Source organism: Papaver somniferum, chromosome 5 (assembly GCF_003573695.1).
Source record: "Papaver somniferum cultivar HN1 chromosome 5, ASM357369v1, whole genome shotgun sequence".
NCBI lineage: Eukaryota > Viridiplantae > Streptophyta > Magnoliopsida > Ranunculales > Papaveraceae > Papaver > Papaver somniferum.
In genome coordinates, this window is record NC_039362.1 from 68,210,250 (window position 1) to 68,282,338 (window position 72,089).

Genomic DNA, 72,089 nt, shown 5'->3' on the forward strand with positions numbered 1-72,089 from the left:
GAAATTAAACAGGTCATGGAATTATAAAAACAGCAAATATTAAACAGAAATATAACAACAAGAATTAAACAGCACAAAATAACAGAATTGAGAACAAATTAAACATAACCCTAAAGATTTAAATTGATTTGAAGTTGAAATTGAAAATTAAAATTAAACATACACTAACCCAAATTTGGGGGAATCTTGGCTAGCCCAAGAACAGTTTTCTACAACACCCCAGCTCTCAATTTATAGTTCTATACATTTTCCCCAAATTCCCCCCCCCCCCCCCCCCCCCCCCCCCCCCCCCCCCCCCCCCCCCCCCCCCCCCCCCCCCCCCCAAAAACAGTTGAGGCTAGGGTTAGGGATTACTCACCCAATTTGACACAACCACTCCAGTTTGATGTCGACCCATGCTTCTATTTGTCCTCCTCTACCTCTCCATGCCTTCAATTTCTCTCTAGCACACGTTAATCCATCAACCCATAACCTAGGGTTTAGGTTAGGTAATAAGTTGATGGGATAAAGGGCTAGAAGGATGGGGGAAGCTATCAATCGCGTGTAGGATGATAGGGTGGCAGTGTGTGATCTCGAGGTGGTTGTGGCAGGGCGTTTGGTGGCGCGGCAGGGAGAAGGTGGTGGAGGTGAGGCTGTTGCAGACGGAGGTGAGGGAAGATGGAGTCGATGGAGAAGAGATTAGGTGCTGTTTGGTTTAGGGTATAGGGTTCTGGGTACTCGGGTGTTGAGCGGGTGTAGCGAACTTTGATGAACAGCAAGTAAAGAGCGTTCGATGATCCCATATAGATTGAATCGAACGTCTACGATGGAGAGGTATGTGGTGACCGTTGGATTATGAGATACAACAAAATTGACGACACCAGATGGAGTTAGGTGTTGTAGTGTTAAGCGGAAGTATCTGGGTTTGATGCGCAGGCAAAGAAGCGATCGTTGGATTCAACTACAATCTAATCTGAAGGCTTGGAATTTAGGCGCTGTGGTGTTTGTCAGAGACTTCAGATTTTGATGATCTACGAAGGAGCGACCGTAGGATTTCGATGTAATCCCATCTAACGGATGAGAATGGAAGCGGGTATGGATATAGAAAATGGGTTTGGGTAAGGGTTTTGGGCCTTGGGTATGCCAAGCCCATATCTTCTTTAAGAACAATTCTTCCTTCTTGAGCCCATTCCTAGCTTTTTGGACGTGCGCTCCATTCTTTGCGGCTTCCTTGCGTAATTTCTTCCGGCTTTTCACTACTTTTCTGCTCTTTTCCGCTCCGCAAGTCATCCAGACTTTATTTATTACCTAAAAATGCAAAATTAAGTAAGAAAAATATTTATTCTTGAAAACAATGAAAATACAGAATATGGGATAAAATGTAGAATTACTGCACAAAAGATGAGTTAAATGCCAACAAAAAGGGATAGATATATACATTATTTGGCACTCATCAATAGACGTTCCAAGCACAGGTAAGATTAAATTTGTTAGAGCCGTTAATAATTCTTCATGTGAAAGACTTGTGTCAGCTTGCAAGAACAAGGATTCTACTCCGACAAAGTCTGTTAGTAAGAGAACCACTGAATATAAATCCTTTCACTGTTATTTCTGCGGGAACAAAAGATACTCTGAGCAAAGGTGTCGTCTTCGGAAAAGGAATGAAAAACTTCGTAACATTCTTACATGGATGTCTAAAGAAGTTGTTAAACCTGTATCACATATTGGCAGAATTAAGGACTTTCGCTATCAAGGGATGAAGTGTGATAAATTTGATCCTTGCCATGTTCCTTCGAAGGATCTCTACAAAGGAAGAAAAAACAATGGCAAAAGCTTAACAGATCTGTTAAATCAGTCTGAAAAGAGAAAAATGAACAGAAGGAAGAAAAGGTCAGGTTCCTCTAATTCTCTCAAAAAGGACTGTGAATCCAAGACTTCCAATTCAGACTTCTTACATGTCAACAATCGAGTCTCTGATCTGAAGATTCACATAAACAAACTGAGACGGAATATCAAGAAAACATGGAATGTTGTTAACCCAGGTACTTCTAAATCTTCTCTTGATAATGCTTCTTCAATTAAACCAGGTAGTTTTCTAAATACTGATAAAAAGGAAAAAGAAGAAGTGAATAATGATGAGAAACATGCTCATCTTATTACGCCCTGACATGTTCATGATTGCATCTCTTTTTGATGATGATTTGTTAAAAATAGATGCTCATGATTCTCAGGATTTTCATCTTGGGAAAGCTGTCAGGATTGTACTGCATCTGGTGTTACTTTATTCTGTTTGCTCCTAAACACCTTTATCTTTTTTACTTCTTGAGCTTCCTTGGACTAACATAGGGCCTTGTCTCTAGTTCTCGCACCAACCCACACGAACGTCTTTTTCCCTAGGGTTTGATGGAATATCCTATATATATAATGTGTTCCAGAAGTGCAAAAAGATTTTCTAAAGTCTTTTCAGTATACAATGGAGGGAAGCAACAAGTTTGATGATGTTGAGCTTTGTCCTATTAATATCTCGTGCTTTCATGCTCTTGATCATGAAAACGAAGACAAACTGCCAGTTCAGATTTCTTCACAACTGGTAGGAAATCTTCTTGAAGACTTTAAGGTCGTACGCGAACAGCTTGGTATCGCAACACAGAACCTTGATTACCTAAAAGGCGAACTAAGGAGGGAAACTGAAGAACTCTTTCATGTTCAATCCCTGGTTGCAGACAAGATTTAGGTTGATCTTCTTTTGGTTTATATACCCAGTATGTCTTCTTTTTGGATTAGTTGAAAGAATAACTAGTGCTTTGAATATCGATGATTGTGACTACACATAGCTATTTTTGGTTTCATCTTCTTATGTTATTTTTTAGGCTTATTGGTTTTAAATTCTAAAAATATTTGGAGGATGATGTTTATTGCAGTATTTTAATGGTTTGTGATATTGCAATATTTTTATGGGATATGTATTGTTTGCGTCCGTGAACTTGAAGGTCCCATATTGCGGTCAAAAGTAAAGTCGTTCATGAATCGATATTGGTATTGATGAAAGGACGAATGGACTTTCGACATATACAAAAGTTATGCCTATCAATCATGTAATTGATGGAAAATAGGATGATATCTTTTGTTTGACAAGGATAAAGTCTATTATGTCATTATGATGGAAAATAGAATAGATCCTTGTATGTTATCCACGGTATTGATCCATTTTATTATGTTTTACCGTGAAAGCTCCATTGTGTGTCTTATGTTGAGCACCTTACAAATAAGTCGATTTACCTTGGCTTTGTTGGTTGTTCCATAAGATGTTATATGTCCAGCATTAGGAACCAAATTAATCAACCAGTTTGGTTATTTAGTTTGTACTCCATAAGTTTTCTTTCTTATGTCGAGTACATGTACGGTTAAGGTTGTCATATTCTATGATGAACTTAGTCGGGGTTCCATAAGTTCTCTTATGTTGAGCCCAAAATAATTAAATTGATTACTTCGGTGATTAGTTTGGTTATTTGTATTCCAATTAGATTAATTATAGGTTCTCTTGTAATTAATCTAGTTGAGTTTTCATATATTCCACGAGTTCTTGTGTTGAGTATATGAAAGGATACACTATCATGTTCTTTGGTTAATATAGTCATATATTTCGTAAGGTTTTCCTTATGTTGAGTATTTGAAAGGTTAAGTTAGTCATCTCTGTGTGATTGACTTAGTCGTAGCTCCGTGAGTTTACTTATGTTGAGCATCTTCAATTAAATTGATCACTTTTGTGGTTTGATTTAGTTGTGTATTCCAATTGAATTAATCATGGGTTTACTTGTGGTTAATTTGGTTGAGTTTTGGATATAGAAAATCATTCTCATGATTATTGGTGTCCAATAAAAAATCATTCTTTTCTTTCGAAATTAAGGTCGCTCTTGTTGTTCTCTCGGGAATGACATCAAATGGGGGAGAGTTCTTTTGAACTTGTGCTTAATGGTAATATCTTGCGAGGAGTGCGGCTGTGGAATTTTATAGGGGTTATCTTGTATCTTAAAACTCCTTGATGAATGTTGTTAGCTTCGGCTATTATATTGCATCTAAATTAAGTTGGTATGTTTTTTCCTTTGGTCATGAAATGTCTCTTGTGGAAATTTCATTATGATCCCGTTCTTGTACCTTTGCCAATTTTATTGACAAAAAGGGGGAGAAATATTGTAGTTCACACTACAAATACATATGGTTTTCAGATCATTGTGTAAGGGGGAGTGGTTTCCATGATCGAGATGTAGTATGACTAAGGGGGAGTGATACATATCACCGTAGTATTATTGTTAAAGTCGAGATACAATTGGACTTTGATATTACATAATAATACTATGACATTATATAATAATGATCGAGAATCTCGATTTCTATCATTGTTATAGCTACGGATCTTCAACAACGATGGTGCTAAACTTACAACCTTTGGGATCATTGGAGTACTTGGAAGGACGAAGATTTCAAGGAACGTCGAAGATTAGACTATGGAATAGGATCCACTAAATTTTATCTTTTTTGTATTCCATATGTATTAATAGTTTGTCACTAAAATTGACAAAGGGGGAGATTATTAGAGCATAGCTCGGTCAACCTCGCATGCGTTTCTATCTCAAGCATGTTTGTCAATGTTAGTGATCAAAACTAGAAGTCTTGATTTCTAGCCTACATAGCTAAGTCTCGAACAAGGATAGAAAAGTGTAGTTGAGCTCAAGGACTTCATGGAGATTCATCATACAACGACGAAGATCTATACAAGGAACCGTGGAACTTCATCAACAAAAAGGTATGTGGAGACTTGAACTTATCTATGAGACAAAAGTCGTATGCTATATAGACTAGATCATACACACTTGATATTTCGAGCCGAGTATATCTCGCCTATCTATATCTCGAAATCATGTAAAGCGTTTCGCTTTAATCAAGTTTATCTTCACCTAGTGACGAAAGTCATGAAAAGTTTCAATCACCTTGAGAATTGCTCTGACGTGAATCGGTCTGTGAATAACGGCTACATAGCGTTCTATGAGAATGTCTCAATGATTGAAATAAGAGTTTAGTTTACATAACCATGTATTCCTTGAACCAAAGTTTTCGAACTTTGTTGATCAAGAGAAATCGGGAGGATTGTGGAATTGGCTTGCCAAGTCCGCGAACTGTCGGAAGTTCTCGACCGAGAATTTCTGTTGGATTTTCCAAAAGTCGTTTGTATGCTAAGTCTGCGAACTCAGTCCGCGAACCCAATCCGCGAACTGGAGGAAGTTCTCTTTCCGAGAATTTTTCTTAGTTTGGAAAACTCAACCGATTAACTTAAGTCCGCGAACTTGTTTGTGAACTTAAGAGGTTATGATCTAAAGATGTGCTCTGAACATGAAACATTAAATTAATAAGGAATGCTTTATGAAAACCGTGGCTATAAAGTTCATGAGCCGATTAAATCGAATCGAGTCATCTTTGTTTCAATTGTGTCTTGTGTAGTTACATAAGATCTCATAGCAATTGAACAACTCTTTAACTAGTTCATTTGAGTCAATTGAACTAGTTATGGTGGAGAAGAACAAGGTTAATATGAAATGCTCATATGGTTAACCTTTTGGGTTACTATATTGAACCAACATACACGTACACAGTTTGGGCATGGTTTTCACAAACCCAGTAAACGTCTACCCAAGTGTGTGTGAGAATCTAAGTTTTCGATCTAACGGTTGAGAAATATTAGCTTGAATCTAAATCAGGTTTTCATCTAACGGTGAATAAGGATTGCTTTGTACCTAAGTCAAAACCCTGATTTTAAGGCTATATAAAGGAGACATCTAGCATTGTGCAAAACTAATCCCCACACGTATGTGTGCTACTAGTGCGCCCGCTAGAGTCGATCTCCATTAACCTTTGATTTTCTTCTCTAAAATCAGGTTAACGACTTAAAGACTTCATTGGGATTGTGAAGCCAGACCGATACTACTTTATCGTAGTTGTGTGATCTGATCTTGCATCTTCTATCGTACGAATACAGTCGATTGATTGGCAGATTTATCCTTTGATGAATTATCAATTAGTTCCTGTTCACCTTGATTTTATATCAAAAGACGGAACAGAACCTAGGGTTTATCTGTGGGAGATAGATTTATCCTTTGATAGACTTTTCCGTGTGAGACAGATATGTTTATTATTAAGTCTGCGATTTTGGGTTGCAGCAACTCTTGGTTGTGGGTGAGATCAGCTAAGGGAATCAAGTGCGCAGTATCCTGCTGGAATCAGAGACGTAGGAGTACAACTGTACCTTGGATCGGTGGGAGACTGATTTGGGTTCAACTATAGTCCAGTCCGAAGTTAGTTTGAAGTAGGCTAGTGTCTGTAGCGGCTTAATACAGTGTGTATTCAATCTGGACTAGGTCCCGGGGTTTTTCTGCATTTGCGTTTCCTCGTTAACAAAATTTCTGGTGTCTGTGTTATTTCTTTTCCGCATTATATTTTATATAATTGAAATAATACAGGTTGTGCGTTCGTGATCATCAATTTCTCTAATCCAATTTTTGGTTCTTGATTGTAGTTGATTGATCCTTGGAAATTGGTCTTTGGTACCATCCAAGTTATCTCTCTTTGATAAAGACTCGCAGATTTCTATTTGCTTGAGTAAAGATCAAATCGAGAGATTGAGATATAAACTCTTTGATATATCTTTTTATTGATTGAGTCTGACTGTCTAGTTGATTCTCATAAAAAGTATATTGGAGTTTGTCCATACAGACTGCTAAGAGAAATATTGGGTGGAGTTGTTAGACCCTCGCTTTTTCACTTTGTTAGAGCACTGCTCGTTCGAACTTGCAACCGTTGTTATCTCAAGCTTGTTTGTCAAGTTTATTTGTGTTGGTGGTGGTTTTTAGTTCAGGGTTAAAATTGTAAAACCTTGCATTTAATATACCGTCACTCTGCAACGAGACAGGCCCATGTAAAGTGATGAGTGTTCAACCTCTCCACTGGCACATTTATTGAGCAACTCAATATATTCACATGAAATCTATCCAGAATGGTGCATGTAGCAACAATCCCAAATATTCTGTAAATTCTGGCACCTTGCCTGTATTATTCAGTTAATATAAGTTTCTTTGAATGCTTTCTGTGCTATGTTCCCCTGCTGAACCCTTAATATTGATATGGCATGACAATTTGTGCTCACTCGCAGCAGAGTAGCACGAATTTCCAAGTATCGAGGTTAAGGTCCTTGCATAAAAGTACACAATCGGAAAACATACTACTCCCTGGAAATAAACTTAAAGAACTCTGTGAATTCAATCAATTTTGTGATAATTCACAAGATTCGGATATTACCCTAAATAAATTTGCAAAATTAGGGTTTTGCGTCTTGCGCAGTGTATTAGACCTTGCCTGTCAAAATCAAGCCTAGGTGAACTAGGTAATTAATCTTCCATGGATTAGTAGGTGCAAAATCCTACCCAAAATTAGAAAACAAGGAATAAAGGATCCGCGGAATAGGCCAGCCGGCGCCACTTGCAAGTGGCCACACCCCATCCTGCTCGAACCAGCCCCTATTTCCCATCGACCAATCAGGTCGCCTTAAACCTGCCGCACGCACATGAGTTGTGGTTGGGCCCATACTTGTCGACCCTATTTCCCATCGACCAATCAGGTTTCTTTAAATCTGCCATACGCACACCAGAAGTGTGGACACGCCCTTGCTTGGCCGGCCCCTCTTTTTAATCGACCAATCAGGTCGCTCTAAACCTGCCAAGGTATTAAAAGAGGTAAAATTGCGCCAGATGGTCACAATGCCAAATTGGCTTTCCAAAAGCCGCGCCAACATGCTAATTGGCATGCCAAACGTGCCATTCCGCTCTGGCATGCTAGTGACATGCCAAACATGCCATGCCACGCCAATACTCTAATTGGCATGCCAAACATGCCAAACGTGCCACTTTTCCGCAGTAGCATGCCGAACATGCCAAACATGCCACTTTTCCGCAGTAACATGCCGATCGTGTCAACATGCCATAAATAGCGCGCCAACGTGCTAACCCACTTCTTGTTCGTGGCCAAACTCCATAACATATTCTAATTAGGGTATTCTAAACCCAGCTCTGCCTTAGTGGCATTAGTCGAAACCCTAATTTCTAGTCGTGGCCCAATTACGCTATTTTGGCCCTACAACATGCCACGAGCCATGTGGGACCCGCCAAATCCTAAAAACGACGCCAATCTATAATCATCCGTGGCCATCCTTGCGCCTGTGGTTATTCCCATATCATGGCCTGCGATAATTTATTTAATGTGGCCATGGCACCGATTGCATAAAGCGCCACCGGGTCGCGGCCATGCCGTACGCGCTAATTAGAGTTTCGATATGCCAAACCATAATTTAGCTAAAGTTGCCACGCCAACTACGTCAAGTAATTCTCCTAAGGCCTTAAGTTTGATATAACATCAGGGCCAATGTTGCCAGAGCCATATTTGGGTCTAACACCAATATGCCAAAATAGCTTCCACGGCTACACCAGGCGCCACTATGCCACTGGCATGCCGCTACATGCCACTACACCATTGGCATGTGCCAATTACGCCACTGTGCTACCATCAGGCGCCAACAGAATGTGGCTATAATCAATGGCCACCCTTTCTCATGAGTTACGATCTCAACCGTCCAAATTCGCCACAGAATTGACAGGCCTGCGGCAAGTTTTGGGCGACCAACTAAGACAATCCAAATAGCATCACGTGTTATTCTCTTATGGCAAGTCTCCTGATTTTGACTTGCCACACATAACAACCTTCCATGAAAACACTCGAGACATCAAACATCACTAACTGGGGGATGCTCATCAGGGTATTGGTCTGGCGGTTTACAGCGTGCGGCATGCAACACGCCCATTATAAGAAAGTGTCAGAAAGCAGGGCAGTTAGTGGCGGTAAGAAGTAGTGGGTGTAAACTAACCAGTTTCCTCCATGGTTGGAACGTGGTCTCTGGCATTTACACATTATCCCACTTCTCCATCACTCAATCACTTCCACTTTCTACAAGATCAGGTTGCGTTCAATATGACTTGTATAAATAGGTTTTACCTATTTTTCGACAAAACAACAAGTTTTGGTGAGAACAAGAACACAGTATCCAGAAAACACCAAAGAATTGATAGCTTACATTCCGCAAGCCAGTTCCACATTCTGATACAAGTCATGAAATAGCCACACCTTCAGAATTAACTATTCTGGTCTCAACACCTTCTTCGCTTCCCTCCCTAAGACCAAACCTTCTCCTTCACTTTGTGACCGAAGCAATACTGGAACGACCATTTCTTGGTTTAGGGCAGGATTGTACAGATTGATCTCTCGAATCTAAAGTACTCTCGTGCAGTGTATTTATTTTAGGTTTATATTTGTTTCTCATCCACACACCCAAATTTACCAAAACCAACAGAAACAGTTTTTACCCATAAAGAAATGGCGACCACAGTGGGAGATTAATCTCTCGGTTGCAATTCCAATTTCAAAAGATGGTCGGTCTTAGAATTGATTCCACAAATTCAAGTTCCGTTCAGAGCCTGGAGAATGGCGGCATCCATCCTCCGAACGCTATACCTAGTGGTGCGGCCAATGAAGAAACCCCAAGATTGGCCGAGTTGGCACGAGTCCAGGAAATCCACACAAGGAACATGGACCTGATGAAGGAAACGATAAATAACATACTCAGTTTTCTTGTCAAATTAACGTCAGATTGGAGCGGCTCACCTGTTCCAGAAATTTCAGCGTCGGGGATTGATGCCCCGGATGATCGTCCTCAGATCAACAGTTTCACCACCAACCAGAGGACGGTGGACCAGGAAGTAGCCTCTTTGGTAGAAATTTTATGTGAATTTCTACACCTTTCAAAGGATCAACGAGCAGAGACGTTTTCTGGAATCAATCAAACATCCCTAGACGCACGTTTAGCTCCTTCACGACCCGAGACTTCAAGAATATCAGAGATGTCAGTCAACAATGTTACATTTACTGAAGAAGACATGATGGCAGAAGAAGGTCATAACAGAGCCCTACATGTCACTGCTCGCATCAAGGATTCAGAATTCAAAAGAGCTCTCATTGATACGGGAGCATCCTCAAATGTTATCACCCTTAGAACACTTAGGACAGCCAAGGTGCGGCCAAGTAAAGTCGTACGACAGCCTACCATGATGACATATTTCGAAAGAAACCGAACCAACACGTATGGGTACATCGGTCTGAATCTGTCAGTGGGACCAGTCCAGTCGAAGGTGAAATTCGAAGTGATAGAGAAGGAGCCAGACTACCACATGATACTGGGGATACCGTGGCTCCATGATAACTGAATCGTCCCTTCAACGTATCACCAATGCCTGAAGACCACGCTGAACGAAGAAGTTGTCCACATCCCCGCGTCATTGTCTCCTTATGCACCAATTTATGGTGTAGAGCTGTTCGAGCCGAAGGAGAATTCGGGAGACTCATCAGGCAGGGTTCACTGCACTCCGCTCCCCACATGGACCTCCATTGAAGAGGAGGACAGACTGGCGTAGCTAAAAAAAAGAACCCAATCCTGCGGCACACCTCCAATGACATGACACCCTAATTCTCCCTTATCAACCAAGAGAGAACGCGCTTTTGTTGCGTCGTGAAGAAAAAGGGAAAACCGTATATCGACGCCGTTGTTAGCAATTCTCAGGGGAGATTTCCACCCAGTCTCTCCATCCAATAGAGTGCAACCACAACAGCAAGCCACAAGAAGAAGTGCCGGACGCACCACGACAATTATAAGACGGAACCAACTCCACCACAGATGAACTAGAAGTTGTCAACATCGGAACTGAAGAATCTCCACGGCTCGTCTCCATTATATCGTTTTTATGCACAGATGAGCGCACAAAACTTGTGGACCTTCTTAAGGAATATCAAGATGTATTTGCACGGACGTACGAGGAAATGCCTGGCTTGGATGAAAAATTTGTCACTCATCATCTACATGTAATACCTGGGTCCAAACCAGTCAAGCAATCCCCAAGGAAGTTCAGAAACGACGTGGAAGAACAAATCAAGGCTGAGATTCAGAAGTTGCTAGTTGTCGGTTTCATCAAACCTATTCACCATCCTACTTGGATGGCCAATGTGGTTCCTGTAAAAAAGAAGAGAGGTCAAATTAGGTGTTGTGTCGATTTTAGAGATCTGAACAAATGCTTCCCCAAGGACAATTTTCCTCTTCCTAACATTGATATGCTAGTCGACGCCACCAGTGGACATGGCATGTTCTCCTTCATGGATGGGTACATCGGCTACAATCAGATAAAGATGTACGAGCACGACACAAGTAAGACAACTTTTCGAACTCCTCTCGGAAATTTTTATTATACTGTGATGCCTTTCGGTTTGAAAAATTCCGGCACAACCTACCAACGCGCCATGACTGCAATTTTCCACGATATGATGCATAAACAAGTTGAAGATTACGTGGATGACATAGTAGTTAAATCAAAAACCCGAGCAGCCCACATAGAGGTTCTGCGGAAAGTGTTTGAAAGATGTCGCGAGTACAAACTGAAAATGAACCCTTTGAAGTGTGCCTTTGGCGTCTCCTCATGCAAATTTCTAGGATTCCAGGTAACTGCTGAGGGAATCGAAGTTGATCCGTCCAAGACCCAAGCCATCCTCATGATGCCGCCTCCACGAACTGTGAAAGAACTCCAGAGCTTCATGGTCAAGGTAAACTACATTCGGCGTTTTATACCTGGTTTATCCCAGCTTATTGCTTCATTCACCCCTTTACTGAAGAAGGGAGCAAGTTTCGTCTGGACCGCACCACAACAAGAGGCGTTTCGGAAGATCCAACAAATATTGTCATCCCCAGCCGTCATGAGATCTCCTGTACAAGGAAGACCATTGCGCCTCTATACTGCTTTTAGTGATGCTGCCGTTGGAGCTCTCCTTGCCCAAGAAGATGATGAAGGAATTGAATATCCTATATATTACTTCAGTTGAACTTTGAGGGATGATGAACTCAGATATCCCAAAGCAGAAAAAGCATGCTTAGCCCTAATTCACTCCATTGAGAAGTTTAGGCATTATTTGCTGTCAAACAAAGTAGTGTTGATATCTAGGGCCGATCCTGTGAATTTTTTGCTTTCAAAACTGGCCTTGATTGGGAGGCCGACCAAATGGATCCTCCAAATGTCAGAGCTAGATATAACATGCGCCTCCCCAAGGGCTATCAAAGGACAAGCAGTGGCGGATTTACTAGCATCTTTCCCAGGAGAAGAAACCACTGTACTACATGAAGACCTTCCTGGGGAATCCCGGAAATCTCTTTTGTCAAAGAAGAAGCGTGGCTACTCTATTTTGATGGCTCCGCCACCCCTAGCAATAATACTGGAGGAGCGGGTGTAATTCTGGTGTCTCCAGCTGGTGAAGTCTTTTCGCATTCCTTCAAGATGGATTTTCAGTGCACCAATAATTCAGCGGAATATGAGGCTTTCCTCATAGGGTTTCATTGCCCAAACAAGCAGGCGCTACACACCTGGAAGTGAGAGGCGACTCTAAATTACTGGTTAACCAAGTGAATGGAGTTTACGCATTAAAAGAGGTAGCACTAGCGCCATATAGGTCTGAGGCACAAAAGTTATTGAATTATTTCGCTGGTGCGACCATAACTCATGTCGGTCGAAGCAACAACAAACACACCGATTGCGTAGCCACATTAGCCTCGAAGCTGCAATACGAAGGTTTAGAAGAAACTTTAGTGGTGAAGAGACGGACTGTAGCGTCGACGTGGCTTTTGCAGTCTAAGGATACTGAAGCCAATGATTGGAGGACCCCGATTATCCAAGAGCTTAACAGTTCGCTCTCCCAAGGAAAGGTTAGTCTCAAAACCCTACAAAATTTCTTCATGCTTCACAGAGTGTTATATCATCAAAACCCGGATGGCTCCGTGTCAAGATGTCTTAGAGACGAAGAAGCACAACTACATCTTTACCATGTTCATGGCGAAATTTGTGGACAAACGTTGGTGGTGGCTCTTTATCGTCTCCTTCAACGTCTCAGTTACTATTGGCCAGATATGGAGACTCAATCTCGATTACTCCAAGGGTCTTGCCCCAACTGTGAAGCACCGCCACATCAATTGGAGGTCTTTAAAATTAGCCATGCTGGGGACTGGCGAGAGCCATACATTAATTACCTCCGCGATGATGTACTCCCTGCCAATAAGAAAGACGCACCCAAGATGAAGCAAATAGCCAAAATATTTGTGTTTCATGAAGGAACTTTGTACCGTAAAAGATTTGGAGGTGATCTGCTATGATGTCTGGCAAAGGTGGAAACCCCAATTATGTTGAAAGAGACGCATGAAGGTGAACACCAAGGGAAGAAGAAACGATTCCTTCAGATACACGAGAAATATTACTGGCCTACTATGGAAGATGATGCAATGGCGTTTGTTCAATGGTGTCACGAGTGCCAAATTCACAGAAGCCTCATCCACGCACCTTCTACTCCCCTGCACTCGGTGAGTAATCCGTGGCCATTTTACAGCAGGGGACTTGACATCATTGGGAAGATTAACCCGCCATCATCAAAGCAACATGAATATATTATAACCGCAACATAGTACTTTACTAAATGGGTTGAAGCCATTCCTCTGAGAGGAACTACTGGAGTGACAATTGCAGCATTTATTAAGGAATACATCATTTGTCGTTTTGGCGTGCCTAAGCACATGATTACTGATAATGGCACTCCCTTCGCCAACAAGCAAGTACAAGAGTTACTCGAATAATACATAATTAAGCAAGTCTTCTCTACTCCTTACTATCCCCAAGGGAATGGGCAAGCCGAGAGTACCAACAAGACTTTAATCCGAATTTTCAGTCGAACATTGCATGATAATCCACGGACATGGTACGAACAACTTCCTATAGCACTATGGGCATATCGAGCGGCACATAGAAGCTCCACAGGCGTCTCCCCCTATTCACTTGTCTATGGCGCGATTGCAGTTCTCTCGGCAGAGATTAAAATTCCGTCGGCCAGAATTGCAGCAGCAAGTGGAGTTCAATGGGATGAAGCCGAAGCATCAAGTTCCAGAATAGCAGAGCTAGATACTCTGGACTCCAAGAGAACTAAGGCGGAAGAACATGCTCAGGTATACAGAAATAGGGTTTCCATAGCATACGATAAGGCCGTAAAACCTCTATTTTTTCAAACAGAAGATCTAGTATTGAAGACTGCTAAGCACATTCAACAAGATATGTCTGCACCGAAATTCTCTCCAAAATGGGAAGGACCTTATGTGGTTACCAAAGCATATAACAGTGGGTACTACAAGATTATCAAAGAAGATGGAGGCAAACTAGAGGCGGTCATCAATGGAAAATGGCTCAAGGAATACTACGCGTGACCATCACTCCATCTCTCGTCGTTTCACGACACGGCCATCCAGGAATTTTTCCGTTTCCCTCGTATTTGAGTTATCAAAAATTCATTTAGTCAGAACGTATTAATGAAAATTCCATTTGCTTTTTCCAAAAACCAATACAATTCAAAAAAAAAAATGTTCAGAACCCAAAAGAAAAATCAGACATTCTCATGGATGCACATTCAAAATAACAACTCAGAAAACACCATCCAATAAGTTGTAGTTTATTGAAAGCATCATCTTCAGCCTGTTTTGGTACCTTTCAGTCCTACTCTTCAAATTCCGGATTGCTTGTTCCACCTTTTGAGATTCATCAGTCAGAGCCTTTTCCTCTTCCAAAATAGCCTTTGTAGCAGGAACGATGTTGGCAAAGATGCCAGCTCGATCAACTTTAACAATGTCAAGACGGTGCCGCAGCCAGCTTACATTAAACTCTAGGGATTTGCAGGTAGATACCATGTTTTCCCACTTTTCAACAGTTGCTTCAGTGACGTCGCGAATGGATGTGCCTTCCATTTCAACAATCATGGGCAGAAGGCAGTTCACTGTGGTGACCAACACAGACGAGCAATGCTGCACCACGTTCCTAGTTGCAATGTGGTCGTATCTTCTCCATATTTTCGTGTACAAGGCCATGGAATCCTTCCGCACTAAGAATCTACCTGGAAAACCTGCATTGGGATATTCGTAGCAAGAAATACCTAAATCGGCATTTTCCAGGTCTGCAGCAGTTTGCGTACTCGAGTTTGAAGGAAGAGGTGTGGCCAAATCATCGTCATCAACCACGGTCGCACATGTTCCAACTGGGTACCTCTACACAAAAGAAAATCTCTCTTTGTTAACTACTGATGGTGGCAAGCAAATATCTATTTTTCAGTGAAAAGCATACCAGAATGATCTTCTTGACTCGGATGATCCAGACGGGGGAGTTGTCACAAACCCAGGAGTTTGCCCACTCTAAAAAAAGGAAGCAGCGATGTTATGAGGAAAAAAAGAATTATAACTTCAAAATCAGGAGGTAATTAGAATCACACTATGGAAGCGAGCCTCCTGCGTTTGACTGAGGAATCCGGCTGACTCGAGGATGATTCACTTCTGTTCGACATGATGAAGAGATATGAATTCAACGAGAAGAGTTTTTATTCTGAACTGAGAGGAACAATCTAGCTTCACCTGCATATATATTGAGGAAACCCTAAGAAGAAACGGATTCCGAATAACCCCAACGGGACTTGTCTGATAGCCAAGGATTCAACCCTGACCGGGTAACGTTTCTCATCGAAACCCTAAGGAAGATCGGAAGGAAACGACCAGATAGTCAAAGGACAGATGCGTTTCTCCAGCTTGAAGCCCGGGAAAAAAACACATCCTGAGGATATGAGGCAACCACTTTCCTGGTAATCTTTATTTACCCTAGCTTGGCCTTTTATCGCTTGTTTGTTACCATCTCATGCTTACCCCGCAACAATGCCACTGTTATGTGCTAAGCAGGGGACTTAATGTTGATGGTGATTTTTAGTCCAGGGTTAAAATTGTAAAACCTTGCATTTAATATGCCGTCACTCTGCAAAGAGACATGCCCATGTAAAGTATGAGTGTTCAACCTCTCCACTGGCGCATTTATTGAGTAACTCAACATATTCACATGAAATTTATCCAGAATGGTGCATGTAGCAACAATCCCAGATATTCTGTAAATTTTGGCACCTTGCCTGTATTATTTAGTTAATATAAGTTTCTTTGAATGCTTTCTGTGTGTTCCCCGGCTGAACCCTTAATATTGATATGGCATGACAATTTGTGCTCACTCGCAGCAGAGTAGCACGAATTTCCAAGTATCGAGGTTAAGGTCCTTGCATAAAAGTACTCAATCGGAAAGCATACTGCTCCCTGGCAATAAACTTAAAGAACTCTGTGAATTCAATCAATTTTGTGATAATTCACAAGATTCATATATTACCCTAACTAATTTGCAAAATTAGGATTTTGCGCCCTGCGCAGTGCATTAGACCTTTCCTGTCAAAATTAAGCCTATGAGGACTAGGCAATTAATCCACCATGGATTAGTAGGTGCAAAATCCTACCCAAAATCAGAAAACAAGGAATAAAAGGAGTCGCGGAATAGGAGCAGCAAAAAAGGGAGGTGTGGCCATCCCATAGGCCAGCCGGCGCAACTTGCAAGTGGCCACACCCCATGATGCTCGAACCGGCACCTATTTCCTGTCGACCAATCAGGTCGCCTTAAACCCGCCACACACACATGATTTGTGGTTGGGCCCATACTTGTCGGCCCTATTTCCCGTCGACCAAACATGTCGCTTTAAATATGCCACACGCACACCAGAAGTGTGGCCACGCCCATGCTTGGCCGGCCCCTCTTTTTAATCGACCAATCAGGTCGCTCTAAACCTGCCATAGTATTAAAAGAGGAAAAATTGCACCAGATGGTCACAATGCCAAATTGGCTTTCCAAAAGCCGTGCCAACATGCTAATTGGCATGCCAAACATGCCAAACGTGCCATTCCGCTCCGGCATGCTAGTGACATGCCAAACATGCTATGCCACGCCAATACGCTAATTGGCATGCCGAACATGCCAAATGTGCCACTTTGCCGCAGTAGCATGCCGAACATGCCAAACGTGCCACTTTACCGCAGTAACATGCCGATCATGTCAACATGCCATAAATAGCGCGCCAACGTGCTAACCCACTTCTTGTCCGTGGCCAAACGCCATAACATATTCCAATTAGGGTATTCTAAACACGTCTCTTCCTTAGTGGCATTAGTCGAAACCCTAATTTCCAGTCGTGTCCCAATTACGCTACTTTGTCCCTACAACATGCCACAAGCCATGTGGGACCCGCCAAATCCTAAAAACGACGCCACTCTATAATCACACGTGGTCATCCTTGCGCTTGTGGTTATTCCCATATTATGGCCTGCCATGATTCCTTTAATGTGGCCATGGAACCGATTGCATAAAGCGCCACCGTGTCGCGACCATGCCGTACGCGCTAATTAGGGTTTCGATATGCCAAACCCTAATTTAGCTAAAGTTTCCACACCACTAAGTCAAGTAATTCTCCTAAGGCCTTAAGTTTGATATAGAAATAGGGCCAATGTTGCCAGAGCCATATTTGTGTCTAACACCAATATGTCAAAATAGCTGCCACGGCTACGCCTGGCACCACTATGCCACTACACCATTGGCATGTGCCAATGACGCCACTATGCTACGATCATGCGCCAACAGAATGTGGCCATAATTAATGGCCACCCTTTCTCATGAGTTACGATCTCAACCGTCCAAATTCGCCACAGAATAGACAGGCATGTGGCAAGTTTTGGGCGACCAACTAAGACAAGCCAAATAACATCACGTGTTATTCTCTTGTGGCAAGTGTCCTGATTTTGACTTGCCACACATAGCAACCTGCTACATGTTTTCCATGAAAACACTAGAGACATCAAACATATCATAAACCGGGGGATGCTCATCATGGTATTGGTCTGGCGGTTTACAGCATGCGGCGTGCAACACGCCCATTATAAGAAAGTGTCAGAAAGAAGGGCAGTTAATGGCGGTAAGAAGTAGTGGGTGTAAATTAACCAGTTTCCTCCATGGTGGGAACGTGGTCTCTGGCATTTACACATAATCCCACTTCTCCATCACTCAATCACTCCCACTTTCTACGAGATCAGGGTGCGCGTTCAATATGACTTTTATAAATAGGTTTTACCTATTCTTCGACAAAATAACAAGTTTTGGTGAGAACAACAACACAGTATCCAGAAAACACCAAAGAACTGATAGCTTACATTCCGCAAGCCAGTTCCACATTCTGATACAAGTCATAAAATAGACACACCTTCAAAATTAACCATTCTGGTCTCAAACACCTTCTTCGCTTCCCTCCCTAAGACCAACCCTTCTCCTTCACTTTGTGATCGAAGCAAGACTGGAACGACCATTTCTTGGCTTAGGCCAGGATTATACAGATTGATCTCTCGAATCTAAAGTATTCCCGTGCAGTGCATTTGTTTTAGGTTTAGATTTGTTTCTCATCCACACACCCAAATTTACCAAAACCAGCAGAAACAGTTTTTACCCATAAACAAGTTGTCAAAACTATAAGTTTTGATTTCTAGTCTACTTATAGCCATGTCTCGGATTAGGATAGAATATGTAATTGATCATTAGACTTCACTACTTTCATCGATTGAAGACGAATAACTACTAAGGGGAACTTGTGGAATTTCATCAACAAAAGGTATGTGGAGACTTGAACTCATCTATCACTCAGAAGTCTATTCAATTTTATCTCCTATTGAGACAAAAGTCGTATAGCTATATAGACTTTACATTATACGCATTTGATATTTCGAGCTGATTTTAATTCGCTTATATCTTTCTCGAAATATGTATTGGAAAGATTTTTGCTTTAACCACATTCATCATTATTCTCGACGAAAGTCAAAAAATGATCATGTGAAAATCACCTGGTAACATCTTACATGATTTGTGTGAGACAGTCATTTGATGTAGGCTCTGAATGTTTCGTATTGATCATTCAATCACTTGAAAATTGCTTATAAGATAATAGTTTATGTGAGACAGTTATTTTCGTCTTCTAAGAATGTTTCAATGATTGAAATAGGAGTTAAGAGATAAAACCCATGTATGGATACATTACAGTTTGGATACCATGTGTACGAACTATTTTGACGGAATTCTGGATCGGAAGTTTGCATACCCGTTCGCAAACTTATTCAATTGTTTAAGTCAGGGTACTTAAGTTTGCATACCCGTTCGCAAAATTATTTAACTGTTGAAATCCGGGAACCAAGTTTGGGTACCCGTTCGCAAACGTTTTCAATTGAGTTTGGTCCAGAGCAAAAGTTTGCGTACCCTTTTGCAAATTGTCGGCTTGTGACCAATGTCTGGAACTTAAGTTCGCATACCCGTTTGCAAACATAAGTGGCTCAAGTTATTAAATCGGTTAAGTATGATTTCATACTCATGAACAAACACATTTATAAATTAAGGAATGCAATCTTTGCCAACCGTGGCTAAAATGTTCATGAACTGATTCTTTTGAATCAATCCGATTTTGCTTCAATTGTGTCTTGTATACTTCTACGAGAATATAAACAATTGAAAAATTATATGAGTAACACAATTAGATTCATTTGATTATCAATTGATCTAGAAGTGTTAAGATGAACAAGGTTAAGAGAAAAGTGTTCATACGGCTAACTTCGGTTAACTGTTATTGAGATAACTCAATATATACGTTTAGGAACGGTTACCCATATCTAAATGAAGGTATATTTCATTTGTGTGTAACAAGCTAAAGACCATCTAACGGTAGAAAGATATTAGCTTGAATCTTAAATCAGGTTTCATCCGACGATGAATATTGAATGCTTTGTTGCCAAGGTAACATTGATCGCAAACCCATGATCTGAAGACTATATAAGGGAGAACTCTATCAACTGGGAAACCTAATCCCTACACCTCCTGTGTGATACTAGTTGCAACTAGAGTCGATTCTCCTTTAACCTAGGTTTTTCCTAAAACCATTATAAGTTAACGACTTAAAGACTTCATTGGGATTTTGAAGCCAGAACGAACTATTTTCTCTGTAGTTGCGTGTTCTTATCTTATTTTGTTCTATCATATTCATTATTATCTTCTCTAAGATTTTCTCGAGATTTATCTCTGATAGGTAAGATATAAAAAGTAGTAACAAAGCTCTTCGTCTCATTCTTTGTGATTCCACAATAACTTGTTATACTACCATATAGTTAAGTTATTGTGAGGTGATTGATATTTCTAAGCTGTTCTTAGGGAATATAAGACCGGATTATCAATTGGTTCATGTTCACCTCGATTTATCAAAAGACGGAAAAAAAACTCCGTAGGTATTTCCATGGTATATAACTCTTGGAACAAAAACTTGGTCTTTCGTACCGTTCAAGTTGTTTCTCATAATAATCAGTCTCGCGGATTTCTATCTGTTTGATTTTGCTGATTACATTAAGAAACAGAGATATAACTCTTGGATATATTTTCCTTGATTGAGTCTAACTGTCTAGTTGATTCTCTTGGAATTATATTGGAATTAGTCCATACAAATTTCCTAAACGAAATATTGGGTGTGGTTATTAGACCCCTGTTTTTTTAATTGGTATTAGAGCAGGCAAACACGTTTAAAACCTTATAAGTATGTGTTTATAGCAATCTGACTCTATGGACAGTTGTGCTCTCTCAAACGCACCACCAGATCCAGAGGACTCGGAATTTATTTCCATAACTGATTTTATTAAATCTGTAGAATATATTCTCTCTCGACCTCCTCCAGGTCTAAAATCCCTTGAAGTATTTTCTGGAATTGAAAAACAACTTGAAGGTCTATCTCCCAGTGTTGAGTTTTATCTCCTGAAAGAACAAAACTCTCTTGATAAACTGAATCAATTTATGATGAGTAATCGTCATGTTGAGGTTGATATTTATCTGCTTATTAGTGAGTGCAATACTCCTCTTTCCTGTATTCCAGAAGACAAACTGGATGTAGTACAAGAAGAGTCTAAAACTCATCTGTCGGTCAGTTTCATCTCAAAACATGACTCACTTCATCAGTCAAATCCTGATACATCTTTTCAAGATAATGTTATTGCCTACTTCTCTGAAAAAGTCAGGACTTCTCTTTTCGTCAAAAGAGTTTCCCTATGCAGTACTAAAAATTATCGGTAAAGTCTGTTTTCTATAATTTATAAACCAAGTAATCAGGAATATAAATTCTCATGTGTTTTTTTAAAGTTATTTGAAAAATTATAAAAACATATCCCTGGGTGTCCCTCGATACTGTAAGATGGAAGAGTAGTTGGAAATAAACTCTTTCTTGGTGTCATGTTGTGCAAGGCTTTTTTTCTTAGCTCTCAAAGAATTGCTCATGGGAGATTTGGTGAGTTTTGCTCCAAAACTCTCTTCCATATTTTGTTTAATCAAAACATGATGTAGCAAAAAACAAACGAGCCCTTGTTTGCACACGTTTGGTTCACGTACTCTGAACTCGTAACCATTACGTGTTTGAACCGCGTTCTAGAACGAACTTAGCCATTTCAGGTTCCACCGTTTGACACATAAAACGAGGAAGAACTCTTTTTGTTCGCTTCACCTCTTCTTCTTCACAGTTCGAGTGCGAAAATGGAACCCAAGAGTTCATAAACCCTTAATCACCATCATCTCAATTCTCAATCCTTTTGAGTGTTCTTGGTACCGTTGGATTGAGAACAAAAATCTACTCCACAGGTTTTTTCTTGTTTCATATTGTCTTCCAGTTTCGAAGCTTCACCATCATCAACAGTACGCGTACCTGGTAAGTTCTTCATCGTTCTTTTTAGGCTTCTCTTTGATTTCAATGGCACCTATGAAGAGATTGAATCGTGGTGAGAGTTCGGGTGCTAATGCTAGTGGTGAAACTTATTATGATTCAAGTTTGAGAACTATGTTTGTTAACAAAGAGGCTTGTGAACTCTATTTGGAATATAGCAAGAAAATACCTTCATGTAAAGATACTATGACGTTTCAAAAATTAGTGTAGAACATCTCTCTAGGTTTTTTTAAAGGTTTTGATTAGGGCATAACTCATCAACCCATGGGAACTGCTCATGTTGAAATGACTGCCCAATTTTATGCAAATTTACATGAACCAAACTTGGTCAACTGCACCTTTAAAACAATTGCGGGGAATGAAATATTTGTGGTGAATCGTCAAGTTATTGTTGGGCTCTTGAACCTGACCCGGGTTGGAAACTTCCAATTCCCACCTTTTGTGCATGAAAGGTTTTCTCCAAACTTGCTATCAAGTCGTCTTCTTAATAAAGGCCTCTCCTAGAAAGATGGAAAGATTGATGTTCATGGTGCTGAACAACTCCTCAAAGTTGCTGGAAAACTGGTTGTGGCTAACATGATGCCAAACACAATTGAAAAAATAATATGGACCAGATCTCTTTCTAAATTGGTTTGTTACATTGTTTAAGGGAGGGGCATTGATTTCTGTAGTCTTATCATTCTTCAGATGATAAGTGTAAAGCAGACTTCTAAGAAGACTCCAGGCTTTCCTTGTCTTATTTCAAGGATTTGCAGTCAATTCGGCATTGTTGCTTTTGGAACCGATTTTGGTAGTCCAAAAGTCTTAACCCAGGCAAGCATCGAAAAGATGAAGAGAACTTCAGCCGTAACATCAGCCGTAACTTCTACAACTTCAAACCCACAGATCATCCATCTTCATCAAGAAGTTGAATGCTTAGGAGAGCAGTTAGATTATGCCAAAGAAGCTTATCCAGAACTGATTGAGAAGTTCGATAAAATTGCTAGGGATTATTATAAGATGGTTGGTTAAATATGTTTTGTTTTTGTTGGTTGCTTATGGTATTTTCTGTTGAACTTCTTATGTCGAGTTTATTACACTGTTATTTTTAATGGTTGTAATGACTTTAATGGTATTTTAGCCTTGAATGATTTTATCTTTCAATTAAACTGCTAAGTGTATGAAATCCATAAAAAGTTTAGCTGAACATATATGTCAAAAGTTAAGTCCATTGTGTCATTATGCAAATATTGATGAAAATAGAAAGAACTTTTGAATTATTTGTCAAAGATTAAGTATATGGTATCATTATGCAAATATTGATGAAAAATAGAATGAATCTCTGAATATTCCGCAGTATTGATCTTTCCCTGGTCCACTTCTATGTGAAAGTACTGTAAGACTCCGTAAGTTGTCTTATGTTGAGTATTTCCGATTAAATTAATCATTAAGGTCCCTTTGTGGTTAATTTAATTGAGTTTACTGGATACAAATTCATATTTCATGTGATCTGTTAATGTCCAAAGAAATCCTTCTTTTCTTGTAAAAGTAAGGTCACTCTTGTTGTTCTTTCGAGAATGACATATTATGAGGGAGAGTTCTTAACTGAACTTGTGCTTAATTGACATATATTTGTGGGGAGTGCGGCTGTGGAATATTGTAAGAGTTTTCTTGTATGTTTATAAACTTCTTGACGAATACACTAAGTTTCGACTATGTGAAATCATCGAAACAAAGTTGATATGTTCTCTTTTAGTCACGAAGTATCTCTTTGAGAATTTCATTATGATCCCGCTAGTTTTCGTACCTTTGCCAATTTATATTGACAAAAAGGGGAGAATTATTTTGTAGTTCACACTACATATACATATGGTTTACAGATCATTATGTAAGAGGGAGTGTTTTTCATTGTGATATGAAGTATTGGCTAAGGGGGAGTGATACATATCACCGTAGTATTATTGTCAAAGTTGTGATACAATTGAACTTTGATGTTGTGTAATAATACTATGACACTGTATAACAGCAATTGAGAACAATTGTTTTCTTATTGTTATGGCTACGGATCTTCAACAACTATGATGCTGAGTTGAACACGTTCAGAATCACTGGAGTACTTGGAGTGATGAAGAATTCAAGGTGAAAATACGAGGGTACCCAAATATACCTCAAACTAAAAAATTTCCACCTATAAGTCCTTTCTCCGAAAGTGATTGTCTTGAGTCGAGACAATACAACAAATCGGTTCACACTTCGTGTGATCGTCTATGGATACGAGATCGAGACAATACGACAACAAGATAATTTGTGTGATTGACTATCGATACAAGATCAATACAATGCAACAACGAAGTATGTTTACTTGATAAAAGGTTCGGACTTAACCAAACACAATAGTATTACTTATCAAGTAAATAAGAATTAACGTTTGTGTAATTTACTTTAAAGCATAATAACAACAATTATAATTGCGGAAAATGAAAGTAAATGACACAGCAAAATTTCGTTAACGAGGAAACCGCAAATACAGAAAAACCCCAGGACCTTGTCCAGAATTGAATAATCTCATGATTAAGCCGTTATACAAAATCAAACCAACTTCGTGTAATTGAGACCAAGCAACTAAACCTATAGTTCACCTAGTTCCGTCTGTATTCACATGCCTCCGACCTGTAATAAGTCACGTACTTGGAACAATTCCTTTGGTTCGTATTCCAAACAGTAAAGGAACAACAAATATGTATGGTATCAACTCTTTTCAACCAAGTGATGTGAGTTCGACAAAAGGCTCTTCTGTTTATCTCAATAAACTCCTTTGTCAGGTTCTTAGATCTATCTTATTATCAACTACCAAAGTAATTGTTAAGATTTTGCAATCTATACTTTTAATCACAAAGAATTGTATTGATGCCTGTTAGAGCGTTGCTCGGTCAAACTCGCATGCGTTGCTATCTCAAGCATGTTTGTTAATGCTAGTGATCAAAACTATAAGTCTTGATTTCTAGCATATTTGTAGATGTCTCAGACTAGGACATGGATAGTGTAGTTGAGCTTAAATCTCTCGACGTTCATCTCTTGAAGACGAAGAACTACTAAGGGGAGCTTGTGGAACTTCTTCTACAAAAGGTATGTGGAGATTTGAAGTTATCTATCACTTGGAAAGTCTATTTCTACTATCTCATATATTCAGACATAAGTCGTGTTACGATATAGTTTTCTCTATACAAATTTGAGATTTTGAGCTGAGTATATCTCGCTTACATATTTCTCGAAATATGTGTTGGTAAGATTTCGCTTCGACCAAGTTCATCTTATATCATGAGAAAATTTCCGAGTAACATCTTACATGGTTTGTGTGATACAATCATTTGGTGTAAGACTTGGAAGGTTTCAATAATGATTATTTCAATATCTTGAAAATTTCTTTGATGTTGATAGTGTATGAAAAATGGCTATTAACATTATAGAAGAATGTTTCAATGATTGAAATAAAGAGTTGATGATGTGACCATCTTTGGATATAAGCATATATAGTGTGTTCGCACATTAGTGTATAAGTCCATAAACCGGAAGCCAAAAGTATGCATATATGTGTATACATATTTGGTGAAGGAGACAGGTTAAGTATGTGTACCCCGTACGCATACTGGCGGAAGTTCTCAAACCGAGAATTTATGTTGAGTTTGGTTTTGGCAAAACTCACAAACCAGTCACCTTAAGTATGCGTACCCGTACGCATACTGGCGGAAGTTTTTGAACCGAAAATTTCTGTTGAGTTTGGAAACTTCACAAACTCAAAACCGGTTGCTTAAGTACGCATACCCGTACGCATACTTAAGCTGGTTACTTTGTCAAATCGGTCAAGTCCATGAACTTAAACATTTAAATCATAAGGAATGCAATATTTGCAAACCATGTCTATAATGTTTATGATTGATTCAATTGAATCAAACCGATTTGATTTCAATTGTGTTTTCTAAACAATTGAACAACTCTTAACTAGTTTCATTTGAGTCATTTGAACTAGTTATGGTTAAGATGAATAAGGTTGATATGAGAGTAATCATATGGCTAACCTCGGTTAACTATTTGTGAACCAACATTGTGTACACGTTTAGGTACGGCTACATAAACCTAAATGAGGGTACATTTTATTTGTGTATAACAATCTAAGTTTGATCTAACTGTTGAAAGATATTAGCTTGGTTGAATCAGGTTTTTCATCTAACGGTGAATATTGAATGCTTTGTTACCAAGGTAACTTGGATTGCAAACCCTAATTTGAAAATTATATAAAGGAGAACTCTATCAACTGGGAAACCTAATCCCCACACCTCCTGTGTGTTACTAGTTGCATAACTAGAGTTGATTCTCCTTTAACCTTAGGTTTCTTCTCGAGACCCTGTAGGTTAACGACTTGAAGACTTCTTTGGGATTGCCAGACCCAACTATTATCTTTCTAGTTGCGTGATCTGATCTTGTTGTTTTATCATGTTGAGTGCAATTGAAATAATTGACTCGAGATTTTATATCTCCGATAGGCAAGATAGAAAAGTAATCACAAACAAACTTCGTCTCATCGTTTGTGATTCCGCAATAACTTGTTTCGCTAGTCGATTAAGTTTATTGTGAGGTGATTGATAATACTAGGATGTTCATAGGGAATATAAGTCCAGTTTATCAATTGGTTCATGTTCACCTTGATTTATCAAATGACGGAACAAAAACTTTTGGGTATTTCTGTGGGAGACAGATTTATTCAATCCTATAGACTTTTCTGTGTGAGACAGATTTTTCTATCAAGTCTCCGACTTTGGGTCGTAGTAACTCTTAGTTGTGGGTGAGATCAGCTAAGGGAATCAAGTGCATAGTATCCTGATGATATTAGAGACGTAAGGAGCGCAACTGTACCTTGAATCAGTGTGAGATTGATTAGGGTTCAACTGCAGTCCAGTCCGAAGTTAATTGGTAGTAGGCTAGTGTCTGTAGTGGCTTAATATAGTGTGGTGTTCAATATGGACTAGGTCCCGGTGTTTTTCTGCATTTTCGGTTTCCTCGTTAACAAAATTCCGGTGTCTGCGTTATTTCTTTTCCGCATTATATTTTGTTATATAATTGAAATATCACAGGTTGTGCGTTAAGATCAATCAATTAGAATATACAACCTTTGGTTGTTGATTACATTGATTGACAGTTGAACATTGGTCTTTGAAACCGTTCAAGTAATTCCTCTTATATTCAATCAGGCTCCAAGATTTCTATTTGTTGATTGCGGATTGAATTAAGAGTTAGAGATATTAAACTCTTTGATATACTTTAATCTAGATTGAGTCTGACTGTCTAGTTGATTCTCTAGAAAGTGTATTGGAGTAAGTCCTCTCAGATTGCCAAACGAATTGTTGGGTCTGGTTGTTGTACCCCCGCATTTTCAATGCCGATCTACACAACTAATCAATCTAATCTACCACAAGGATAAACCGATTATAGTTGGATCCTCTTTTAACGAAACAAGTATTGTGCACACCAAAGATTATGAACCCAAATCAGAAATCTTCAAAGTCTTCTTTGTCTTCAAATCTTCTTAGATCTTCAATAAACACCTGCACACAATCAACTTGAATCTCTTGTGATCAATCACGCATAGGACGGAGTCTGTTAACAATGGATTATCACAAGACGTCATTAGATCTACAAACATTCTAAAGATCCCCGTCGAAACTTCGATTTAGTTTGAGTGAATCTTATATCATAAGAGAAGATTCTCAAGCATAAACAAACTAGGTGCAATCAAAGTTCAGCCACCGTTAGTCAATCAAATCAATCGAAAACAAAAGATAAACCGCAATTATCTAGTTTCCCACCAACGGTACTAGTAGAGCTTCTCAATCCCAAAGAAGTCTTTAAATTGAGCGGCCGTAAGAGATTTCTCCTAATTAGGTTACTCTCCTCTCCGAATAGGCGGCTTCACCAGTAGCAACACAACCGAGATAGTTTTGCTATCTCTGAGGATTAGTTTGCTCGAAATGCAAACTTTGATATTTATAGACCAAGGAAGTTTGTACACCAAGGAATTTCCAAAACCGAAAATATTCTTAAGATATGCAATATATTCCAGATTCGGTTTCCATAATTCCTAGAAATGCTTTGTCCAAAATAATGACCGAAAATCTCTTAGAAAATCTCCAACTAGCAAATGACATTACTAATTTTCATTTTCCAAAAATAAAATTAAAATACTTAAATAAAAGATTCTCAATTTATTTTATTCGATCCAGGATTTTCTTCCTTTAGTTATTAAGGAATATCATTGAACAATTAAAGATAACTGTTACTACACATGTTCAAAGTATGTCGACATCCTTACTTTGTAAGTCCTCTTTCATACTTACAATCTTGAAACCGATTTTCCACACTTCCAAACAAGTTTAGAATTAGTTCATCTTGAAAAAGCGGGGGTCTAACAACACCACTCAATATTTCGCTTAGCAATCTGTATGGACTAACTCCGAAATACTTTGTTAGAGAATCAACTAGACTGTCAGACTCAAGCTGATAAAAGTATCTCAAGGAGTTAATATCTCTCTCTTGATTTGATTTTTACTCAAGCTAAAAACAATAGCGAGTCTTTATCAAATACAAGGAATAACTTGGACGGTACCAAAGACCGATGTCCAAGTGTTAATCAATGAAATCAACAACCACAATGTCGGATCTCCAATCGATTAACCTTTAATGCACAACATGTATTATTTCAATTATAAAGATAAACAATATAATGCGAAAAATGAAATAACACAGACACCAGAAATTTTGTTAACAAGGAAATCGCAAATGCAGAAAACCCCCGGGACCAAGGTTTTTAAAGCGTGAAGCGAAGCGTGACTCGTTTTTTATTTTTATGAAGCGATGCGTATGTTGAAGCGTGAAGCGTCGCTTCATGATTGACCTTTGAAGCGGATGCTTACTTATAAATAACATTAATTTTTAGTGGGGAATTATAATATTTAGGAAGATAATATTTTTATATATTTAATGTATGTCTGAATATTATCAAAAAAGGAACTGTAGTGCAGTGGTTTACTGTGTTCCAGCTGAATGGGATGGCCAAGGTTCGAATCCCACTGAAAACCTTCTTTTTTTTCCTTTTAAAATCAAACCTTTTTTTTCCGTTTAAAATCTGGCAGGAAATGTAGGACGGAAATGTGAAGCGCATAATTAAAGGAATCTTTGCGCTTCCTAGCAGATTCGCTTCACCAGAGCGCTCTGGAGCGGAATCCCGAATTTTGGAGCGAAGCGTACGCTTTTAAAAACCATGCCCGGGACCTAGTCCAGATTGAATACGCATTGTATTAAGCCGCTACAGACACTACCCTACTCCAATCTAACTTCGGACTGGACTATAGTTGAACCCCAATCAGTCTCCCACTAATTCAAGGTACAGTTGTACTCCTACGCCTCTGATCCCAGCAGGATACTGCGCACTTGATTTCCTTAGCTGATCTCACCCACAACCAAGAGTTGCTGCAACCCAAAATCGCAGACTTGATAATAAACAAATCTGTCTTACACAGAAAAGTCTATCAAAGGATAAATATGTCTCCCACAGAAAAACCCTAGGTTTTTGTTCCGTCTTAAGATATGAAATCAAGGTGAACAGGAACCAATTGATTATCCGGTCTTATATTCCCGAAGAACAGCCTAGATTAATCAATCACCTCTCAACAATCTTACTTGAATACGCAAGAGGACGTCGAGGAATCAAAAACAATAAGACGAAGATGTTTGTGACTTCTTTATCTTGCATATCGGAGAACTCTCACGATCTCAAGCCAATCAAAGATTGTACTCGTACGATAGAAGATGCAAGATCAGATCACACAACTGCGATAAAAGTTATATCGGTCTTGCTTCACAATCCCAATGAAGTCTTTAAGTCGTTAACCTGGTTTTAGAGAAGAAAACCAAAGGTTATAGGAGAATCTACTCTAGCGAGCGCACTAGTATCACACAGACGTGTGGGGATTAGTTTTGCCCAATGGTAGATGTATCTTATATATAGTCTTCAAATCAGGGTTTTTCCTTAGTTACAAAGCAATCAATATTCACTGTTAAATGAAAACCTGATTTAGATTGACACTAATATTTCTCAACCGTTAGATCGAAAACTTAGCTTGTCACACACACTTGAGATATACGTTTACTGGGTTTGTGAAAACCGTGCCTAAACGTGTACGTGTATGCTGGTTCAACATAGTAACCCAAAAGGTTAACCATATGAGCATTTCATATTAACCTTGTTCTTCTTCACCATTACTAGTTCAATTGACTCAACTGAACTAGTTAGAGAGTTGTTCAATTGCTATGAGATCTTATGTAACTACACAAGACACAATTGAAACAAAGATGATTCGATTCGATTGAACCGGCTCATGAACTTTATAGCCACGGTTTGCATACTGCATTCCTTAGTAATTTAAGTTTCATGTTCAGAGCACATCTTTAGATCATAACCCACTCAAGTACGCAAACAAGTTCGCGGAATAAACACGCAAACGAGTTTTTGGAAAATCCAGCAAAAATTCTCGGCAAGAGAACTTCCGTCAGTTCACGGACTGAGTTCGCAAACTGAGTTCGCGGACTTGGCAAAGACAATTCCTCCGGTTTCTCTCAATCAACAAAGTTCGCAAACTTCGGATTAAAGAATAAGACTTATGCACATATGTGTTTCCACACAATGCTTATATCCATCATTGGTTATATAGACCTAAAACTCTCATTCCAACCATTGAAACATTCTTAGAGGACGTTATATAGTTGTTACACTATTTCTCGTCAAAACGATTTTCAAAGTGATTGAAACATTATGACTTTCGTCATTAGGTGAAGATAAACCTGATCAAAGCGAAACGCTTTACTAACACATGATTTCGATATATAGATAGGCGAGATATACTCGGCTCGAAATATAAAATGTGTATGATCCAGTCTATATAGCATATGACTTTTGTCTCATAAGAAGCAGGAGATAGAAGAGATAGACTTTTGAGTGATAGACAAGTTCAAGTCTCCACATACCTTTTTGTTGATGAAGTTCCACGGTTCCTTGAGTAGATCTTCGTCGTTGTATGATGAATCGCCATGAAGTCCTTGAGCTCAACTACACTTTTCTATCCTAGTCCGAGACTTAGCTATGTAGACTAGAAATCAAGACTCATAGTTTTGATCACTAACATTGACAAGCATGCTTGAGATAGCAACGCATGCGAGGTCGACCGAGCTATGCTCTAACAATCTCCCCCTTTTCCAATTTTAGTGACAAAACTATTAATACATACGGAATACAAAAAAGATAAACTTTAGTGGCTCCTATTCCATAGTCTAATCTTCAACGTTCCCTGAAATCTTCGTCCTTCCAAGTACTCCAATGATCCCAAAGGTTGTAAATTTAGCATCACCATTGTTGAACATCCGTAGCTATAACAATGAGAGAAATCGAGATTCTCGATCATCATTATACAGTGACATAGTATTATTATGTAACATCAAAGTCCAATTGTATCACGACTTTAACAATAATACTACGGTGATATGTATCACTCCTCCTTAGTCAATACTCCATCTCACATGGAAACCATTCCTCCTTACACAATGATCCGAAAATGTATATGTAGTAGAACTACACATTAATTCTCCCCTTTTTTGTCAATAAAATTGGAAAAGGTACAAGAACGGGATCCTAATGTAATTTCCGAGAAGAGACGTTTCATAGACTAAAAGAAAAAATACATACCAACTTAATTTATATGCAACCATAAAGCCGAAGTTAAATGCATTCATCAAGGAGTTTTAAGATACAAAATAACCCCTATAAAATTCCACAGCCACACAACCCTCAAGATATTACCATTAAGCACAAGTTCAAAAGAACTCTCCCCCATTTGATGTCATTCCCGAGAGAACAACAAGAGCGACCTTAATTTCGAAAGAAAAGAAGGGATTTTTAATTGGACACCAAAAACCATAGGAAAATGATTTTCTATATCCAAAACTCAATCAAATTAATCACAAGTAAACCCATGATTAATTTCATTGGAATACACAACTAAATCAAACCACAAAAGTGATCAATTTAATTGATTGTGCTCAACATAAATAAACTTACGGAGCTACGACTAAGGTTATCATACGGAGATGGCTAACTTAATCATTCACATACTCAACATAAGGAAAACCTTACGAAATATACGACTACATCAACCAATAGAACATAGTTAGTATAGCCGTTCATATACTCAACCCAAGAACTTGTGGAATATATGAAAACTCAACTAGACGATGTAGGATCCAAATATCGCACAATAATAAGATCTCGCGAGAATGTAGGGAAGCTTGTGAGAGAAGGTAGCATGTGTGCAAATTAAGATCCAATGTGAGCCTGCGAGAACATCGCACGGTGATTCCGAAATTAGGGGAAATGTTAGCTGTATCCCACCACATATGCGTTGTCATCCACTATGCAAATATCTATATAAAGAGAAAGGTAGGAGAGAGAAAAGTAACTTGTATTATTATTATCTTTTTATTCTTCCCCAAAAACCAGAGAGAGAGCTCCAAATACTCATTAATGGAGTCTCAATTGTAATCCATATGTAATTACAAACAATCATAGTGAAACCTAACTCCGTGGATGTGGATCAAATTGATCGAACCACGTAAATCTTGTGTCTTATTTTCTATTTTCATTATCTTTATCTTTATTTTCATATCAAATAAGTTTAGATCTAGAAATCATAGTCATGATAATACAAGGGGTGTGTTGTAGGATTTCCTGCAACTACATAATGGCGCTAGAAACAGGGAACAAGTAAAGGATTTATCCTTCCTGTAACTTGTTGATTCAAGAAATTTTCATGAAGATTAGCTACTGTTCATATTTTTCTAGATCTACAAAATTTAGGTTCAAAAATGGAAATTTTATGGAAGAAATCACACTTTCAGGCAGTAAACATCATCAACAATTCAAAGACATGAAAGAGTGAGAGAAAAAAATTAGTTGTTGTGGCGAAATTTAAGGAGAAAATGGAAGTTTCAGTGGAAGATTTTCATGTTCAGGAGAAGAAGGCAAATATGAAAGAAGTTAAGGAAGGACGAAGAAAAGATAAGAGGCAGATGCTGCAATTTCTATCACAAACAGAAATTCGCACAGATGGTTTGAGCAGGAGCGAGTAAGCGATAGGTCACGGATTCGAATTCGCAGAGACACATATTTTTCATTTTCTTCTCATTTGCATGGGAGAATAAAAGAATAAGGAAAAAAGTTATGCGCTAATTTCGCAGAGAGGTTCTTGCACAATTGGTCCAGAGAGCAGTATGTGTGTTCGTGGTCGCAAGTTCGAATTTTCCTGCGAACATAGTTTTCTTCTTTTTTACAGATAGCGAAAAAATGAATACTTTCGCAATATTGTTACATTATTTCGCAAACAAGAGGCAGCACAATTGGTCATCTGTGAAGTTAATGAGTTCATGGTCGTGTGATCAAGTCCCAACACATGCGTATTTTTTCGCACAGATATTTCTTTGATTATTTCGCACAGAAGAGAGTTGATGATAATTTCGCAGAGATATTTTGCAAAGAAGAAGCTTGCACAGTTGGTCAGGAGGCATGAATGCAAGCAGCAGGTCGCGGGATCAATTCTTGCTTCTCGCATGTTTATTTTTATTATGCGAAATTTATACAGAATTGCCTCTTACACAGTTGGAATTTGATTACTTCGCAAGAACTTTGATTATTTCGCAAAATAGGATTAGCACAATTGGTATGGTGCGAGAAAATCCAAGAAGCAGATCAAGGGTTCAAGTCTCACTTCTCACGCTTCTTTTTGCTGCGCGAAATTCATACATTTCAAGGCATTTATTCACTTCTTTGACAACAACAGCGACTCACATGAAAGATAAGTACCACTTCCTTGAACATTTTAATTTATACTAAGAACGAATAAAAACATTTTTGATTTGATTTACAAAAAAACGATTCAATCGCACGATTACAAAGATTTCAAAGATTATAAAGATTACTAAGATTTAAAGATTACAAAGACTTCAAAATTACAAAGATTGCGAGATTTTAAAATTACAGAAAACTGAGAAAATTTAATTTATATGTTTCTCTAGAATATTTCTTTTACAGAGAATAAAAATATTTTTGATTTGATTTACAAAATGCGAAACAATCGCAGAATTACAAAGATTTCAGAAATATAATGTATTAGAACTTCTCTTGAATATTTACTTTGCTTCAAATGATATGATATTATGAGAATGAAAGAATGAATGAAAAAATAAAAGAACAAAGAAACGCGAAAATTTCGCAAGAGACAATCTAAGATCCATAAAAATCTAAGATTAGAATGGGGCGAACCTTTATGGCGTACACCCTAGTTCGCGAATAAAATTTCGCAAGAGGCAAATGTAAGACCTAAAGTACGTCATATAAAGGGGTACATGTAGCATGACTCAGGTAAAAGGTTACACCGCCCCTGGAACCTGAGTCATGGAGATTTGGGGTCAATAAAGCTCATCCGAGAGAGGCACCTTGGATTCTCAGCCTAAGTATATGACTTAGGTTGGGCGGCTAAGGTAATAAGGACTCTCCCAAGGAGTGCAGAATCTGATCAAGGCGCCGAGGTACAGCGTTTGAAGCGTCCTTTCCATTCTTGACAAGTCTAGGCACTCGGCCCGAAGAAAACCCCACTTAGGGTACAGTCTCCTAACCATAAGCCCTATAGGTAAAAGGGATAAGAGGATGCGAAAACAAATGGTTGTTGTTAAGACCGGATGGGAGGAGCTAACCTTGTATTGTAGAAGTACGCCTCCTTGAAGGGGAAACCAGAGGGGGAGATAAGGGAGGAACCCTCCATTAGGGAGCTGATAAGTGTCTTAAGACGCAAATGTCATGAGGCTTTTTACTCGCAAGGGTATTAAGGCTTGTCATATTTGTGCAACAATCCTGAAGAGGTAATAATACTAGAGAAAAAGATAAGACGAGATCAATGGGTCATTACATGAAAGTGTGAAGACGTCCTGCGATTTCGTCGCAAGACGGCAATGTCGTGGGGCTTTATTTTCGCAAGAATATTTAGGCCTGTCATATTGTCACAACAATCCTGAAGAGGAAATAATACAAAAGAAAAAGTTAAGGCAAGATCAATGGGTTTTTGCATGAAAGTGTAAAGACGTCCTGCGATTTTGTCGCAATGACAAGAGATGGCAAAATAAGACCTTTAACTAGGAAGGGAAAATGAGACCACATAATAAAATAAGTAAGCAAGTAAGCTTGCGAGAATGATTATATGTAAGCAAACAAGCTTGCGAATATGTACATGGAAATGAAACTGAGGCAGTGAAAATGCCGCAGACTTGATATTATGATCATACTGTTATGAGATACTAATAGTGCAGGAAAAAGGAAAGATGAAACACAAGTAAGAACTTGTGAGGAACAATAACTACACGAAGAGGAATGCATACACTAAATAAAAAGCCAGAGAAATGGAGAATGGAGGCAATTTAAAGCTACATCAATTTTAGCGTGCAAAATGAGCTAAGTAACGCAAACATTAGCTATACATTGCAATAGATAAGCATTCTCATCATACAAACATCATACTCGCATCATAAAAGCATTGCATAAGCATTTCATAGCATAACATCGCATACACATTTCATAACATAATCATCACATAAGCATTATACTCGCACAAGTACTTTACAAAACTGTACGGAATAATATTGCAGAACTTCGCAATAATATCGCAGAATATTTCAGAATTTTGCAGAATTATTCATAATTTCGCAGAATTTTCAGAATTTCGCAGAATTATTCAGAATTTCGCAGGATTATTCAGAATTTCGCAGAATGTGTCAGAATTTCGCAGGATTATTCAGAATTTCGCAGAATGTGTCAGAATTTCGTAGGATTATTCAGAGTTTCGTAGGATTATTCAGAATGTGTCAGAATTTCGCAGAATGTGTCAGAATTTTGCAGAATGTATTATTCCGAACGATATGATCATTTCGCTCAATTATTTCGCACAATTATAAGCAACTTGAAGAGATTATACTATCGCATGAGCACAAAACATGAGACAGAGCACAATTAAGAAACAATTCGCACATTCAACATTTTCTCAAAGATTCTACCCTCATAGATAAAGAACAGAGGCAACTATGGATTACCAAGAAAACATTTTATGTTCTTTATCTTCTCGGCAAGAATCACCAAAATGGAGTAATAATTTCGCATGAATAGAGGCAATACTTATTATTCTCATTCAAGGACGGATACTTCTTACATTTCAGAATTGAATATTTCTTATACTTCTTCAAAGATACTTCATGCATCTTATACTTCTTCAAGGATACTTCATACTTCGCATACTTCAAAAGATGATACTTCTTATTTACTTCGCAACATTCCGGAACTTCACAAAAGAATAGAGGCAAATACGTACTTTTCAAATCCAATATTCTTTCGCTCGTTCCTTCATCAACAGAGATTAAAGACTACTCCAACAACTTCAACAAGACGGATTTTCCTTAAAGATTCTCTTCAAGCAATATTCAAGAAAAAAGAGGCAAGATGTAGGATCCAAATATCGCACAATAATAAGATCTCGCGAGAATGTAGGGAAGCTTGCGAGAGAACGTAGCATGTGTGCAAATTAAGATCCAATGTGAGCCTGCGAGAACATCGCACGGTGATTCCGAAATTAGGGGAAATGTTAGCTGTATCCCACCACATATGCGTTGTCATCCACTATGCAAATATCTATATAAAGAGAAAGGTAGGAGAGAGAAAAGTAACTTGTATTATTATTATCTTTTTATTCTTCCCCAAAAACCAGAGAGAGAGAGCTCCAAATACTCATTAATGGAGTCTCAATTGTAATCCATATGTAATTACAAACAATCATAGTGAAACCTAACTCCGTGGATGTGGATCAAATTGATCGAACCACGTAAATCTTGTGTCTTATTTTCTATTTTCATTATCTTTATCTTTATTTTCATATCAAATAAGTTTAGATCTAGAAATCATAGTCATGATAATACAAGGGGTGTGTTGTAGGATTTCCTGCAACTACATAATGGCGCTAGAAACAGGGAACAAGTAAAGGATTTATCCTTCCTGTAACTTGTTGATTCAAGAAATTTTCATGAAGATTAGCTACTGTTCATATTTTTCTAGATCTACAAAATTTAGGTTCAAAAATGGAAATTTTATGGAAGAAATCACACTTTCAGGCAGTAAACATCATCAACAATTCAAAGACATGAAAGAGTGAGAGAAAAAAAATTAGTTGTTGTGGCGAAATTTAAGGAGAAAATGGAAGTTTCAGTGGAAGATTTTCATGTTCAGGACAAGAAGGCAAATATGAAAGAAGTTAAGGAAGGACGAAGAAAAGATAAGAGGCAGATGCTGCAATTTCTATCACAAACAGAAATTCGCACAGATGGTTTGAGCAGGAGAGAGTAAGCGATAGGTCACGGGTTCGAACTCGCAGAGACACATATTTTTCATTTTCTTCTCATTTGCATGGGAGAATAAAAGAATAAGGAAAAAAGTTATGCGCTAATTTCGCAAGAGGGAAATGTAAGACCTAAAGTACGTCATATAAAGGGGTACATGTAGCATGACTCAGGGAAAAGGTTACACCGCCCCTGGAACCTGAGTCATGGAGATTTGGGGTCAATAAAGCTCATCCGAGAGAGGCACCTTGGATTCTCAGCCTAAGTATATGACTTAGGTTGGGCGGCTAAGGTAATAAGGACTCTCCCAAGGAGTGCAGAATCTGATCAAGGCGCCGAGGTACACGGTTGAGTCAAGAGTGCCAGGGGCGTTTGAAGCGTCCTTTCCATTCTTGACAAGTCTAGGCACTCGGCCCGAAGAAAACCCCACTTAGGGTACAGTCTCCTAACCATAAGCCCTATAGGTAAAAGGGATAAGAGGATGCGAAAACAAATGGTTGTTGTTAAGACCGGATGGGAGGAGCTAACCTTGTATTGTAGAAGTACGCCTCCTTGAAGGGGAAACCAGAGGGGGAGATAAGGGAGGAACCCTCCATTAGGGAGCTGATAAGTGTCTTAAGACGCAAATGTCATGAGGCTTTTTACTCGCAAGGGTATTAAGGCTTGTCATATTTGTGCAACAATCCTGAAGAGGTAATAATACTAGAGAAAAAGATAAGACGAGATCAATGGGTCATTACATGAAAGTGTGAAGACGTCCTGCGATTTCGTCGCAAGACGGCAATGTCGTGGGGCTTTATTTTCGCAAGAATATTTAGGCCTGTCATATTGTCGCAACAATCCTGAAGAGGAAATAATACAAAAGAAAAAGTTAAGGCAAGATCAATGGGTTTTTGCATGAAAGTGTAAAGACGTCCTGCGATTTTGTCGCAATGACAAGAGATGGCAAAATAAGACCTTTAACTAGGAAGGAAAAATGAGACCACATAATAAAATAAGTAAGCAAGTAAGCTTGCGAGAATGATTATATGTAAGCAAACAAGCTTGCGAATATGTACATGGAAATGAAACTGAGGCAGTGAAAATGCCGCATACTTGATATTATGATCATACTGTTATGAGATACTAATAGTGCAGGAAAAAGGAAAGATGAAACACAAGTAAGAACTTGTGAGGAACAATAACTACACGAAGAGGAATGCATACACTAAATAAAAAGCCAGAGAAATGGAGAATGGAGGCAATTTAAAGCTACATCAATTTTAGCGTGCAAAATAAGCTAAGTAACGCAAACATTAGCTATACATTGCAATAGATAAGCATTCTCATCATACAAACATCATACTCGCATCATAAAAGCATTGCATAAGCATTTCATAGCATAAGCATCGCATACACATTTCATAACATAATCATCACATAAGCATTATACTCGCACAAGTACTTTACAAAACTGTACGGAATAATATTGCAGAACTTCGCAATAATATCGCAGAATATTTCAGAATTTTGCAGAATTATTCATAATTTCGCAGAATTTTTCAGAATTTCGCAGAATTTCGCAGAATTATTCAGAATTTCGCAGGATTATTCAGAATTTCGCAGAATGTGTCAGAATTTCGCAGGATTATTCAGAATTTCGCAGAATGTGTCAGAATTTCGTAGGATTATTCAGAGTTTCGTAGGATTATTCAGAATGTGTCAGAATTTCGCAGAATGTGTCAGAATTTTGCAGAATGTTATTATTCCGAACGATATGATCATTTCGCTCAATTATTTCGCACAATTATAAGCAACTTGAAGAGATTATACTATCGCATGAGCACAAAACATGAGACAGAGCACAATTAAGAAACAATTCGCACATTCAACATTTTCTCAAAGATTCTACCCTCATAGATAAAGAACAGAGGCAACTATGGATTACCAAGAAAACATTTTATGTTCTTTATCTTCTCGGCAAGAATCACCAAAAATGGAGTAATAATTTTGCATGAATAGAGGAAATACTTATTATTCTCATTCAAGGACGGATACTTCTTACACTTCCAGAATTGAATATTTCTTATACTTCTTCAAGGATACTTCATGCATCTTATACTTCTTCAAGGATACTTCATACTTCGCATACTTCAAAAGATGATACTTCTTATTTACTTCGCAACATTCCGGAACTTCACAAAAGAATAGAGGCAAATACGTACTTTTCAAATCCAATATTCTTTCGCTCGTTCCTTCATCAACAGAGATTAAAGACTACTCCAACAACTTCAACAAGACGGATTTTCTTAAAGATTCTCTTCAAGCAATATTCAAGAAAAAAGAGGCAAGATGTAGGATCCAAATATCGCACAATAATAAGATCTCGCGAGAATGTAGGGAAGCTTGCGAGAGAACGTAGCATGTGTGCAAATTAAGATCCAATGTGAGCCTGCGAGAACATCGCACGGTGATTCCGAAATTAGGGGAAATGTTAGCTGTATCCCACCACATATGCGCTGTCATCCACTATGTAAATATCTATATAAAGAGAAAGGTAGGAGAGAGAAAAGTAACTTGTATTATTATTATCTTTTTATTCTTCCCCAAAAACCAGAGAGAGAGAGCTCCAAATACTCATTAATGGAGTCTCAATTGTAATCCATATGTAATTACAAACAATCATAGTGAAACCTAACTCCGTGGATGTGGATCAAATTGATCGAACCACGTAAATCTTGTGTCTTATTTTCTATTTTCATTATCTTTATCTTTATTTTCATATCAAATAAGTTTAGATCTAGAAATCATAGTCATGATAATACAAGGGGTGTGTTGTAGGATTTCCTGCAACTACATAATGGCGCTAGAAACAGGGAACAAGTAAAGGATTTATCCTTCCTGTAACTTGTTGATTCAAGAAATTTTCATGAAGATTAGCTACTGTTCATATTTTTCTAGATCTACAAAATTTAGGTTCAAAAATGGAAATTTTATGGAAGAAATCACACTTTCAGGCAGTAAACATCATCAACAATTCAAAGACATGAAAGAGTGAGAGAAAAAAAATTAGTTGTTGTGGCGAAATTTAAGGAGAAAATGGAAGTTTCAGTGGAAGATTTTCATGTTCAGGACAAGAAGGCAAATATGAAAGAAGTTAAGGAAGGACGAAGAAAAGATAAGAGGCAGATGCTGCAATTTCTATCACAAACAGAAATTCGCACAGATGGTTTGAGCAGGAGAGAGTAAGCGATAGGTCACGGGTTCGAACTCGCAGAGACACATATTTTTCATTTTCTTCTCATTTGCATGGGAGAATAAAAGAATAAGGAAAAAAGTTATGCGCTAATTTCGCAAGAGGGAAATGTAAGACCTAAAGTACGTCATATAAAGGGGTACATGTAGCATGACTCAGGGAAAAGGTTACACCGCCCCTGGAACCTGAGTCATGGAGATTTGGGGTCAATAAAGCTCATCCGAGAGAGGCACCTTGGATTCTCAGCCTAAGTATATGACTTAGGTTGGGCGGCTAAGGTAATAAGGACTCTCCCAAGGAGTGCAGAATCTGATCAAGGCGCCGAGGTACACGGTTGAGTCAAGAGTGCCAGGGGCGTTTGAAGCGTCCTTTCCATTCTTGACAAGTCTAGGCACTCGGCCCGAAGAAAACCCCACTTAGGGTACAGTCTCCTAACCATAAGCCCTATAGGTAAAAGGGATAAGAGGATGCGAAAACAAATGGTTGTTGTTAAGACCGGATGGGAGGAGCTAACCTTGTATTGTAGAAGTACGCCTCCTTGAAGGGGAAACCAGAGGGGGAGATAAGGGAGGAACCCTCCATTAGGGAGCTGATAAGTGTCTTAAGACGCAAATGTCATGAGGCTTTTTACTCGCAAGGGTATTAAGGCTTGTCATATTTGTGCAACAATCCTGAAGAGGTAATAATACTAGAGAAAAAGATAAGACGAGATCAATGGGTCATTACATGAAAGTGTGAAGACGTCCTGCGATTTCGTCGCAAGACGGCAATGTCGTGGGGCTTTATTTTCGCAAGAATATTTAGGCCTGTCATATTGTCGCAACAATCCTGAAGAGGAAATAATACAAAAGAAAAAGTTAAGGCAAGATCAATGGGTTTTTGCATGAAAGTGTAAAGACGTCCTGCAATTTTGTCGCAATGACAAGAGATGGCAAAATAAGACCTTTAACTAGGAAGGCAAAATGAGACCACATAATAAAATAAGTAAGCAAGTAAGCTTGCGAGAATGATTATATGTAAGCAAACAAGCTTGCGAATATGTACATGAAAATGAAATTGAGGCAGTGAAAATGCCGCAGACTTGATATTATGATCATACTGTTATGAGATACTAATAGTGCAGGAAAAAGGAAAGATGAAACACAAGTAAGAACTTGTGAGGAACAATAACTACACGAAGAGGAATGCATACACTAAATAAAAAGCCAGAGAAATGGAGAATGGAGGCAATTTAAAGCTACATCAATTTTAGCGTGCAAAATAAGCTAAGTAACGCAAACATTAGCTATACATTGCAATAGATAAGCATTCTCATCATACAAACATCATACTCGCATCATAAAAGCATTGCATAAGCATTTCATAGCATAAGCATCGCATACACATTTCATAACATAATCATCACATAAGCATTATACTCGCACAAGTACTTTACAAAACTGTACGGAATAATATTGCAGAACTTCGCAATAATATCGCAGAATATTTCAGAATTTTGCAGAATTATTCATAATTTCGCAGAATTTTTCAGAATTTCGCAGAATTTCGCAGTTATTCAGAATTTCGCAGGATTATTCAGAATTTCGCAGAATGTGTCAGAATTTCGCAGGATTATTCAGAATTTCGCAGAATGTGTCAGAATTTCGTAGGATTATTCAGAGTTTCGTAGGATTATTCAGAATGTGTCAGAATTTCGCAGAATGTGTCAGAATTTTGCAGAATGTTATTATTCCGAACGATATGATCATTTCGCTCAATTATTTCGCACAATTATAAGCAACTTGAAGAGATTATACTATCGCATGAGCACAAAACATGAGACAGAGCACAATTAAGAAACAATTCGCACATTCAACATTTTCTCAAAGATTCTACCCTCATAGATAAAGAACAGAGGCAACTATGGATTACCAAGAAAACATTTTATGTTCTTTATCTTCTCGGCAAGAATCACCAAAAATGGAGTAATAATTTTGCATGAATAGAGGAAATACTTATTATTCTCATTCAAGGACGGATACTTCTTACACTTCCAGAATTGAATATTTCTTATACTTCTTCAAGGATACTTCATGCATCTTATACTTCTTCAAGGATACTTCATACTTCGCATACTTCAAAAGATGATACTTCTTATTTACTTCGCAACATTCCGGAACTTCACAAAAGAATAGAGGCAAATACGTACTTTTCAAATCCAATATTCTTTCGCTCGTTCCTTCATCAACAGAGATTAAAGACTACTCCAACAACTTCAACAAGACGGATTTTCTTAAAGATTCTCTTCAAGCAATATTCAAGAAAAAAGAGGCAAGATGTAGGATCCAAATATCGCACAATAATAAGATCTCGCGAGAATGTAGGGAAGCTTGCGAGAGAACGTAGCATGTGTGCAAATTAAGATCCAATGTGAGCCTGCGAGAACATCGCACGGTGATTCCGAAATTAGGGGAAATGTTAGCTGTATCCCACCACATATGCGCTGTCATCCACTATGCAAATATCTATATAAAGAGAAAGGTAGGAGAGAGAAAAGTAACTTGTATTATTATTATTATCTTTTTATTCTTCCCCAAAAACCAGAGAGAGAGAGCTCCAAATACTCATTAATGGAGTCTCAATTGTAATCCATATGTAATTACAAACAATCATAGTGAAACCTAACTCCGTGGATGTGGATCAAATTGATCGAACCACGTAAATCTTGTGTCTTATTTTCTATTTTCATTATCTTTATCTTTATTTTCATATCAAATAAGTTTAGATCTAGAAATCATAGTCATGATAATACAAGGGGTGTGTTGTAGGATTTCCTGCAACTACATAATGGCGCTAGAAACAGGGAACAAGTAAAGGATTTATCCTTCCTGTAACTTGTTGATTCAAGAAATTTTCATGAAGATTAGATACTGTTCATATTTTTCTAGATCTACAAAATTTAGGTTCAAAAATGGAAATTTTATGGAAGAAATCACACTTTCAGGCAGTAAACATCATCAACAATTCAAAGACATGAAAGAGTGAGAGAAAAAAATTAGTTGTTGTGGTGAAATTTAAGGAGAAAATGGAAGTTTCAGTGGAAGATTTTCATGTTCAGGAGAAGAAGGCAAATATGAAAGAAGTTAAGGAAGGACGAAGAAAAGATAAGAGGCAGATGCTGCAATTTCTATCACAAACAGAAATTCGCACAGATGGTTTGAGCAGGAGCGAGTAAGCGATAGGTCACGGGTTCGAATTCGCAGAGACACATATTTTTCATTTTCTTCTCATTTTCATGGGAGAATAAAAGAATAATTAAAAAAGTTATGCGCTAATTTCGCAGAGAGGTTCTTGCACAATTGGTCCAGAGAGCAGTATGTGTGTTCGTGGTCGCAAGTTCGAATTTTCCTGCGAACATAGTTTCTTCTTTTTTACAGATAGCGAAAAAATGAATACTTTCGCAATATTGTTACATTATTTCGCAAACAAGAGGCAGCACAATTGGTCATCTGTGAAGTTAATGAGTTCATGGTCGTATGATCAAGTCCCAACACATGCGTATTTTTTCGCACAGATATTTCTTGATTATTTCGCACAGAAGAGAGTTGATGATAATTTCGCTGAGATATTTTGCAAAGAAGAAGCTTGCACAGTTGGTCAGGAGGCATGAATGAAAGCAGCAGGACGCGGGATCAATTCTTGCTTCTCGCATGTTTATTTTTATTATGCGAAATTTATACAGAATTGCCTCTTACACAGTTGGAATTTGATTACTTCGCAAGAACTTTGATTATTTCGCAAAATAGGATTAGCACAGTTGGTATGGTGCGAGAAAATCCAAGAAGCAGATCAAGGGTTCAAGTCTCACTTCTCACACTTCTTTTTGCTGCGTGAAATTCATACATTTCAAGGCATTTATTCACTTCTTTGACAACAACACGCGACTCACATGAAAGATAAGTACCACTTCCTTGAACATTTTACTTTATACTACGAATAAAAACATTTTTGATTTGATTTACAAAAAAGCGATTCAATCGCACGATTACAAAGATTTCAAAGATTATATTACTAAGATTTATTACAAAGACTTCAAAATTACAAAGATTGCGAGATTTTATTACAAAAACTAAAAAGAAAATTTAATTTATATGTTTCTCTAGAATATTTATTTTACAGAGAATAAAAAGATTTTTGATTTGATTTACAAAATGCGAAACAATCGCAGAATTACAAAGATTTCAGAAATATAATGTATTAGAACTTCTCTTGAATATTTACTTGTCTTTGCTTCAAATTATATGATATTATGAGAATGAAAGAATGAATGAAAAAATAAAAGAACAAAGAAACGCGAAAATTTCGCAAGAGACAATCTAAGATCCATAAAAATATAAGATTGGAATGGGGCGAACCTTTATGGCGTACACCCTAGTTCGCGAATAAAATTTCGCAAGAGGCAAATGTAAGACCTAAAGTACGTCATAGAAAGGGGTACATGTAGCATGACTCAGGGAAAAGGTTACACACGCCCCTGGAACCTGAGTCATGGAGATTTGGGGTCAATAAAGCTCATCCGAGAGGGCACCTTGGATTCTCAGCCTAAGTATATGACTTAGGTTGGGCGGCTAAGGTAATAAGGACTCTCCCAAGGAGTGCAGAATCTGATCAAGGCGCCGAGGTACACGGTTGAGTCAAGAGTGCCATGGGCGTTTGAAGCGTCCTTTCCATTCTTGACAAGTCTAGGCACTCGGCCCGAAGAAAACCCCACTTAGGGTACAGTCTCGTAACCATAAGCCCTATAGGTAAAAGGGATAAGAGGATGCGAAAACAACTGGTTAATGTTAAGAACGGATGGGAGGAGCTAACCTTGTATGGTAGAAGTACGCCTCCTTGAAGGGGCAACCAGGGGGAGATAAGGGCGGAACCCTCCATTAAGGAGCTGATAAGTGTCTTAAGACGCAAATGTCATGAGGCTTTTTACTCGCAAGGGTATTAAGGCTTGTCATATTTGTGCAACAATCCTGAAGAGGTAATAATACTAGAGAAAAAGATAAGACGAGATCAATGGGTCATTACATGAAAGTGTGAAGACGTCCTGCGATTTCGTCGCAAGACGGCAATGTCGTGGGGCTTTATTTTCGCAAGAATATTTAGGCCTGTCATATTGTCGCAACAATCCTGAAGAGGAAATAATACAAAAGAAAAGTTAAGGCAAGATCAATGGGTTTTTGCATGAAAGTGTAAAGACGTCCTGCGATTTTGTCGCAATGACAAGAGATGGCAAAATAAGACTTTTAACTAGGAAGGCAAAATGAGACCACATAATAAAATAAGTAGCAAGTAAGCTTGAGAGAATGATTATATGTAAGCAAACAAGCTTGCGAATATGTACATGGAAATGAAACTGAGGCAGTGAAAATGCCGCAGACTGATATTATGATCATACTGTTATGAGATACTAATAGTGCAGGAAAAAGGAAAGACGAAACACAAGTAAGAACTTGTGAGGAACAATAACTACACGAAGAGGAATGCATACACTAAATAAAATCCAGAGAAATGGAGAATGGAGGCAATTTAAAGCTACATCAATTTTAGCGTGCAAAATGAGCTAAGTAACGCAAACATTAGCTATACATTGCAATAGATAAGCATTCTCATCATACAAACATCATACTCGCATCATAAAAGCATTGCATAAGCATTTCATAGCATAAGCATCGCATACACATTTCATAACATAATCATCATAAGCATTATACTCGCACAAGTACTTTACAAAACTCTACGGAATAATATTGCAGAACTTTGCAATAATATCGTAGAATATTTCAGAATTTTGCAGAATTATTCATAATTTCGCAGAATTTTTCAGAATTTCGCATAATTATTCAGAATTTCGCAGAATTATTCAGAATTTCGCAGAATGTGTCAGAATTTCGCAGGATTATTCAGAATTTCGCAGAATGTGTCAGAATTTCGTAGGATTATTCAGAGTTTCGTAGGATTATTCAGAATGTGTCAGAATTTCGCAGATGTTTCGCTCAATTATTTCGCACAATTATAAGCAACTTGAAGAGATTATATTATCGCATGAGCACAAAACATGAGACAGAGCACAATTAAGAAACAATTCGCACATTCAACATTTTCTCAAGATTCTACCCCATAGATAAAGAACAGAGGCAACTATTGATTACCAAGAAAACATTTTATGTTCTTTATCTTCTCGGCAAGAATCACCAAAAATGGAGTAATAATTTCGCATGAATAGAGGCAATACTTATTATTCTCATTCAAGGACGGATACTTCTTACATTTCGAGAATTGAATATTTCTTATACTTCTTCAAGGATACTTCATACTTCGCATACTTCAAAAGATGATACTTCTTATTTACTTCGCAACATTCCGGAACTTCACAAAAGAATAGAGGCAAGTACGTACTTTTCAAATCCAATATTATTTCGCTCGTTCCTTCATCAACAGAGATTAAAGACTAATCCAACAACTTCAACAAGACGTATTTTCCTTAAAGATTGCTCTTCAAGCAATATTCAAGAAAAAAGAGGCAAGATGTAGGATCCAAATATCGCACAATAATAAGATCTCGCTAGAATGTAGGGAAGCTTGGAGAGAACGTAGCATGTGTGCAAATTAAGATCCAATGTGAGCCTGCGAGAACATCGCACGGTGATTCCGAAATTAGGGGAAATGTTAGCTGTATCCCACCACATATGCGCTGTCATCCACTATGTAAATATCTATATAAAGAGAAAGGTAGGAGAGAGAAAAGTAACTTGTATTATTATTATCTTTTTATTCTTCCCCAAAAACCAGAGAGAGAGAGCTCCAAATACTCATTAATGGAGTCTCAATTGTAATCCATATGTAATTACAAACAATCATAGTGAAACCTAACTCCGTGGATGTGGATCAAATTGATCGAACCACGTAAATCTTGTGTCTTATTTTCTATTTTCATTATCTTTATCTTTATTTTCATATCAAATAAGTTTAGATCTAGAAATCATAGTCATGATAATACAAGGGGTGTGTTGTAGGATTTCCTGCAACTACATAATGGCGCTAGAAACAGGGAACAAGTAAAGGATTTATCCTTCCTGTAACTTGTTGATTCAAGAAATTTTCATGAAGATTAGCTACTGTTCATATTTTTCTAGATCTACAAAATTTAGGTTCAAAAATGGAAATTTTATGGAAGAAATCACACTTTCAGGCAGTAAACATCATCAACAATTCAAAGACATGAAAGAGTGAGAGAAAAAAATTAGTTGTTGTGGTGAAATTTAAGGAGAAAATGGAAGTTTCAGTGGAAGATTTTCATGTTCAGGAGAAGAAGGCAAATATGAAAGAAGTTAAGGAAGGACGAAGAAAAGATAAGAGGCAGATGCTGCAATTTCTATCACAAACAGAAATTCGCACAGATGGTTTGAGCAGGAGCGAGTAAGCGATAGGTCACGGGTTCGAATTCGCAGAGACACATATTTTTCATTTTCTTCTCATTTTCATGGGAGAATAAAAGAATAATTAAAAAAGTTATGCGCTAATTTCGCAGAGAGGTTCTTGCACAATTGGTCCAGAGAGCAGTATGTGTGTTCGTGGTCGCAAGTTCGAATTTTCCTGCGAACATAGTTTCTTCTTTTTTACAGATAGCGAAAAAATGAATACTTTCGCAATATTGTTACATTATTTCGCAAACAAGAGGCAGCACAATTGGTCATCTGTGAAGTTAATGAGTTCATGGTCGTATGATCAAGTCCCAACACATGCGTATTTTTTCGCACAGATATTTCTTTGATTATTTCGCACAGAAGAGAGTTGATGATAATTTCGCTGAGATATTTTGCTAAGAAGAAGCTTGCACAGTTGGTCAGGAGGCATGAATGAAAGCAGCAGGACGCGGGATCAATTCTTGCTTCTCGCATGTTTATTTTTATTATGCGAAATTTATACAGAATTGCCTCTTACACAGTTGGAATTTGATTACTTCGCAAGAACTTTGATTATTTCGCAAAATAGGATTAGCACAGTTGGTATGGTGCGAGAAAATCCAAGAAGCAGATCAAGGGTTCAAGTCTCACTTCTCACACTTCTTTTTGCTGCGTGAAATTCATACATTTCAAGGCATTTATTCACTTCTTTGACAACAACAGCGACTCACATGAAAGATAAGTACCACTTCCTTGAACATTTTACTTTATACTAAGAACGAATAAAAACATTTTTGATTTGATTTACAAAAAAGCGATTCAATCGCACGATTACAAAGATTATAAAGATTACTAAGATTTAAAGATTACAAAGACTTCAAAATTACAAAGATTGCGAGATTTTAAAATTACAGAAAACTAAGAAAATTTAATTTATATGTTACTCTAGAATATTTATTTTACAGAGAATAAAAAGATTTTTGATTTGATTTACAAAATGCGAAACAATCGCAGAATTACAAAGATTTCAGAAACATAATGTATTAGAACTTCTCTTGAATATTTACTTTGCTTCAAATTATATGATATTATGAGAATGAAAGAATGAATGAAAAAATAAAAGAACAAAGAAACGCGAAAATTTCGCAAGAGACAATCTAAGATCCATAAAAATATAAGATTGGAATGGGGCGAACCTTTATGGCGTACACCCTAGTTCGCGAATAAAATTTCGCAAGAGGCAAATGTAAGACCTAAAGTACGTCATAGAAAGGGGTACATGTAGCATGACTCAGGGAAAAGGTTACACCGCCCCTGGAACCTGAGTCATGGAGATTTGGGGTCAATAAAGCTCATCCGAGAGAGGCACCTTGGATTCTCAGCCTAAGTATATGACTTAGGTTGGGCGGCTAAGGTAATAAGGACTCTCCCAAGGAGTGCAGAATCTGATCAAGGCGCCGAGGTACACGGTTGAGTCAAGAGTGCCATGGGCGTTTGAAGCGTCCTTTCCATTCTTGACAAGTCTAGGCACTCGGCCCGAAGAAAACCCCACTTAGGGTACAGTCTCGTAACCATAAGCCCTATAGGTAAAAGGGATAAGAGGATGCGAAAACAACTGGTTAATGTTAAGAACGGATGGGAGGAGCTAACCTTGTATGGTAGAAGTACGCCTCCTTGAAGGGGCAACCAGAGGGGGAGATAAGGGCGGAACCCTCCATTAAGGAGCTGATAAGTGTCTTAAGACGCAAATGTCATGAGGCTTTTTACTCGCAAGGGTATTAAGGCTTGTCATATTTGTGCAACAATCCTGAAGAGGTAATAATACTAGAGAAAAAGATAAGACGAGATCAATGGGTCATTACATGAAAGTGTGAAGACGTCCTGCGATTTCGTCGCAAGACGGCAATGTCGTGGGGCTTTATTTTCGCAAGAATATTTAGGCCTGTCATATTGTCGCAACAATCCTGAAGAGGAAATAATACAAAAGAAAAAGTTAAGGCAAGATCAATGGGTTTTTGCATGAAAGTGTAAAGACGTCCTGCGATTTTGTCGCAATGACAAGAGATGGCAAAATAAGACTTTTAACTAGGAAGGCAAAATGAGACCACATAATAAAATAAGTAAGCAAGTAAGCTTGAGAGAATGATTATATGTAAGCAAACAAGCTTGCGAATATGTACATGGAAATGAAACTGAGGCAGTGAAAATGCCGCAGACTTGATATTATGATCATACTGTTATGAGATACTAATAGTGCAGGAAAAAGGAAAGACGAAACACAAGTAAGAACTTGTGAGGAACAATAACTACACGAAGAGGAATGCATACACTAAATAAAAATCCAGAGAAATGGAGAATGGAGGCAATTTAAAGCTACATCAATTTTAGCGTGCAAAATGAGCTAAGTAACGCAAACATTAGCTATACATTGCAATAGATAAGCATTCTCATCATACAAACATCATACTCGCATCATAAAAGCATTGCATAAGCATTTCATAGCATAAGCATCGCATACACATTTCATAACATAATCATCATAAGCATTATACTCGCACAAGTACTTTACAAAACTCTACGGAATAATATTGCAGAACTTTGCAATAATATCGTAGAATATTTCAGAATTTTGCAGAATTATTCATAATTTCGCAGAATTTTTCAGAATTTCGCATAATTATTCAGAATTTCGCAGAATTATTCAGAATTTCGCAGAATGTGTCAGAATTTCGCAGGATTATTCAGAATTTCGCAGAATGTGTCAGAATTTCGTAGGATTATTCAGAGTTTCGTAGGATTATTCAGAATGTGTCAGAATTTCGCAGAATGTTTCGCTCAATTATTTCGCACAATTATAAGCAACTTGAAGAGATTATATTATCGCATGAGCACAAAACATGAGACAGAGCACAATTAAGAAACAATTCGCACATTCAACATTTTCTCAAAGATTCTACCCTCATAGATAAAGAACAGAGGCAACTATGGATTACCAAGAAAACATTTTATGTGCTTTATCTTCTCGGCAAGAATCACCAAAAATGGAGTAATAATTTCGCATGAATAGAGGCAATACTTATTATTCTCATTCAAGGACGGATACTTCTTACATTTCGAGAATTGAATATTTCTTATACTTCTTCAAGGATACTTCATACTTCGCATACTTCAAAAGATGATACTTCTTATTTACTTCGCAACATTCCGGAACTTCACAAAAGAATAGAGGCAAGTACGTACTTTTCAAATCCAATATTATTTCGCTCGTTCCTTCATCAACAGAGATTAAAGACTAATCCAACAACTTCAACAAGACGTATTTTCCTTAAAGATTGCTCTTCAAGCAATATTCAAGAAAAAAGAGGCAAGATGTAGGATCCAAATATCGCACAATAATAAGATCTCGCTAGAATGTAGGGAAGCTTGGAGAGAACGTAGCATGTGTGCAAATTAAGATCCAATGTGAGCCTGCGAGAACATCGCACGGTGATTCCGAAATTAGGGGAAATGTTAGCTGTATCCCACCACATATGCGCTGTCATCCACTATGTAAATATCTATATAAAGAGAAAGGTAGGAGAGAGAAAAGTAACTTGTATTATTATTATCTTTTTATTCTTCCCCAAAAACCAGAGAGAGAGAGCTCCAAATACTCATTAATGGAGTCTCAATTGTAATCCATATGTAATTACAAACAATCATAGTGAAACCTAACTCCGTGGATGTGGATCAAATTGATCGAACCACGTAAATCTTGTGTCTTATTTTCTATTTTCATTATCTTTATCTTTATTTTCATATCAAATAAGTTTAGATCTAGAAATCATAGTCATGATAATACAAGGGGTGTGTTGTAGGATTTCCTGCAACTACATAATGGCGCTAGAAACAGGGAACAAGTAAAGGATTTATCCTTCCTGTAACTTGTTGATTCAAGAAATTTTCATGAAGATTAGATACTGTTCATATTTTTCTAGATCTACAAAATTTAGGTTCAAAAATGGAAATTTTATGGAAGAAATCACACTTTCAGGCAGTAAACATCATCAACAATTCAAAGACATGAAAGAGTGAGAGAGAAAAATTAGTTGTTGTGGCGAAATTTAAGGAGAAAATGGAAGTTTCAGTGGAAGATTTTCATGTTCAGGAGAAGAAGGCAAATATGAAAGAAGTTAAGGAAGGACGAAGAAAAGATAAGAGGCAGATGCTGCAATTTCTATCACAAACAGAAATTCGCACAGATGGTTTGAGCAGGAGCGAGTAAGCGATAGGTCACGGGTTCGAATTCGCAGAGACACATATTTTTCATTTTCTTCTCATTTTCATGGGAGAATAAAAGAATAAGGAAAAAAGTTATGCGCTAATTTCGCAGAGAGGTTCTTGCACAATTGGTCCAGAGAGCAGTATGTGTGTTCGTGGTCGCAAGTTCGAATTTTCCTGCGAACATAGTTTCTTCTTTTTTACAGATAGCGAAAAAATGAATACTTTCGCAATATTGTTACATTATTTCGCAAACAAGAGGCAGCACAATTGGTCATCTGTGAAGTTAATGAGTTCATGGTCGTATGATCAAGTCCCAACACATGCGTATTTTTTCGCACAGATATTTCTTTGATTATTTCGCACAGAAGAGAGTTGATGATAATTTCGCTGAGATATTTTGCTAAGAAGAAGCTTGCACAGTTGGTCAGGAGGCATGAATGAAAGCAGCAGGACGCGGGATCAATTCTTGCTTCTCGCATGTTTATTTTTATTATGCGAAATTTATACAGAATTGCCTCTTACACAGTTGGAATTTGATTACTTCGCAAGAACTTTGATTATTTCGCAAAATAGGATTAGCACAGTTGGTATGGTGCGAGAAAATCCAAGAAGCAGATCAAGGGTTCAAGTCTCACTTCTCACACTTCTTTTTGCTGCGCGAAATTCATACATTTCAAGGCATTTATTCACTTCTTTGACAACAACAGCGACTCACATGAAAGATAAGTACCACTTCCTTGAACATTTTACTTTATACTAAGAACGAATAAAAACATTTTTGATTTGATTTACAAAAAAGCGATTCAATCGCACGATTACAAAGATTATAAAGATTACTAAGATTTAAAGATTACAAAGACTTCAAAATTACAAAGATTGCGAGATTTTAAAATTACAGAAAACTAAGAAAATTTAATTTATATGTTACTCTAGAATATTTATTTTACAGAGAATAAAAAGATTTTTGATTTGATTTACAAAATGCGAAACAATCGCAGAATTACAAAGATTTCAGAAACATAATGTATTAGAACTTCTCTTGAATATTTACTTTGCTTCAAATTATATGATATTATGAGAATGAAAGAATGAATGAAAAAATAAAAGAACAAAGAAACGCGAAAATTTCGCAAGAGACAATCTAAGATCCATAAAAATGTAAGATTAGAATGGGGCGAACCTTTATGGCGTACACCCTAGTTCGCGAATAAAATTTCGCAAGAGGCAAATGTAAGACCTAAAGTACGTCATAGAAAGGGGTACATGTAGCATGACTCAGGGAAAAGGTTACACCTCCCCTGGAACCTGAGTCATGGAGATTTGGGGTCAATAAAGCTCATCCGAGAGAGGCACCTTGGATTCTCAGCCTAAGTATATGACTTAGGTTGGGCGGCTAAGGTAATAAGGACTCTCCCAAGGAGTGCAGAATCTGATCAAGGCGCCGAGGTACACGGTTGAGTCAAGAGTGCCATGGGCGTTTGAAGCGTCCTTTCCATTCTTGACAAGTCTAGGCACTCGGCCCGAAGAAAACCCCACTTAGGGTACAGTCTCGTAACCATAAGCCCTATAGGTAAAAGGGATAAGAGGATGCGAAAACAACTGGTTAATGTTAAGAACGGATGGGAGGAGCTAACCTTGTATGGTAGAAGAACGCCTCCTTGAAGGGGCAACCAGAGGGGGAGATAAGGGCGGAACCCTCCATTAGGGAGCTGATAAGTGTCTTAAGACGCAAATGTCTTGAGGCTTTTTACTCGCAAGGGTATTAAGGTTTGTCATATTTGTGAAACAATCCTTAAGAGGTAATAATACTAGAGAAAAAGATAAGACGAGATCAATGGGTCATTACATGAAAGTGTGAAGACGTCCTGCGATTTCGTCGCAAGACGGCAATGTCGTGGGGCTTTATTTTCGCAAGAATATTTAGGCCTGTCATATTGTCGCAACAATCCTGAAGAGGAAATAATACAAAAGAAAAAGTTAAGGCAAGATCAATGGGTTTTTGCATGAAAGTGTAAAGACGTCCTGCAATTTTGTCGCAATGACAAGAGATGGCAAAATAAGACCTTTAACTAGGAAGGCAAAATGAGACCACATAATAAAATAAGTAAGCAAGTAAGCTTGCGAGAATGATTATATGTAAGCAAACAAGCTTGCGAATATGTACATGAAAATGAAATTGAGGCAGTGAAAATGCCGCAGACTTGATATTATGATCATACTGTTATGAGATACTAATAGTGCAGGAAAAAGGAAAGATGAAACACTAGTAAGAACTTGTGAGGAACAATAACTACACGAAGAGGAATGCATACACTAAATAAAAAGCCAGAGAAATGGAGAATGGAGGCAATTTAAAGCTACATCAATTTTAGCGTGCAAAATGAGCTAAGTAACGCAAACATTAGCTATACATTGCAATAGATAAGCATTCTCATCATACAAACATCATACTCGCATCATAAAAGCATTGCATAAGCATTTCATAGCATAAGCATCGCATACACATTTCATAACATAATCATCACATAAGCATTATACTCGCACAAGTACTTTACAAAACTGTACGGAATAATATTGCAGAACTTCGCAATAATATCGCAGAATATTTCAGAATTTTGCAGAATTATTCATAATTTCGCAGAATTTTTCAGAATTTCGCAAAATTATTCAGAATTTCGCAGGATTATTCAGAATTTCGCAGAATGTGTCAGAATTTCGCAGGATTATTCAGAATTTCGCAGAATGTGTCAGAATTTCGTAGGATTATTCAGAGTTTCGTAGGATTATTCAGAATGTGTCAGAATTTCGCAGAATGTGTCAGAATTTTGCAGAATGTTATTATTCCGAACGATATGATCATTTCGCTCAATTATTTCGCACAATTATAAGAAACTTGAAGAGATTATACTATCGCATGAGCACAAAACATGATACAGAGCACAATTAAGAAACAATTCGCACATTCAACATTTTCTCAAAGATTCTACCCTCATAGATAAAGAACAGAGGCAACTATTGGATTACCAAGAAAACATTTTATGTTCTTTATCTTCTCGGCAAGAATCACCAAAAATGGAGTAATAATTTCGCATGAATAGAGGCAATACTTATTATTCTCATTCAAGGACGGATACTTCTTACATTTCGAGAATTGAATATTTCTTATACTTCTTCAAGGATACTTCATGCATCTTATACTTCTTCAAGGATACTTCATACTTCGCATACTTCAAAAGATGATACTTCTTATTTACTTCGCAACATTCCGAAACTTCACAAAAGAATAGAGGCAAGTACGTACTTTTCAAATCCAATATTCTTTCGCTCGTTCCTTCATCAACAGAGATTAAAGACTACTCCAACAACTTCAACAAGACGGATTTTCCTTAAAGATTGCTCTTCAAGCAATATTCAAGAAAAAAGAGGCAAGATGTAGGATCCAAATATCACACAATAATAAGATCTCACGAGAATGTAGGGAAGCTTGCGAGAGAACGTAGCATGTGTGCAAATTAAGATCCAATGTGAGCCTGCGAGAACATCGCACGGTGATTCCGAAATTAGGGGAAATGTTAGCTGTATCCCACCACATATGCGCTGTCATCCACTATGTAAATATCTAAATAAAGAGAAAGGTAGGAGAGAGAAAAGTAACTTGTATTATTATTATCTTTTTATTCTTCCCCAAAAACCAGAGAGAGAGAGAGCTCCAAATACTCATTAATGGAGTCTCAATTGTAATCCATATGTAATTACAAACAATCATAGTGAAACCTAACTCCGTGGATGTAGATCAAATTGATCGAACCACGTAAATCTTGTGTGTTATTTTCTATTTTCATTATCTTTATCTTTATTTTCATATCAAATAAGTTTAGATCTAGAAATCATAGTCATGATAATACAAGGGGTGTGTTGTAGGATTTCCTGCAACTACAGACTAATTACAAGAGAACCCATAATTAATCTAATTGGAATACAAACAACCAAACTAATCACGAAGGTAATCCATTTAATTCTCAAAAGTTTTGCTCGACAAAAGAAGACTTTCAGAGCAAATAACTAAATAACCAACCAAGATGATTAATTTAGTTCATAATGCTCAACATATAGCATCTTATGGAACAACCAACAAAGCCAATAAGAATAATCGACTTAGTTGTATCGTGCTCAACATGAGACACACAATGAAGCCTTCACGGTAATACAAAAAGAATGGATCAATGAAGATAAATACCGTGGAATACATACAAGGATCTATTCTATCTTTCCATCACTATATGCATAATAACATAATAGACTTTATCCTTGTCACAAAACTTTTTTTATCCTATTTTCCATCAAATAAATGACTGCATAGGAATAACTTTTGTATTTGTTAAAAGTCCATTCGTCCTTTCATCAAAACGAAAAACCAATTCATGAACGACTTTACTTTTGACAACATATGGGACCTTCAAGTTCACAGACGCAAACAATACATATCCCATAAGAATATTGCAATATCACAAAATCATAAAGATTAATACTGCAATAACATCACCCTCCAAATATTTTTAGAATTTAAAACCAATAAACCTAAAAAATAAACATAAGAAGATGAAAACAAAATAGCTATGTGTAGTCACAATCTTCGCTATTGAAAACGCTAGTTATTCTTCCAAATAATCTAAAAAGAAGACATACTAGGCAACAAACTAGAACCAAGATCAGACGAGAAACTAAATCCTGTCTGCAACCAGGGATTGAACAAGAATGAGTTCCTCAATTGCCTTCCTTAGTTCGCCTTTTAGGTAGTCAAGGTTCCTCGTTGCAATACTGAGTTGTTCTCGAACGACCTTAAAGTCTCCAAGAAGATTTCCTACCAGTTGTGAAGAAATATGAACTGGTAGTGTGTCTTCGTTTTCATGATCAAGAGCATGAAAGCACGAGATATCAATAGGACAAAGCTCAACATCATCAACCTTGTTGCTTCCCTCCATTGTGCACCAAAAAGACTTTTAGAAAATCTTTTTGCACTTCTAGAACGCATTATATATATATAAGGAATTCCATCAAACCCTAGGAAACATGCCGTTCGTGAGGGTTGGTCCGTGTACAGGAGAAACGGGCCTAAGATAGACCAAAGAAGCCCAAAACGTAAAAAGAAATAAATGTTGAGGAGCAAATGGAGTAAAGTAACAACGAATGCAGTACAATCCTGACAGCTTTCTCAAGATGAAAATCCTGAGAATCATGAGCATCCCTTTTTGACTAAACATAATTAAAAGAGATGCAACATGAATATGTCATGGTGTAATAAGATGAGCATCTTGCTCATCATTATTTACTTCTTCTTTTTCCTTTTCATTGGTATTTATCAAGCTACCTGGTATAGTTGAAGAAGCAATATCAAGAGAAGATTTAGAAGTACCTGTGTTAACAACATTCCATGTTTTCTTGATAATCCGTCTTAGGTTGTTTATACAGATCTTCAGATCAGACACCCTGTTGTTGACGTGTAAAAAATCTGAGTTGGAAGACTTGAATTCACAGTCCTTTTTGAGAAGATTAGAAGAACTTAACTCGTTTTTCTTTCTCATGTTCCTTTTTATCTTTCCAGACTGATTTACAACACTTGTCACACTTTTGTTGTTTTTCCTTCCACCATTGTAGGCATCCTTCGGTTTGAAAACATAATTAGGAAAAACATTATCACAGTATATCCCTTGAGGCCGAGAAGGGTTGATTCCAATCTGTGATATAGGTTTAACAACTTCTTTAGACATCCAAGTAAGAATGTTGTGAAGTTTTTCATTCTTTATCGGAAGACGACACCTTCGCTCAGAGTGTCCTTTGTTTCCGCAGTAATAGCAGTTGAAGGACTTACGTTCAGTAGTTCTCTTTTAAGCAGATTTAGAAGAAGTAGAATCCTTGTTTTTGCAAGCTGACACAGGTTCTTCACATGGAGAAATATTAGCATCTTTAACAAACTTAATCTTATCATTGTTAGGAGTGCTTATTCCTTTATATCCCAGACCACGTTTATCATGATGTTCTTTACAGGCTCCCAGCATAGAAGACAATTTTGTATAGCTAGAACCGAACCTATTTAGATTATTTTCCAGTGATTTTACCTTATCAAGAGCACCAGTGAGTTTGGCTTCCAAGGATTTCTCTTTGGTAAGAAGAGTGCGTTCTTTGTCATTGAAACATTTCTGTTTAGATTCACATCTTGCTTCAGTTTCGGCAAGTCTCTCTTTTAACATATAGAGGTTACGAAGAAGATTATCACATTCAGATTTTTTTTGGCGAACCTCTTCTTCATGATCTTTAATGGTAGATTGTAACAGTTTGTATCCACCGTCATAACCTTTGAAGAGTTTTCTTAACTTTCTGTTTTCTTGACAGAGAGGACCCATGTAATTTCTCAAGCAAGCATTTGTCCTTGTTTCTTTCAATTCACTATTAAACAACTTGATGTATTGCGAAACTTCCTCATCAAGACTCTGTCCTTCTTCTGAATCACTATCATCAAGAGATTTTCTCCAGTTGACTGCGGATTCGGCTGAAGGAGACGTGAAGGAGTTTTCCTCAGTGGTTTCAGATCTTTGAAACTTATCTGAGCAACCCTGTACTGATGTTGCGTTTTCAGAGATAGTACTCTTGTCCATAGAGTCATATCGCTACAAACACAGACTTGTAAGGTCTTAGCAGTGTTTGCCTACTCTGATACCAATTGAAAAAGAGTCTAACACCACCACCCAATATTTCGGTTAGCAATCTGTATGAACTAACTCCGAAATACTTTGCTAGAGAATCAACTAGACAGTCAGACTCAATCTAGATAAAAGTATCTCAAGGAGTTAATATCTCTCTCTTGATTTGATTTTTACGCAAGCTAAAAATAATAGCGAGTCTTTATCAAATACAAGGAATAACTTGGACGGTACCAAAGACCAATGTCCAAGTGTTAATCAATGAAATCAACAACCAAAAGGTCGGATCTTCAATCGATTAACCTTTAACGCACAACCTGTATTATTTCAATTATAAAGATAAACAGTATAATGCAAAAAATGAAATAACACAGACACCAGAAATTTTGTTAACGAGGAAACCGCAAATGCAGAAAAACCCCGGGACCTAGTCCAGATTGAATACACACTGTATTAAGCCGCTACAGACACTGGCCTACTCCAAGCTAACTTCAGACTGGACTATAGTTGAACCACAATCAGTCTCCCACTAATTCAAAGTATAGTTGTACTCCTACTCCTCTGATCCCAGCAGGTTACTGCACACTTGATTCCCTTAGTTTATCTCACCCACAACCAAGAGTTGTTGCAACCCAAAATCACAGACTTGATAATAAACAAATCTGTCTCAAACAGAAAAGTCTATCAAAGGATAAATAGGTCTCTGTTGATGGTGGATTTTCGTTTAAGGCTAAAATTGTAAAAGCCGAATTTTAATAGGCTGACATTTTGTAAAGGATAAAGCCATTTGAGTGATGAATACTTCTTAACTTTATTAATTCACCCAGAATGGAGCATGTGGAAACAATTCTGTGAATTAAATACACCCAGAACGGAGCATGTAGCAACAATCCCGATTTTTTGTGGATTTATAGCATTATTAATTAATGCGTTATTAGCCTTGTATTTCCTGTGTTTTTCCCGGGAACCCTCACTGTTGATGCGGCATGAGGACTGAGTGTTGCTCCTAACAGGGTAACACGAATCTCCGAGTGTCAATAGTGAGGCATGCACGAAATGCCCGTACAGGCTATCTCTCTCGGTGTGTTATACTAGCCCGATTGAGTAAAGTCTCTCGGTGCGTTATACTAGCCCGATTGAGCATTCCTCTCGGTGTGTTATACTAGCCCGATTGACTATAATCTGGACTGCCCGTTCCAGTCTCAGAAATAATCATGGCCACGCAGGTTGGTGTAGATGGGGAAAAATAATTTGCTGGTTTTTAAGGAATTGAGGAGACGACCGTACGGAGGAGACTCCTCGAACCGAGCGAAATTTTAATCCTCACATAGATGCACCGCTGTAAAGGGGGTGCTTTAGATTCGAGAGATCAATCTGTAGTACTCCGGCCTAAATCAAGACAAGGACCGTTCCAGAGTAAATTCGGTCACAAGAGAGGAGGGTTTGATCTGTAGGAGGGAAGCTGAGAAATGTGTGGAATCAATGGTAATCAAAGATTGTGGGTGTGTGAATTCTGAATACGATAAGCTCTGAGTGATTGAAATTGCTCAATTGAGAGTAGTTGCTCAATTGATGAGTTGATGATCTCGTGTTGTCGATGAAACGTGAGATTGATGATACTGATGATGCTTCAATCATGATTTAGAGACTTATTTATATTGCTGGAATTGTAGACACCATGATTCCATGAAGTGTGACAGTTGATGGAATCAAGGAGTGGGGAAGTGGAGATCGTGTTTGAAACCAGTTTCTCAACGTGTGCAGACTTGGTCGATTTTCCACCCACTACCTCGTGAATTCCTTCAACTGATTGCATGACTTGCTCACATTCCATCGTGTATTTGAACACACGTTCCGTAGACCGCCAGACCAAAACCCTAAGTGATATCCCCCCAAGTGACACGATTGATGTCTCGTGGTTTGTTAGTCAATTGATGACTTCGTGGTTTGATGGGACGATGAGTCCATGTAGTCGTTGAAGTGAGCAAGTATTGCGCATTCGATGGATCGTTGAATATTTATTGTTGAATATTGCTCGTCTGATGGATTATTGGCAGCGTACCAAAAATATTAATTGGAATACTGGTCGTTGAACCGAGCATAATTAATAAAATTAATGACCATGAGGTCGTCATAAAATTATTAAGGTTAGAATCTGGAATGATGATGCTCGTATTCAGAAACCCTAATTTGATCAATTGATGATCAATTCATGGTTCGTCATAATTTCAACCATGGGACGGAAGAGGGAGCGATTACATGGGACCGTGGATCAACCATGTAGTGTCCATATGCTCACGTGAGCAAATACGAAGAACTCCTGAAGAGTTGACGATTTGTTGGTGAAAGAATGATTAAATGCTGGTTTAATCATTTCTTCGAAAACGCTCGTCTGAGCCTTAGGTGAGAAAACCTAATTAATTATGACGAGGCGAGGGACCGACCATGGAGTCATGAAACCGGCTCTGGGTTTTCCCGTGACCGCCTGACGATCACTTCATGAAAATCCAAAGTGTTTGGGAGAGTTTTGGACCTAATACGAGCAACTGTGCAAATTAGGTCAAAACTGTGAAAATTGAAGGGACCGACTTCCGTGAGCTGAAGAGCGAATATTGGTCGGTCAAGATAGCATGCTCGTGTCCCCAAGGCGTCCGCGTCTCAGTCCTGAGAATTTTGATATTTTCTGGCGTGCAATTGAGCATCCATTCGAGAAAATATGTCAAAATTAGGGTTTCGACGAAACTGAGGAAAACACCATGAGATGATGAAAAATAATTATAAAATAAGAAATGAGGAGGCGTGGGACCGCCGTGGTCAAGGCATGGTCGGCCGGTCATGACCACGGTCCCGTGGTGCCTTTTCCTTAATTTTATAATATTTTGATGATTTTATGAAAAATTCATGAATTTTGAGAAATTTGATTAATTTAGGGAGTTTCCATGAATTGAAGGAGTTTTCATGAGTTCAAGGAAGCAAAAAATATTAAAATAATAAAAAACAAGGGCGTGTGGGACTGTGGAAGGCATGGCCGGCCGGTTAGGGCCCGGTCCCACGAGTTTTCCTAATTTTTTAATATTTTTTAGGTATTTTGATGATTTGAGGGAATTTTTCCTAATTTGAGAGAAATACCATGAAATCAAGGAATTTGATGAATTCAAGGAAAACTAATAATAAAACAAAGGGGCGTGTGGGACCGGCTAGGGCATGGCCGGCCGGCCAAGGCCCGGTCCCACAAGTTTTCATAATTTATTTTATTATTATTTGATGATTTGTGCAAAAATACCATGAAATCAAGGAGTTTTTTCATGAAATTAGAGAAATAATAATAATAATAAAATAATAAGGAACCGTGGGTGTGGGTCCGGTTGGGACCAACATGGCCGGTTGGCCAATGGTCACGCCCCACACTCCTTTCCTTAATTTTATATTATTTTTTATGGATTTATGGAAGTACCATGAAACCGAGGAGTTTCCTCAAGACGAAGGAGATTTGATAAAATGAGAGAATTTTCATCAAATCATGGAAAATAATAAAAATGCATTAAAATATAAAACTGGTGTGGGATTGACCACGACACGGTCGGTCGGTCGTGTGTCTATGCTCCCAACACCCTGGTCAATATTTTTAATTATTTATTATTTTCTTCTCTATTTTGCATAGGTTCATCGTTTCGTTGTATTTTTGAAATACTCGTTCGTGCGGTGACTGTTAGTGTATCATCGTTGAATACACCTTCACCATTTGAATCGGGGCTTACTTAGAGGTAGCTCAGACGCCCGGTTGTTGATTATTTATTACTAATTGTGGAATTCAGTGGAGAATAATTCACAAAACTGAGTAATAAGATGTTTATTATTAATTCATAGGATCAGCTGAGGATTCGACTACGAACTCAAAATAATAAAGTGAGCATTACCATTCCATGGGATCGTAGATTCGACCATAGAATCGGAGTAATTAAGGTTTATCTATTACCATTTATGAGACCAGTTGTGGATTCGATCATTAAATCGGAGTAATGAGATAATATAGTTATTGTTATTCTATGAGATCAAGCTGTAACAATTGTTATTGTCACTCCATGGGACCAGTCGTGGATTCGACCATGGAATAGGAACGATTGTAATTAGGAATAATTAACTTTGTAGATCTATACTAGCAGAGCAAGTTGTCTAGGAGCATTAATTATCCTGATACGAGCTTGCTGGTAAGTCATATCCTTTATATAGTCAGGGTAAACTTGTTGTTTGTTCCTGAAGACGTTATCGCTCTATACTAGCAGAGCAAGCTGTCTAGGAGCCGTCCATCTCGTGATGCTATATAGAAATAATTACTGAAAGTATTCAGTATTCATGAGATATGTCGTTGTCCAGTCGTGAGACTACATAACTACATGTACTCCGAGAGAAAGTACTCTCCGTTGAGAATTCGATGAGAGACCCGTGTCTCGATACTCACGTCTGATTGCTGAATCAGAGATTCGTATAATTATGAGTTTACGAATTTATCCTTTGTCGAAAATCCACCATCTACATTAAGTCCCCTGCTTACTGAGGAAAGCTCTGTTCCTCGGTCAGCATTAAATGGTGATTTTCCGGCCATAAATAATAATACCAGTAATTGAACTTAGTCGTAAGTTGAGACATTACCGGATTTAAAGAGCATGAGCAAACCACGACTTTATTAAGGCTTCAATGTCATGATTGTAGCGTATTTTGATGAGCATAAATTGGTGTTGAACCGCTGGTTTGGACGACGACTCCGTGGTCGGTTAGGACTCGCGGGTCGGGCCCAATAAGGAAATCCTTAGAAAATTAGGTTTTGGAAATAAAATTGATATAAAAGGGATTAATCCTCTTTTTTTTTTATTATTATTTTCCTCACACACGACCAGAGCTTTCATCACCTTCACGCCAGGGAAGGAGAGTTTTCCCGCCGGAGCCGCCATCCGCCAACGATCGCCGGCGCCGTCCGACCGTCGTCCGGCCGAATTTCGGCCGCCGCACGTTAGGTAATTTTTTTTTCGTTTGCTGATGTTTATGATCCTCATGAGTTGTTCATGCTTTTATCATGATGAAGTTATATACATGTGTGTATATTAGTGTGAGTTTTATAAAAAAAACCCTCGTTTTTTGAAAACATATGTTCGTTCGATCGTTAGTTTTGCAAACTAACTATAATCCCTGATTTAGGAGAGATTTTTTTTAGTATATGAACCTAGGTTCAGTGATAAAACTTATTTTATGAGTTTTCATGTGTACCAAGGTTTTATCATAAAAGAAGTGAATTTTCATGAAATCAGAATAATCCTTCGTTTTAAAGACAAATAACGATGACACGAAGGAAAATATTATGATGAATTTGTGTCCAGTGATAATATTTTGCTTATGAGATTTCATGTAAATACAAAACTTTATCATATGTATGAGATGTGAGCTTTCACAATATTTTTTGAAATAAACCTTCTTTTTAAAGACAAATAATGACGATACGAAGGAAAAATAGTTTTATATATATATATATATATATGCAGCCGTGACATATATTGTGCAAAATATGATGATATATTTTATTTTCATGAGTTTGTTTTCATTAAATAAAATCCTTGAGAGTTTATGTGTGCAAGTTGCATTAATTGCTGCTTTTTTCGAAAAATCAAAGCGTGTGTCTTGAGGAACATTTGAAGATAGACCATATATTTATGATGAAATATTTTATTGTTGTAAACTTCATAGGTCAGTTGTGTGAATGTTCACATTATGAAAATTGTATCCGTGATTTCATGAAAAATCAGTTTCGGAAATTAAATAAAGTTTTGTTCGTTTTTGCAGTTTTCGAAGAGACGTACGATTTTGAGGTGTTAACTCTAGCATTACTATCACTATTGTTAGTGGAAGTATAAAAGGTAAGAGTTAAGAGTTACCATTTTTGCTTGTATTTCCTTGATTTATATCTGGACGGCATACTGAAGTAGAATGTAGTGTGAACCTTTTCAGCTACTTAGCAAAGATGTCCAATTCCCATGCTGACGACACCTCGAGGGAAGAGATGTGCGTTGATGATGGTATCTCCAGAGATGAGACATGCATGGATGAAACTTCCTTTGGGGGAGACGAAGACGAAATCCCTAGGATTAAGAATGTCCCGAACATAGATGATGCATTCTTTGAGAAAGATATTCCAGGAGCTGAGCAACATTTGAAATCCCCAGTGTATCCTCTTTTGATAAATCCCAGAACTGTTACTCAGAAGAAATTGGTGACTCCTAAGACAGTGATTCGATTTTGTCTTGAACGAGGGGTCTTCGCCTCATCAATCATAGAGTTTAAGCTTTCTCGACGACCTTTGGAGAAATTTGCCGGCTGGGCGAGGCATATGTTGGGTTTTCCTCATGTGAGGACTATGCTCGACCAGGCGCAGGTGACGAGAGCTATTCAAGCTTCTGGGGAGTTGTTCATTTATCATGACGCAAGTGGTATTGTGGATCTGTTTGCTCGCTGGTGCATTACCACTCACACTTTCATATGTAGATGGGTAGAGTTTACCATTACCTTGGAAGACGTGGCGGCTTTGATGCATCTCTCGATCACGGGCAATCTTCCTGGGGATCTTTCATATGAGGAGAGCCATTTCTCATGTCTTGACAACTGCAATGGAGAAAGCGAATAAGGCTGGTAGTAAAGGATGACACGCTTCCTGGTTGACACACTGGTGGCCCAAAGACGAGGTTTCTGATAAACCCATCGACGGTATGTTACCCATTGCTGCTTTCTTATGTTTATGGTTGTCCAGAGACGTTTTTGAAGACAGTGGAAACTTGTTGAAGCCTTTTGTGATTCCCTTTGCTATTAAGATGGCTCAAGGTGAGCAACTTCCGATAGGTAGTTTATTCTTAGGCTCCTTGTATTACAACCTGGACTCCTTGATTATAGACTCCAGTGTGTCGAACGGCTCTATGAAGATTGAGTGTTATGCCAACACGATGTTTCTTCAAGCTTTGATGTGGGAGCATTTTAAGAATTATGCACCTACTCCACGTAATGTTCTGCAAGGACCGAATACTGATGCGCGCCATACTTTCCCTGAGAAAGATAATGCTAGGATCATGCGTTGGTCCACAAGCACTCGTTCTAAAATACGCTTTATTGATGTGTTAGATGAAGAATCTGAGTTCAATTTTCGCCCGTGGGTGTCAGTCCCTGATTATGTTTCTCAGCCGATGACTTTCAATACTGGAGAAGGCACGAGTTTGACGTCTGGTGCGCATCTGAGTGATGGCGAAAGATCTTTCATGTTGAGTTGCACTCCTGGTCATTTGCTATCAGTCACGTTTGGAGATTTCAGTGGAGGAGTATAACATTGATAGAGCAGCTCGACAAATGGGTATGGATCAGTGTGTTCCAACCATACGGAGAGGAAGCCATCAGTTGAGCAACTCAGGACTCATTTGGATCATACTCACGTGGATGGGAGTAGCTACTGGTTTCCTGGTTCTGATAGATTCGCCTATGTAACCCCAGGTTATGTAGAATTCTGGGATCAGCAACTTGGGCGTTTGCGTGGCTTTGTAAGATTTCCCAGACCTCCATTCAAGGATCTTCCTTCGGCTGAGATGATTTCCAGTCGACCAAGATTGAAGTATCTTTCTGGTGATAAACGAAAGTCGTCTCCAGGATGCTCTCAGGTATGTTTTTCATATAATCTTCACGAAATTATAAGAACTGTATTCTGATTATATTACTGGATTTCACCACAGGACGGTCGTAATATACGACCTCGAATCGGTGTAGATTTCTCAGAGACTGAGGCGGTTATTCATGGCGGAGAAGGCATGCATAAAGGTTATAATCTGTTACCCAATACCGTAAAGTCCCCAGTTGGTGCTTTGGTGAGTTCCCAATATTTTTCACCGTGACTTCCATTGCTATTAACATTAGAATCATGAAGCCAATGTTGTTAATTTTGTTGCAGAATTGTACTCCATTGAGTCTTGAAGGTCTTCAATTTTCTGCTACTGAACAAGCAATCGCTGATTTGAGTGACGAAGAAACTGTAAGTATTTCTTCACATGTTCAAATGTGGTGCTTCATACATGAAAATATTGACCGTAGAGGACGTGTACAGGAGGATGTCGCCATGGAGATGGAGAATTCTGGAATTCAATCATCCTCTGGGAATGTGAATGGAGGTAATTCCCAAGATTCGGAGCCGGATGGAAGTGATGTTCCTCTTGTCGTTGATGTGGACAACTCCAACCCCTTGGACACTTTGGAGACTCCTCAAGTAAGTATATATATACTGTATATTCTTCATAGAAGTATAAAAGTGCTGAATTTTGAATGAATGAATGAGAACCCATGTGAATATATGAAAACTTAGTCGAATTTCGTCGTCAGAAAATTCAGAACCCAACTTTTTAATAGAAACGCTGTAGAATCTTCGTCCGGAGTCGGATTTATATGATATGCATGTGCAAATTCAAGCCCGGAAAATTTCCAAGCTTTGGAAAAGAAGCTTTTTAAGTTTTGAGCACGTTCAGAGCCTGAAAAAGGCGAAATAGTAAACTTCCAGGAGACTTCCAGAACTTTTTCAGATTGCACATCACTTAATATGTTGGCCACATCTATTTGCTCGTTCATCGGATTGCCATGAAATTTTGACATGTCATAGAGGACATCCATACGAAGATAATGGCATATGACCCATCCTCGGATTCCTTGTAGATTTCTCCCAGTTCATCTACTAGTACAGGGTAGAGTTCAGTTTCTTCAGACGGACTCATCGTAAAATGTGTTTTCATGACTTTCATGTTATTTGATCGTGACTTGAATGTAGTATGATGAACCTTGATGATGTTGCCTTGCTGGTATACTGTGTTTCATAATCTCCTTTGTATTCGTGACTCTAACCTCATGTAATCTTCGTATTAGGTGCTAAATACCGAAGTTGAGGATACTGGAGCCAACAATGATAAATCTAACCATTCCGGAGTTATTGATGAAGCGACAACCATCCCTGTATTTCAAGGCCATGAGAAAGTCGCTACTGCTGTTATGGAAACCCAGATGGTTGTTGCCTTAGTGATAGAAAAAACCGAGACATCAGCGGAGAATACCGAAGGAACTGTTGCTTTAGTCGTGGGAGCCACTCCAGTGACCGAGAACCATATATATTGTATGAATATCCAACTGCATGGGTCGCTTTCGATCCTACCTTTAACACTTCACTCATGTATCATGAACTGGTAGGTGGATTCAACGTTCCCATTGGATATGCACGCTTGTATGAGACGATATGGAAGAAGTTCGGCCGTATGATCGTTGACAGGAACCCTGGGCGTGCTTATGCTTTAATCATGCAATTAGGCGTTATCTTGCGTGTCGTGAGTGATATGCATACGAGACCCAGGAATACTGTGACTCCAGATATACTCTTTGATTGGGAGTTTAACTTGGAGAATTCAGAAAGACTTGGCCTCAACGTGAAATGGCTTCGTAAGCAAATAAACGTTATCAAGGATTCATGTGAGAAGAACATACCCTTTCCAAACGATGTTGTGAAGGAGAAGGAGGACAAGATTTCCAAGCTGACCGAGGAGTTGAACAAGGAGAGGGCGGCTTTGCAAATCTTGAAGGATGCTGATGAGCGAAATCCTTTTCTTGTTGATCTCTTGAACTTCTGAACTTCTAAGAGATGTGAGGTTTATACTTGGGTTTTTGATATTTAGATGGTTTTGGATTGACTGATGGTTGAGGATTTTCTTGTAGATTTGATAGAGATTTTCTTTTACGAAAAATGAACTGAATTTTGATAAATTGCTGAATTCAAATACTGATTGCAGGTATTGCAAATGTTTTGGAGGAATTGAAATACAAATGAAAGAAAATCCTAAATGTTAAATCCCAACACCATGAGTGCTTCAAACGCCCAATACCTTAAATGTCCAATAATTTTAGATAAACGCCTTGATCCAATTTTCGTGAATTATTGGTAGGGTTCTGCCATCTGTGTTGGTCAATTTGTAGTATCCTCCGGCCACGGATTCAGCGACCATGAATGGTCTTTCCCAATTGGAGTTCCTTGTAGAATGAAGACCGCGCTGAACTGCTTTGAGAACCAGGTCCCCTTCATGAAACTTGTTAGGCTTGGTCGATCGTGCCTTGAATATCTTCCGCTGATTCGGAATTCCCTGTTTGATGGAATTCCTCGATTTTGGCCCGTATGGACACTCGCGCGGAAGAGAGTATCCAGCATAGTGTTGATCATGCTTAGCCAAGTCTTCAGCAATAAACCTCTCGATAAAGTGACCGATTTGAAGAAGTTCTGAACCCAACCATTGAGTGTAATATTTCTGAGGTGAAGTCACCCACTCGTAGCTTTTGATGACTGCTAAATTATTTATGGGGAGAAGTCCCTTGACCATAGTAGCTTATTTGAACATTGGTAATATTGGAGCAAGAGGAGGAATAAGACTTGCCTGAGCTCGAAACCTTCTGAAAAATGTGTCCGGATTATCTCCAAGTTCCTGCGTAAGTCCCATCAGAGTTTTTACTTCTTCCAGATGCTCAAACGGTGGTGCGTCCTCTGCTTCGTCTTCCGACTCGGAATCCTTGTCGATGACAGGATGTGTTGAATGCATCGTTGTCCTTTCAGCATGAATCCAAGTTCTCCCAAGGAAAATGTCGTATCCAGGGTCTTCTCGGATTATGAAAAACTTGGCCTCAGTGCAGATAGATCTTTCCGTAACTTTGAGAGTGATGAAGCCGTATGCGTTTCTGGAGATTCCTTCGTGGTCCCTGATTGCTATGGGAGCGTGGGTGGCTTCCCGTCGAGTAATACCAGCATCTCTGAGAGTTTTCAAAGGGATGATATTGACGGCGGTAGCAACATCGATGAACGCCCTCTTGAACTCATTTCCTTTAATGTGCACTGTGGTGAGCAGTCCCCAGTCATACATTTCTGTGTCAGTGGATGAAGGTCCGGTGGTAGTCTCTTGGATCAGCGGACGTCTTCCGGACACGACGTGGTTCAGTGCAACAAACATGTATTTCCTTTGAGCTTTCGAAAGATACAACAGCTCGCAGACATGTTCGATCATAGATTGGACCGTTTCCTTGACAGGAGGTTCGGAGATGGTAAAAGTTCTGACTGGTAGGGGGTTTTTGTGCACCCCTTCAGTCCCCAGGTTGAGCTCTTCTGATTCGACCTTTTCTTTGAATATGCGCTTCAAAATTTTGCAATCACTCGTGGGATGGCTGACGTATCTATGGAAGCGATAATACCGAGGATTTTCCATGGCCTCTTCAGTTGGTTCCTTCTTGACATAAGGCAATTTGATTGCGCCGTCTTGAATCCAGGCATCGAGTAGTTCATTAACTTCTTCCATTGAATAGGGAAAATCAGGTGCTTCTGGATCTTCCGTATGTTGAGGAGGGATTTTCGAATTCTCCTTCTTGCGTGTCTTTGAAGGGGTGGAGGAAGTCTGCTTGTGTTGTGGTTCTGCTTTTCGCTTAATCCCTTCCGCGACAGCATTTGTTGAAGGTTGCAGGTTATACTGCTTGTTGATCAGACGCCTGCTTCCTCGAGTGTCTTTTGAATCTTCAGTCTTTGTATACTTTGCTCTTTCCAAAAGAGCGGGTGCAGTGGTTGCCGACCTCTTCGCAGCTTCGTGAAGTTCTGAGAAAGTCTGGAATCGAAGGTTTTCTAGCAAGGCCCTGTAGACCGGGAGCATGCCATTGATGCACAAGTCCACCAGTTGTTGCTCCGTGACGTTTGGGTCATGACAATCCAGGGCTTGGACTCTGAACCTTTTCACATAATCATTGGGATTTTCACTGACCCTCTGAAACATCTTCCAAGGTCGGAGAGGGTGACTTGTTCTGACACGAAGAAGTATTTCCTGTAAAATGCGTTAACCATTTCTCCCCAATTGTTGATGGTCCCTGGTGTGATGCTGTTTATACCAGGTGTATGCCCTGCCTTTCAGAGATTTTGAGAATTCCTTGAGACGGACGACATGATTATGTTCATGTTCTCCCAAGGATTCGAGAAAACGAGAGACATGTTCCCGAGCATTGCCAGTTCCATCATACAAGGTGAAAGTTGGAGAAACGTAACCTTTGGGGAGTGGAATCCTCTGCGTAGCGGCGGAGGATAAGGAGGTTGATGACGATGGTCATGCGATGTCTTCCTTTTCCATGGTTCTCCAAAAGGTGCTCCAGATCCTCGCGAGTGATGAAATTCGATGATCCCTTCGCTGATGAGTTGTCTGCAGCAGTTTTGTGGACTTCGTCGTCTTCTACTGTATGGATTGGAATTACTTCAGGACCGTCGTGAGGATTTCTCCTTCTCCTTTCCCTTCTCTTGAGTCTTCTCTGACATCTTGTCAGTAAGAGTTTTGAGATAATTAACAGCTCCTTCTGTGTAGCAGCCATGTCAGTCTGGTTCTTTGCAAGAGTCTCCTGCGCTTTGATAAGATCAGCAATGGTAGGCGGTGGATCTCCTCTTCTTCAGGGTGTCGTCCGGACAGTGGATGACCTTCGGCGTGAGGAGGAGTAGTGTCACCACCATCAGTGTTGGAGGTCGGAATTGTCTCCGGGATATTCTGATTGTTGTTGTTGCTAGTGCTAGCACAGTTTGTGTTAGGATTCGTAACTGAACCTGACCTGAGATCAACCATCTTGTGAAATTGTGAGATTGCAACCGAGAGAATGATCTCCCACTGTGGTCGCCAATCTGTAGATGGGGAAAAACGATTTGCTAGTTTTTAAGGAATTGAGGAGACGACCTTACGGAGGAGACTCCTCGAACCAAGCGAAATGTTAATCCTCACACAGATGCACCGCTGCAAAGGGGGTGCTTTAGATTCAAAAGATCAATCTGTAGTACTCCGACCTAAATCAAGACAATGACCGTTCCAGAGTAAATTCGGTCACAAGAGAGGAGGGGTTGATCTGTAGAAGGGAAGCTGAGAAATGTGTGGAATCAATGGTAATCAAAGATTATGGGTGTGTGAATTGTGAATACGATAAGCTCTGAGTGATTGAAATTGCTCAATTGAGAGTAGTTGCTCAATTGATGAGTTGATGATCTCGTGTTGTCGATGAGACGTGAGATTGATG